Genomic DNA, 72,089 nt, shown 5'->3' on the forward strand with positions numbered 1-72,089 from the left:
GAAATTGATCACAACAAATTTCGTGTACATGTCCAACAATAATTTAAATTGCACGAAAATCCTGCAAAACTCCGCGTTAATGCGTATAAAAAAATAAGTATCATGATAAATAGAACATCCTTTTCTAAAAATAATGTTATCATAACATTTTGCCGTTTTGTTGGTATACTTTTATTACTATCGACGCAGATAACAAAGACAAAGAAAACGATAAATCTTCGACTCGGAGCGAAAACGTATCAAACGCTGTTGGCGTTTGTAGCGAAATTAATAAAGTCAAATAAGATATCACTATGACAACCGTAAAACCACCACCAGAACCTGAAGAACAACTTCTAGGCAAAAATAAACAGGGTATAGAAACTAAGAATGAAGCAGAAAACAAAACTTTCTTTGAAAAAATATTATACCTCAAATCCAACATATCAGTGGAACCTATTTTGGCTGGACTCGTTATTCCTTCAATGTTGTCCAAATTGGCGATACAGAATCTCAATTTAGATAAAGTTTGTCGTGTCAAAAATGATTATGGCGACGAAATATGTGATGCCCTTCTCGAAAAGAGAGGCAATTTAAGCTCCTACGAGGCAGAAGTACAGACAGTCATATCATCTATTGAAGCATGGAAGAGTGTGATACAAACGTCTTTACCGACAATTCTCGTCATATTTATGGGAGCTTGGAGTGACAGAACTGGAAATAGAAAGCTGTGCATTCTTCTGCCGCTGTTTGGGGAGTTTTGTGTTTGTTTAAGCAACATATTTAGCACGTATTTCTTTAAAGAGATATCTGTGGAACTGACCATGTTCTTGGAAGCGTTCTTTCCGTCTATAACCGGTGGATGGGTCATGGTGTATCTTGGTGTGTTTAGTTATATAAGTGACATCACAACCCCTGAGTCGCGGACTTTTCGTGTTGGTTTGGTCAATTTGTGTTTAACCGCTGGAATACCAGTAGGCACAGCTCTGAGTGGGATTTTATTGAAAATTTGGGGCTACTACGGTGTATTCACTATTTCGGGCTTCATTTATTTAATAACTTTATTATACGGATACATTTATTTGAAAAAAAGGACAAAACCCGGCACTGAAAAGGTATAGTTTAGTTATCTTTTTATCTTAAAATATGTGATAATAAATAAACCCCACATAGTTAAGACCTATTTACTTTGCATTTTTAATGAATAACAATTATAATTTTTATCTTTAGTATCTTATTTACTAGTATTAAGAAGATAATTAAATAATAGTGGAACGCAAAATATTTACCGGGAAATTATATTGTTTTAAGGTAAAACCGTTTAAAATAACCGAAGTTTTTTCACTGGTTAAAGAAACAGCAGTTGTTGCATTTAAGAAAAGAGATGGAAATCTTCGAAAGAAGATAATTCTTACGCTTTCCGTTGTTGCTATTGTATATGGACCAAACCATGGTAAGTTTTAATTTAGCTTTAGTTTTAGAATTGTAGTTACATGGTAATGGCAAAAATCAGGCAATTCAAGAATCTGTCTTGTTCATACATCCAAGAAACTAACTCATTATAAAGTATTATTTGAGAGACTAAAAGCTGCATCAATCAGGCCCTGCTTTTTGCCTGAATTTTATAATATAATTAATTATTAAAGTATGTGACCAGTAACAAAATCTTCAATTTAATTTCTTTAACACTAAATTTACGACAACAGATTTACTTAACTCTCACTACAACGAGCGTGATATCTTTACAAAATATTTGTATTTGTTTAACATTTCTCTATTTACAAATATTATTGGCAGTGGAAGTATGAAAATTGCGTGAAACAATAACATTAGACACAACTAGTGCAGAGACACTACGAATTTCATTAAACATTCAATGTTCGCTGGCAAACTGAATTCAATGGATTTTTATTCAGTAATGTAAACTTGAATTTTGGACTCTCCCGCTATGTTATTAAGGTGATTTTCATTTGACAGGCGAGAGAATAATCACCTACATGTTTGTGAGATATCGGCTGAAATGGGATGCTTTGAAATTCAGCCTCTATTCCACTTACAGCCTCATCACACATTCGCTAGGTAAGCACGTTTCATAAATGAACTGATGTTTTTAATCGACTCGTTTACGTCCCTGTGGTATTATTTAAAAAAACATGGTCTATTTGCTCACTAGAAAATTTGATGGAAAATCCTATTTTTTAATCTAGCTACATCCTAGTTATTTATGTGGTAAAAGAGTGTCGCCTATGGTAAACAAATTCATAACCATAAAATAACATTGAAGAGCGCATCAATTTCACCTAATCTTGTGCATATTATTTGAGTTGATATTGTATGAAAAGCTTTAACAAATTTTATAAAATCGTGTCATCACAATCATGCTTAGAAAATAGACAGAAAAAATAAATAAATAAATAAATAAATAAATCATTTATTTGCACCATTAGATATATCTTACAAAAATTTAATGACCCAGGCTCCTAATATAGTTGTAAACTATTTTTCAGGAGCCTGTGTTCACACTAATTTATATTACACTGTTACAAAGGAAAAAAGACATCAAAATTTAATCTTATTACCTTAAATTAAACATACCTGAAAATTGTCCTAAAAAATACTTATTATTTATGTATTTATTAATTATTATTTATATGTATTTAATATTTACCTTGGCCGTTAGTCGCGTTATATCGTCGTATGATCTATAAGTTTATTATAACTCCTTTATTTATTTATTTTTATATATAATATATAATATGTAGTCATAAGTAACTCCTTTCGTCCCAACTCGAAGCCTTTATTATAAAGGGGGCACTGAAAAACAGCGCTGCCAATGTTCCTGGACGTTGCAGCATATGCTGAGCTGCCTCCTTTTTGTCAGGGTCGTAGGACACACCTTAATAAATGTAGTTATCATTCTATTTTTTTGTACGTGTTTTTCATGTTATTAATTTAAGTATTTGCTTCTTTTATTGTAACTATTTCTTATTGCGATGTTTTCTTATTTTACTTGTACGGTTTTATGTTTTATGTCTATGTATGTGTGTGTTGTGCTGTCTCTGATAAATAAATGTTTCTTTCTTTCTTTCTTTCTTTCAAATATTATGCAGCAACAAAATGTGCTTTTCAATCACATCAATATACAACTTATAAGCCGTAATTTAATAAAATATCTAACATAACTTTTTCCCTTATTCCAGGGGCACTGTTTTCAATAAGTGTGTTCAGCAAACACTGGGGTTTCCACGACAGCATGTTATGTCTCATATCTATAGTCAGTAAATTAATTGGCTCAGTGTATCTCGCATTCGTTACGACTGATATGGAAATGTTTATGGGTGAGTAGAAGAGAAACGGAATTTCTGTATAATAGAGGTATATAATAATGTCTTAATTTTCTTTTAAGATACCTATTAATAGCTTATAAGTCCGTATTATGTTAAAAGGACAATAATTAAAACATATACTTATTTATTATCATAGCTTAGCTTATTAGAACCCAAAAAAATATAGCCCCTATTGAGAAGCTCCTCATTTTACAAAGTCTATTGAAAACGAATAAAAATACATCGTAATTTTGTATCCATGATAAAAAATATTCTTTAAAATCAACATTGTCTAACAAATAAATAAAGAGACTACAATGTGTGGTGTAAATGCTATTAATCGTGATTGATTACGCTCATTAATGCATACTTATTGACAGTTAATACATTATTCAGTTTGTCTACAATTTTACATTGATTTTACAAATGCTTGGCTAAGATGAATGTTCTACATAGATATTTTTGTAATATGCCGATATAAATAACTGATTATCTCTACATCTAGTCATATAATTTGGTCAGTTTGTAGTGATTTAAAACAATAGAACAACAATTATTAAAAACATGTGTGCTATGATTGTTCAATTGCAATTTCGGAGCCAACTCTGAAATGATTTGGACGGGACTTTAACTTGCATTTAGATTAATAGAAGTAATGCTACTTTTTTTGTTATAGTGAATCCATGATACTTCTTACAAAGGTCCTTTAAAATTGATAAGTAAATTATAAATTACTAGATTTCCGCCCGCGGCTTCGCCCGCGTTTTCAAAGGAAAACCCGCATAGTTCCCGTTCCCGTGGGATTTTCGGGATAAAACCTATCCTATGTGTTAATCCAAGTTACCCTCTATATGTGTGCTAAATTTCATTGTAATCGGTTCAGTAGTTCTTGCGTGAAAGAGTAACAAACATCCATACAAACTTTCACATTTATGATATTAATAGGATCACGCGTGATAGTTCTAAACCAAAACCAATATACAGACCAATATACAGAGAACAAATAAGCAGATCATATTCAAAGTACATCTAAATTCAAGGAATTCCTTTGATACGTGACTAAATATTTTCATTTATTTTCAGTGCCAATAGTTGAAATTCTAAACGCAACAACGTTCACCTCTCTGAGGTCGATGGCTTCGAAGCTAGTTCGAGACGAAGAAATGGGTACGTTTTATTTATATTTAACTTTTATTATATACTGTAAGAGATTAGATGCTTAGAAGTAGCGGTTTATTTGATTTGGGATATTAAGATGTCGGAATCCTAATCCATGCATTATTAATACATTTGGAGCTAAGGGAAGGTTGAAATTGCTCCCGTAATAAAATGCATTTAACTTTTTTATTATATCTGTTAGTGCTTTGGTGCAAAGAGTTTTTGAGTGCCGAATTATATTAATACACTGGGGAGGATTTCAATTTTGAAATCCATAATATAAATTAATGAATCGCAAAAAGTGTTAGTAAGCGCATAACTCGAGAACGGCTGTACAGATTTTGTTAATTCTTTTTTTATAATATTACTAATTGAATTACGAGGATGGTTCTTATGGAAAAACACGTAAACACGTACCATGGGCGTTTACTATAAAAATAATAGAACGATGTGATGTATGACATAAAATTTATAGGTACATATTTAAAATGACAAAACTTTTATGCATAGTTTCTTAAACGCTCCTATTTTGTATGAGAGTATAAAAGGATATTTCGCGTGTAAAGCTGCTATAAATTATTTACATGCTTCCTGTCTTCCAATACAGTTTTGTATTATATACTAAAGGATTTGTTATAAAAAGGTACTTTAAAATTTGCTTAAACTAGTTGACAGTAATTTTGTTTATCTACTCCTTCGTAAAATGTGAATCAAAGACGGCTTTACGACTATTTTCCTTCGTTCCATACCATTTTCTGTATTCGATTTCATGATCTACGCTACAAAAACTCAAATTCCAAATGAACTCGACCAAAACCTATAAAATAAAGTAGCACGGAGACACGAAGCAAATTTTCCCCACCTGACATAACTTCACTCATAATCACAAGTCCATGATACTATAGAGAAACAATCGACTTAGAAACAATCGATCATAGTCTATAGAGAAATTATTAAAATTGTTTTTCAGGTAAAATGAATTCGCTATTCAGCCTGGTGGAGACGTTGGCGGCATTGCTCTTTGATCCCACGTACTCGATACTGTACGCTCGTACTATATCGATATTTACCGGGTCCGTGTTCATTTTTAGCGCTGTTATGTCGATCCCGGCTATTGCTATTTTAATGTAAGTTCTCTTGTTTTATGTACATAATTTTATATTTTAGCTGATACCCATGTTTTTTTTACGATACTTGAGAAAGTTTGAAGAAGAGAAGAAAGAATAGAAGAACTTTGCTCATGCAGGATCAGGATTTTTCTCATTTATGAAGCATTGGAGTTCTATACACTAAATATTAAATGTATGATGAAATAGAATGAATGCTAATGTTTAAAATAAAGTTACTACTCCACTTATGAAAGCTCCGTCTTACGAAATCTAGTAGTTTTTGAGATATCCTAAAACTAGAACGCAGTCTACACTTTATACGAATAAACATTAAAGAAAAAAATGTATTACAAAAAATATTTAATGATTTAGAGGATCGAACTCAGGGCATCTACTCAACTGTTTTTCACCCTACAATTATTTAGAATAATAATTATTGCACATGAACTGTTGTAAGCATCTAGATTATATCGCTTTAATTTCAAAGTAATAGTAGAGGATTCGAATAATTATTTATTTCAAACACCATGTAATGCTGATTGTATGTTACGTTAATATTTTGTTATATAATTGTAAAAAATACTGTGAAAAATTCCAGAAAAAAATGATCTTCATACAAAACAATGTTTAACTAAATAACTGACAAATGATACTCTTTTCCGATAGTATGTTTTAACAGCAGAATTTTAAAGAAGGCAAGAGTTTTGAACGATAAACTGCAAAATAACCTCGTAGTTTACTATTTACCTAGGAAATTATTATAGCCTTATAATTAAGCATGAATGAAATATTTTTTTTATAAAATTTACTTCAGTGCCTTTATAATTATGTAGAGTCATATTATGTCAATAAAGCCTCAATTTGTATACTATAAATAAAAATAATTCTCTTGCAGGTGGCTTTTTATCCAGCATCGAAGGGAAAGGAAAGAAAGAAGAAAAGAAGATACTGAATTGAATTTAAAATTATAATATAATTGGTATTACGAAACTGAATGTGTTTAAATTATCCCTTAAGTTAGGTATCAATTGTAATAATTTATATTAATTAGTAATTGTAGTCGGTATAAGCCAGCTTCATATCCTATCCTATCCTATCCTACTAATGTTATAAATGTATGTGTATGTATGTTTGTTACTCCTTCATGCAAATACTACTGAACCGATTACAATGAAATTTAGCATCCCTAGAAGAAAACTTGGATTAACACATATGATAGGTTTTATCCCGGAAATCCCACGGGAACGGGAACTATGTTTTCTTTGAAAACGCGGGCGAAGCTGCGGGTGGAAAGCTGTTTTTTATTTAGTTTCGGAATCCATTAATGCTCGTATATTTTGTAGGAATGGTAAATAAGGTCTACTTACTAATAAAAAAATATTTCGTCCCATTAATTAATTACATCATCAACTTGTAAAAACCAAAGTCTTCAAATATGATTGCTCTTCCTAGAAATAAACACAAACTGTATATAAAAAATTACAAAGATCGTTCCATGATAATTCTAATACAAAATAAACAGTATAGGTACATGTTATATGGATACAAACCAATAAGTACTGAGAATAATTCTTTTGAATAATAAATTCTCGAAATCTTATACTCCGAAATTGACCAGTCATCGCTATATGTAATAGCATATAACAAAAGAAACCAAGTACTGCTGTCTGTTTATAACATATTATGTCATATACGATTCATAGTTAAAATATAATATACTTTGTATAAATTTTCTGTCATCAATCCCTCTTATTGCAAAATTAGCAAAACCTTCTGTTATTGAATTTTACATAATCTCTTGTTTTAAATGTTATTTTAACATTAATTAATTTAACTACAGACTGCCTCCTTGGTACAGTGGTTGACGCATGAGCACAGGCATGAGCGTAAAACCAAGGGGTACTGGGTTCGATTCCCGGTGGAGACGAAGAAAAAAAAATGTCTCGGTCTGGCAGGACACAGAAGGCTGATCACCTAGTTACCTGTCCCTAAATAAAATCGATCAGTGAAACAGATGTATAATGCATCTGCCCCTTACCCCACTAGGGGACATGGGACTTCACTTTTTTTTATATACTTTTTTGTGTACTTATACGGTTATTTGGCTTAAGATCAACAACTTTTTACTCACTTGGTAACCCTATACTCTATCGCTCTCTTATTTTAATTTTTAATTTACTTGAAGAAAAAGAGAGCACGACACCACTCATTCGTTGCCCCTTTTCCTTTTATGACAATAAGTGATTTATTTTTTACCTACCTACCTAATACACAAAAAAACACAAAATATTTGATTATCAGAAACCTTTGTTGCATTTGTCTAAGTAAATATGTACTATGTTAGTGTTTATTAGTTCCATGGTAAATATTAATACCACAGATTATGATAGAAAGAATTATAAAGCTTTATTAAAAATTATACATCATAAATTAATAATTTATACACACAGAGTCGCGGGTAATAAATAGTTTAATTCTAAGCAACTGTTCTGTGAAACCCGTTCACCAAGTGAGTAAAAAGTTGTTGATCTTAAGCCAAATAACCGTATAAGTACACAAAAAAGTATTAACCAATACAACAATTTGCGAACGACTTTGTTTACTATTTTCTTTACTTTTATTGTGTATTTGAATTTATTTAGATAGGTACTAGCTTTCCACTACGGCTTCACCCGCGTAATCGAAGAACAATCCGCAGTTTCCGTCTCGCCTGGTCTGGTCCCGGATAAAACCTATCCTATGTTCTTTCTCAATCTATCTTTGTACCAAATTTCATCCAAATCGGTTCAGTGGTTGAGGCTTGAAGAAGAGACAGACAGAGTACTTTCACATTATTATTAGTAGAAAATATTTTCTGTTTAATTGTGTACAAGATAAGGCATAAAAGAGTGGCAAAGGTTCCAAATTATACATGTAGAATTAAACAAAAAACTCAACAAAGTTGCCTATCTTTATAATTTGCTCAATTTATCAATAGGAGAATATTTTTTATATATTCATGAATTATTAATTTTTTGTCACTTTCGTTTCCTTTTCGTTCGAATGGTAGAGACAGAGGCTTCCTAAGAGATTTTTTTCCTTCAACAATTAGAATAGTCATGGCAATGTTGATATTTCTAAATTATAATGGTTTTATATCCAAAATAAAAATAAAAATCAACATTCGATTTATATTTTATTTTTAACGAGTAGTATATAAAAAAAGATCTTAATAACAAATTATGACGATATAGAAGATAGATTTTAATTGAAAAGATGCAATACAATACTATATAATAACAAATACCTACCAAATGCACTAGGTGAAAACCCCAAGAAAATTTGCGTAAATCTTCATAGATGATCATAAAATTTCACCATAAATTAGTATCATCACCATCAATAATAACAAATATGACACACTCTCTACGATAACTAGGAACATAAAACATATTATTAACAACTTTACTGCACATTGTTTTATTATTATGTTATGTGTATGTAAAAAAATAAATAATGTAACTATTCATAGCAAGATAGATACATTTTACCACGTAAATCTTCACTACTACTATGCTTAATTCTCTAAAACTACGCAACGGATTTAGATGCGGTTCTTTTAAAAGGTAGAAAGAAGTTAGAACTAAAACTTTTAGTATATAATTTATTAGGTTGCAACAAAGCGGGCGCAACCGCGTTTGGAAAGCTAGTCTATAATATAATAATGAATCGCAAAATGTGTTGGTAAGCGCATAACTCGAGAACGGTTGAACCGATTTCGTCAATTCATTTTTTATAATATAACGTCAAGAACGAGGATGGTTCTCATGGAAAGAAAACGTAAATATGAACCATGGGCCGTGGGCGAACTGCTAGATTTCAAATAAAAATCAATATAATATTCGAATCAAATCCAAGATTTTTTAATTGTAGCCTTACTAAACCTGTGTTACTAAATTGAAAACAAACTTTACTAAAAGATGTATTTTTATAGAGGTACCTACTAAAGAAAACACAAGAATCAACATCAATAGGCAGATAAAGTCAATGATTAGCATATTCAAACTTGCATTTATTGTTTTGTTGTCTGTGTGGTAAGTGCATTGCACGTGAACAGATTAAAAATATAGATTATCACCTTGTAAATGTGATATCAATATAACCACAGCTATTATCACGCTATAGGAAGTTAAGGTACTTGTTATATGATTATAGTTTAATGAATATACAATCATTTTCTATAGGTTTTGCATCCAAGTTGCATTCGTCGGGATTTAAAATTTATATTTTTCGCATAATAAAAAAAATGTAAAGAATGAAAAGTAAGGACTTTGTCAAATACGTCCCCGATCCTATCCAATTCTATATTTGCCAAAATACCACCTCAAAATTCATGAATTAATTATTTTAAAGAAAATGCATACTTATTATTTTAAAATTAAAATAAATACAATACCTACCTTTTTTATTAAACACCTATTTAATTACGCTAACATATTCTTAACCAACACTCCTATCTTAAACCAGAGTCTCAGACTGCTTAACTTGAATTCATAAATGTCGCAAAATATAGCATCCTTAAACCGGACAAGCAGGCAATTGCTTAAGTAAATAATGATGTTACGAATGTTATATGCACAATAGATGATGGTCAGTTCCATCAGAGACGCTCACAGTACGAACGGCTGTGATATAAAAGATTTAAAAATATAGTGTGATTGTGAACTTGCTTGCAGACCGGTTACTTTTTTGTGCACTCGTTTTTGTTGACATATATCCGGTTTTTTATTTTTAGTCTGTGGTGATAAGTCGTCCAAAAAGGTTGTATGGATTGATGGAACATTCGCGCGTATTTGCTTTACATTTTTTTTTAGAATATTTACAGATTATTAAGATTACATAAATGACGCGCAAAAAAAAGCAAATAAAACATACATCGAGCTAACGTTAAACTGTCAATTGGCCGTAATTCCGTTAATTTCAGCAAATTGCTAGTATATTACGGAAATTTTCGCGTTTAATAGCGTGACAATTTGTTTAAATTACGCTCGAATTTCCTGATCTCGACTTCGATTGCAATTATGTTAGTCGGTAAAATTTATTGTGACACGTATTAAGAGAAAATGAGCGCCAGGTAAATGTGGGTCAACAGGCGAAGCATTAAGAATAAATAAGGAAAAAGAGCCGTTTTGTTTATATAAAAAGTATGATAGAAACTGGTATTTATAGATTTATAAATATGAATGTATTTATAAATTAAAAGTTTAAAAACCTTTAATTTGTCGGATAAGTCTTCAATTACAAAGAATTTATTAACGATGTTTTCGCAAAGTAAATATTCAAATAAAAAGCCAACTAAGAATTTAGTATTGACGTACAAAGATTAATTGAAATAAAAAACAAAAAATCAAATATAATTAGACAAAAAAATTAAAAAAAGGTTCATTAACAAATCGACTTTTGCTCCATAAAAATGTTAACAAATAATTATCTACAAATAATTATTATTTAACAGTGGTTTTAAACAATACACATAAAACAGACTACATATACTTATAGATTAAACCACAAGTAGCTAGTACGTTAGATTACAGAAATAGATAAGTAATTGCCCCATTATATTTCAAGTACTTAAAGACAAAGCATAACGAGGAACTACGAATTAGAAAAACAACTGTGCCATCATCAATTGATTAATTAATTGTACCTACTTACCTTTTATTTTCGATTTTTTGTCTTGTTTTAATTAGTACTAAAAGCAATACAAAAATAGACTTCGATGTCAAAAATAAAACGTTTATAGCAGCTTAGTGTTAGACTGTCTAAAATTGAAAGCTTCTAAGATATTTTCACTAAAATTTTCCCTTTTCGTGTCCTATTTTACGAATTGGTCAAGATAGAATTCATAAAAATATATTATATAACCTATCTCTATGAATTTTTTACCTTTTGGTTAACAAAATATTTTTCCACCTTTTGTCTATGAGAATATTTTAATATCAAAGGTATACATTTATTGACGATGTAATGGTAAAAAATACCGGTAAATATACTTGCATCAAGTTGATTCAATCCTTCGTATCAGAATGTTAAATCTCTAAAAACGTTTTTTCAAAGAAAAGACGAGACACTCTAATTGGAATATCACTTATCATCCATCTCGCGAAGTATGAATAGATATAGTGCTAAAACTGATTATTAATCTAGTGTTTTTCCAACTTATTCTAAACGTACGTTAAACATTTTAGATACAATTTAAAGAAAATATAAAAGTATAGATTTTTATTATACCAAAAAATTGTCTTATAATTCTAGTATAGTAGTATTTTTTTAAAAATAATTATTTTTATTAATGAAATTAGAATTATTCAGCTACTAAGCAAGATGTTTTATGTTCAAATAATGGATTTTATACATCCTCTCTTGAGATGGAAAACGGTTCAGAAGAAAATCTTTAGAACGCATAATATCAGTTATTAAATCAAACACAGGTATTGTAATCCAACACTTGTAAATTAATTCTCATAGATAAAAATGTCCTTTTCTACTAGATAGATAATTTGCGTAGTTAATATTATAATTATGAAAGAATATTAAGCGACAAACTGAAGAGCAAAGAAAACTATTAAAATTATTTAAAAAGAGACAGAGGTACACGAATTGTTTGAAACCTACTCAAGGACTGCGATAAATTAGTAAAATTTACTTGGTAAATTCACAACCGAGTAAACAATTTTATAAGCTTCCATAATTTATTTACCTAATACTATTTCACATTTACATACAAAAATGTATTTCTTGGTAACAACGAATTTTTTGTTTACAACAACACTTAGGTTATGATTCCAGGAAAAACACATACATAAAGAACACTATCTCAAACGCTTTTCCTTTTGAGACTTGTAAAATGGTATGAAAAGTTGTATGGTACATAGAGTCGTAGATAGAGTCATCATGTAACATTATTTCTGATATTTGCAATCGCGTTGGGTATTTTATTTATTACGGAAAATATACTTGCTTGAATTTTTAAGTTACAAAAGCCAAATTTCATATATTATAGAATTATTCAAAAAAGTATGTGTATTTTGCACACGTCTTTATTAAATATATAAAATTTAGTTTATATAGCGGATACCGAGTTCTCTTTTTGGTCAAGTTAGCACTGTGACGCGAAAAAAAATCCGAGGTAAAACCTCGTTTTTATAGGATGCTAAAACAAAACAAATTTTGTTTAAAAACAAACAAAATCTTAAAATACCACCATTACCATTTTAAAATAAACATTATACCAATAAATACAAAAAGTCTCAGGAATTCGACAACAAAAAACTTAAGTAAATATAAATAGCTCTAATTAATATTTACATTACAGTAATTGTGGGTTATGGTTAGAATTTATCTAATTAAATATCATACATTTGATACATATCACATACTCTGGCAAGCGTTCCTCGCATTTTGAAATAGTTATCGTTGAATGTATAAACAATATAATAACTGAAGCCTTCTAGTACACAATAATAGAATAATTATTTATATCAACCACGTTAGGTAATTAAAATCTTCATTATAATTTTTGTCATTGAATCGTGCTACCGTTCCTTCAATCTGTACGAAGATATTGAATGTCCACAAATCGAGTGCTTATCCATCCAATGGAAACAAAACCTTATTATCTACAGACAACGGTTATCATTATCTGCGCATATTTGTTATCAAACAAATATCGGACAAGTAAATAATAAGGCAATTATTGTTCTATCATATCGACGTCCACTGTATTTAATTAAACATTGCAACCGATTATAACTAACCGTTATAAAATGGACATAGCATTGTGATCGCAAGTGTCACATAGCGTCTCGACACGTGGGACGGAGCCAAGATGGCCGACGAGAAACAAGACCCTGTAAAGGCTGAAGAGAAACCTCTGAATAAACATCTCATTAAGTACAAGGACAGGAATTTCTCAGACAAATTATGGTACATTCGGCAAAATATAACGGTGGAACCGCTCCTGGCGGGGCTCATCATACCCAGCGTGATTTCGAGGTTCGCTATGAACAATTTCAACTTGGACAAAGCGTGCCGAGTCAATTTTCAATTCGGGGACGAAATATGCGATGCCCTAGTTAAAAAGAGCAGCAACAACTATTCAACGTATGAACGACAAGTGCAAACTTTGATATCGTCTATTGATATTTGGAGAAGCGTGATCAATACTGCACTACCGTGTATAATCATCATGTTTTTGGGTGCCTGGAGCGATCGGACGGGAAAAAGAAAGCTCTGTATATTGCTGCCAATTTCGGGGGAAGTTATGACGTCAGTGAATAATATTGTCAATGTGTTCTTCTTCTATGAAATCCCGCTGGAAGTGACTATATTTTTGGAGACGTTCTTTACGGCAGTAACTGGCGGATGGGTGACAATGTTTCTCGGTGTCTTCAGTTATATTAGTGACATAACTTCGGAACAATCACGGACATTCAGGGTTGGGTTGGTTAGTTTCTGTATGACAGCAGGAGTGCCGATTGGAATTGCAATGGGTGGAATTTTAGTTCAAAAAATGGGGTATTATGGACTGTTTACGTCTACAACTATCCTGTTCAGTTTAGTGCTTATGTACGGGTGCTTCTGTTTGAAGGAACCTGATAGCTTTCTCGAAGCTAAAGGACTCCCTAAAGTAAGTACTTAGATTCATATTTATTGTATTGTTTAACCGAATTGTTAGTATGAGTTGATGTTCTTTTATCAGATACGAATTAATACTCACCTATAAAATATCCAAGATAAAGTGGTAATTGTTTTTCTTACATTGTTCAATAATGATTACAATTGGGAAATAGATAATCGTATAATTGACTCCTTTTACGGTCACTATTAACAATTTTGATAGGTTTTCACGAATATTTTTCAGGAATGAAATTTCATAGAACCTGAGAGAATATAGGCTCAACCTCAACTAGTAAAGTCGCCAATGCTTTCTTTTAAACCTTCTTATAATAGTACAGGATCCTTCGCCCTTTTTTGCAAGTGATTACTATCAAGCTAATTTTCTGTGAGTAGCTTTATTTTGATGAGACGCCAAATAATTTCCTGTACGAAACTCTCGATTGTGGTAGCTAACAGAGGTAACAAGGATAAAATGTTTCGATAAAATAATCGTAAATACTGGTCCGGGTTGAAAAATTCTTTCGGTGGTAGATTGCCCATTTATCGAGGAAGGCATATAGTTTATATCACGCTAAGACCAACAGGAACGAAGCAATGCTAGTAAAATCGCGGGACACACATAGTAATAAATAACCTCATTGTTCTAAATAGAAAAAATAGTCATTTCGTATTAAATAAACTAGTAATAAAAGATATCGCCTTAGAATGTCCACGTATAAGATAAGCTAATACTATCCAAAGGTCATATTACGAATATAATTCGCGAAATAGTAGCGTAAAATTAATATCCATTGGTGGTAATCGATATATAATAAATTAAAAATAAATAACGCATGACTTAACAATGCATGACTCGTTTTCTCAAGGAACGTGACAATGTTCTAAGAATTTAACTTTGTTATGTAGAGGTTCAATAATAATTGATGCCTTTCTTTCTTTTTGTATCTATGGAGAGGAACCGGCAAGAAACTCCATATTTGTGATTTTATATGTGAAAAACAATTACAATTTGTATCACGGAATTTAATCCTTAGAAAAACCAATGTAGTATAACCATCTAATTTATCTAACAAGAATAATGAATGGGAATCTTAAAAATATAAAAAAAAATGTGTTACATAGAAAACAACAGCATTATCTTATCTGTTTTACATATTTGTAATGGTTCATTTTTATTTACTAAAAAAATTATAGATATTTTCAAAAATAATATAGAAAACAATAATGATTAGATACAATAATCGTTGATATAAGGTTTTATTAAACTAATTATTTCTTAGAAGTGTACAGACACCTGTTCAATAAAAATCATAGTCATCATCATTATAATTACAACCAAGCTTAACAAAACTAATAAAAATAATAACTAATAAATAAATTTAAAATTATATCGAAAACTAGCTGCCCCGGCAGTCCTTGTTCTGCTGAGTTGTTCTTCTCTATTGCCCCTTTTTCGTGTTTTCTCTCCATAAGAACCTTTCTGGTGCCTTAACAAAAACGTTTTCAAAATTTATGCCGAATGGTCAAGCCGTTCACGAATTTCGCGCGTAGCAATTATTTTCATTTGATTCTTCAATCCTTATTACACTTTTTCGGTTAATAATGTAATAAACAACCACTTTCAAAATGTGTTCTAATTTATTTATTTATTTACGGCATATGCCAAGCCCTACATACAAATTGACCGTCTTGACATTTACAGGTGACATTTCTAAATTATTGTGCAATAATTATTACGAAGAATTTAATACCTACCTTATTGTACCTACGAATAAATTTTAATCAAGGCTTGAAAAATCAGCTGTTACACTCATTTCTTACTTTATCGAGTAGGTATTTTGGATTCCTGTATAGAATGTGTAAGATATTCGTCTTGTCTCTAGGCTAGTCGGACTCCAATATATTTTGAGGCGTGCGGTAGCGTTAGGCTTACCGCTGCAATCAACCAAGCGCATCGAATGCTTAAATCATGACAGAAACACATGGGATACCTGAGGGAAAATATATTAAACCTATAAAATTCAAGAAAACACTCCTATTTATATCATACTATGGTACATACTATGGTGAAACCCATCTTCGCCGTATTAATTCCTACTATGTACAGTGTACACATCACATCGTTGCGGTCTCTGATTGCTTCTAAGTTCAGGGTGCGTTCAAAGAAACAAACTCTTCAGCATTTTCTTAGAATATCAATAGCAAGTCAATTGAATATTGTCAAATGTTTAAAAATTAAAATATAAACCAACTAAAAATTAAATAAGATGGAAGAAATGGTATTCATTCCTGCATTTTTTCATTATTATTCACACGTGAGGTTTTCAAATAATAAGCATAATTCTGTAATTTTGGTTCAATACCTACCTATGAATATATTAACAATAACAATTGTGTATGAATTATAAAAAATTTTATTTAATAGTGTACTTCAGAATATCAACAAAATAATGCGACTAAATTCTTAAATGAAAATAATAGAAGTCAATGTAATTATGTCATGGATCTTTAGACAGTTTAATAATTGTAAATAATTTATAATTGACGACCATAGCTGGTAAATCATGGCATTTTATCTGATATTGCTCTAATTATTGTCTTTACTATGGCCATTGTAATTGACAATTATTTACAAGAGAACTCTTCTATTTTACAAGAGAACAGACAATACTGTGAGATACAACAAAAAACATCTTAAAAAAGCTAAATATCGAGAAAACTTCTTAAAAATATTTTACACTCAACATTAGAAAAATTAGCTGCACACAGTGTGCAGTTTTTCGTAGATATAATATTCGGTAACAAATCGTTATAATAGTAATAGAAAGGAATATCCTTACAATTCTCAAATCAATTTAATTATATGAAAAATAAGTGATACAGTTAAGTGTGTGTCAGTGTTATAGCTACAGTTTATGATAATCCAAATATCAGAAATAAATTCTATAAAATTTTCTCTATCCTCTCTGGAATGATGTTACAGGGCATAAAAAGTGACTAACGTTATAAAAAATAACCAAGTTTAGTTATTATTTTAAACACTAATTACATTCTGTATAAAAACATAGTGTTACGGCATAATGACCTAAATATTGAAGCGAATATTTTGCAATATCTAAATGTATTATTTCTAGATATTATACTAAAAGGATTTAGGTCAAATTAGTCTAATGATATATTCAGATTAGATTATTCGATGACGACTTATTACAAAAAAGTGATTATAACATGATTTAGCAACGTGGTAACGAGGTGATTAACATAAGCATTTATTTTAGGATTTACCGATTACTTGTATTTCAAAAATAAATTTTATAAATATTCCGGGTTAGTCGAAACAAGAATAAATCATTTTACTTTCAATGTAAAAGTTGTTTTAACAATACATTTGGGCAGTGTTATATGTTGTAATAAGTTTGTAATAAGTTAAACTTGCTCAAATACATAATTCTGAAATTTAAAAAAATTGGTTGTCTGTAAAGTCGGTATACTGACGTTAGTAGAACGTGACATCGTGCGATTGTGCTTCTTTGTCGCTCGTTCCGCGCTCTCGCTTGCACTTCAAGCCTTACATGGAACGCCTCAGAGCGAGGTAACGCCGCATGAGTCATGTTTTTTCGTGCGTGCAGCCGGCTCTATCGAATTATAAGACGTTGTCACGTTAAAAAAATATGCTTGCTCTACCTTACTGTGTGTAATTAAAAAACTCTTCTCTTTTCTAATCTAAAGATTTGCAATAAATAGTAAACATCTGCTACTACACTACATTACCTACTATATAAATTCGTGTTGGTTAGATTTACCGGTTTGTAAAAAATATTACCTACATATTAAGTTCCAGGCGTATAAAGAAGTAAAAATATCTGCTGCAAACAACATAACTCGGTCGACCATGTAGTTTAATATGCGATCCATTTAACCTTTCAAATTACTGAAAATCACTAATTCACTAATCATTATTTACATGTACCAATTAGCAGGAATTATCTATTAAAACTTTTCAAAATTAATGTACATTTCATATTTGAAATCAGATTTCAGAGCGTTATTGATTAACTATATCAATTTTATAATTAACTTAGCTATGAAATTATGGCTATTATTCGTATTTTGTTGCTTTAATTACATTAGAACTACATTCATGTTTTAATTACGGTTATTATAAATTAAATATTGAAACTCATTCTGCTCCAATTTAAGTATTTATTAAAAAAAAATCATTTGAAGATGTCGCAAAATTTGGAAAATGAAAAGAGTTGAAACGTTCGAACAAATTAAACTTTCAAGGATTTTTGAATTCAATTGAATTCACTTTATAATAAGTGCTGTTTGGTAAAATAATTTATGCGTTTTAAATTAAAGGCAAAATTTCAAATTCCACGCTTGAGATTGTTGAGTATTTCTATTGTCCCTTTGTGCTATCGTTTTGTATAAGTAAAAGGTTATGTTGACACTTTGAGAATAACTTTCTATTCGGGAAGTTGTCTCGTATATTTTCTGATCATCTATAGAAATTATTCAGTATGAAAACCAAATCAATAGTAAAACAGCAATCACTGAACGTCATGAATATATTTTTTTAATTAATATTCCAATCAAGTCGTGTTACACAATATAACGACTTAATCCTGTATCGTCCCCTTACTGGTAAAACTGACTACCTGCACATTTTTACAAAATTAAGTTATAATATAATAAAGTTTTTTTGCTACCTATTATTGTATCGAATTAATAACGTTCTATATTCCTGTTCGTTCTAAAAACTGACCCGAATGACCAAGTTAACAAGATCCTAACCCTTTACAGATCGAACGCAGGTGCAGCGGTGACGTTGCGTTTTTCGACATAACGCACGTGCTCGACACGATCGGCGTTGCGTTCCGGCGGCGCGTCGGTGGCACACGGATTAAAGTGATCCTTACCCTGGTTGCTGTGTTCATTATATATGGACCGGCTATGTGTAAGTTGAATGTTTGGCATTTTTTTCTGGTTATAAGAGTAAAAAGAGTAAAAGAAACATAAAGGACTGTTTTTAAGTCTTATCTAATTTACTTATTAAAAGATATGAGGTTCTAAGTATTGCTCAATAACTAACTAGGTTTCCGTCCGAAGTTTGGTCCATTTAGTTAACGATAAACTCGTATTCTTCCCATTCCCATACGAATTCCGGGATAGCACCTATGTCCTTGCTTAAGTCTTAAACTATCTAAATTTGATCGAAATTAGTTTGTGATTTAGGCGTGAAGAAGACACAAACAGACAGAGAGACCGCCAGACAGACTGAGTTTATTTGGCCTTTATAATATTAAACCAATTTGCGATGACCCAGTTTAAATTGCACGAGGTATCATGTTGGACGATATAAATTTGATCCAGACCAGGCGTTTAGTTTTTGAGTTATACTTGAAAGCGGTAGTTTTTTTTTAATAAGTTTATTTTATCTATTAATTAGCTCGTTAGTGGTTATGTGAACAACCCCGTTAAATTTGATTTAATATGTGTATATTAAGACCGTTACAAAAATATTATCTTTTGATAATTTTATTTGTATGGAGAAACATTCAAAATTTCAACTTTCTAGAACTCATTAGGTGGCATTATTTATTTAAAAGATTAGAGGTCAATGACTGAACTTCGAGTTAACGTTTTGAATATTTGTCTAATTACTTGCATTATGTAAATATTAAACTTATTACTAATTTTGTTAATGTATCCAAACAAAATTAAAAAAGCAATCAAGATAATATCTTATTTTTCAAGCCATAATTGAGCTTACTGTGGGACTAGGTCGATTTGTGTAATAATGTCCTATAATATTTACTTATTTATTTATTTTTTATTTTGATAAACTTACAATAATACATTTTTAGCATTTTAATTCATAAGAATCTTTTCAACGACATGTTTTTATTTTCATTAAACTAACAATTTGAACTGCAATAAACGATGTGAAGTCCTACGCTCATTTAAGCGAAGCTTTCGGTTCTTTTAATTTCAAGCGAATGTTTGTTGACAGAACACGTCTCCATTCTTTCTCTATTCTGTTTTTCTTTTCAGCGGAACACGGCGTGTTTTATCTATTCGTCCGGAACCAACTCAACTGGGACATGGTGAAGTACAGTGTTTTCGCCAGCTACTCCATAGTTTTGCATTCTATAGGTATGATATTAAGTACTATAACATTTGAGGATAAAAACGAAACGAGGCGGGATTCGAAACCGCGTCTCTGCCATTCCGGGACGACGCGATCATCTCGCTCACCGGTGATCCCGCTGAATCAATCAATCGAATTTCTACTATAAAAGTATTAAGTCTGTACTATTCCACTAAACTGCTTGATAAAGGACTGTCCAAATTCCTTGCGGAAGCTTTTTCCCGTGTTTTATTTTATGAACTTTAAATTATTTTACTTTCTTGAACCAAACTTATTCTGACTACACTTGTGTTTATGCTTATAATTATAAATGTTTGTTCTTGGATTTTAGTTCTATGACTTATCTTTTCACTCTACATCAAATCGAAGATATATGAGATATTATAGTCTATAGTCTATAATAAGTAGAATTGTTACAAGTAGTTTCAATTGTATCATAGATAGGCACTTGACACTGTCTGAGTGTTACGCTATGGATAAGGAATAAGCTGTAATAAGTATTTTACTTGTGAATGTGTTTATGATTACTTGTTAGCATCGATGTTATTTTGTAATTACTTTTGTCATCACGACAATACATTCTATTAAAAAGTAATATAAAACAACGCTACAATAAATTGGCATAATACAATAATTTGCATTCAAAATGTGGTACCAGCCAAAATCATGTTACAAACGAAAAAAAGTCATATTATTTGTTTGGTTGGGGGGCAAATAGTTCTAAGGAATATATTCTTATGAATCGCCACAGTCAATTTTTACCATTTACACCTACAAAAAATGGCCAATATTTGTATTTAAATTGACTCTACACTTACTCTACATCGTCATTTGTCAATAACCTTACATTTTAAATGCTTCAATACAACAAAATTATTATCACAATTATACTATATTTTATAATTGTTTCAGGTGCAATGTTTTCAATAACAATATTAAGTAAAAAACTACAAATCGACGACTCTCTATTATGTCTAATCGCGATGTCCAGCAAATTTGTGGGCGCCATCTGGACAACGTTCGTGAAAACTGATTTAGAAATGATTTTAAGTGAGTAAAAGATAACATTAAAATAAATCTATTATATTTCAATAAAATATTTAATTAAACATCATAAATTAACTTAATTCATAAAAAAAAAATTAACAAGCATACCGTTACATCACTTACCTACGTACTCATTTGATACGTTGTAATTATTAGACATTTTATTTTATATAGGTACATATATTTTCTTTATATTTACAGTTCCTATTGTTGAGTTCTTCTCATCAGCAATACTGACATCACTGCGATCCATCATATCAAAATTAGTGGAAAAAGATGAAACGGGTAATTATTTTTCTATCATGAAAATTCATCTCGGCAATAGCTTACTGCAAAACAAATTTATTTGTGTTTTAACTCAAACATTTATTTATTATTATTATAATATTTAATTATTATAATATTTAAATATTAACTACCACCGATTCGGAAAGCTGTCTCTACAGAGAAGAGCCGACAAGAAACTCTGTAGTTGCTTTCTTAAATATTATGCTAATTTTAGGTATGTCATCTTACCGTGCGAGCTCAAAATATAACTTACAGAAATTTCTTTTTGTGACAAAAAAAATAGATCATTAACTTTAAAAAGGTAAAGTTTTAATAAACTTTCCTCTATAATTTTCTCCTTCTGTCTAAAACAACTTTAAACAAACAATCGGTTTAGCAATTTAGCCGTCGAAGCGTAAAATATGGAAAGATAAACAGACAAACTTATAGATCTATAAAATGAGTACCTCTGGTTGTTTCACCTACTTTTATAAGCTCATTCAATTATATTAAACAATTCATTTTTAAATTGTTATAATAAGAACAAAATAATGAAGGTATTATAAAAAAATAAATATTTATTTAAGTTCGTTGAAGATTTGTATTATTCTATACGCTCCCAGTAATATTTTCTTTGCTTTTATTTTCAACGTTGTTGAGTCAAATAATATAATATTTTTTAAAGAGGCTTAAGTAGGCCTTGGCCATGATTTGTAATAAATGAAAATTTTGTTGAATTTCTAATGCTCTTAATACAATTAAGACATTTTTGTAGTCGTGAAACTACGAGAACATTTTATTAATTTTTCAATAATTATTTACCACTTGTGCAACATTTTCAATACAGTAGCCTATATATCTATCCATTACCGAACATCAAAATAATAATAAATCGAACCAGCAGTTTTTGACTTCTATCTTTCTTTCAAACTCTACAGTCTACAGCATTATAGTATTAGCATCACTACATAGTATAAAACAAAGTCGCTTTCTCTGTCCCTATGTCCCTATGTATGCTTAAATCTTTATAACTACGCAACGGATTTTGATGCGTTTTTTGAAGTGAAACTTCTTTATTTATTTATTTATTATACTTTATTGCATTGAAAATACATAAATATACATAACAAAGACAATACTACAGAAACAGCAAACGGGGTTGGACAAAAATTTAGTGTAACATTTTTGTACGAGTGACATTTTTGCGTTACGCCGTACTCATGACATTTTTGCGTTACGCCATACTCGTGACATTTTTAAGGTCGTAAAGAAGTTTCACTTCTTACGTGTGTACTCTAGTACACGCATACATTTTTTTTTAAATAAATAGATTGATTCAGGAGGAATGTTTTAGTATATAATTTATTATGTTTTAGACAAAGCGTGTGCCGTGTAGCCGCGGGCGAAAAGCTAGTATATTAGAAAGAAAGAAAAACATTTATTAGTCATTAATTCTTTTCTTACAGCTAAAGTAAATTCCCTATTCTCATTAACGGAGACATTGGCATCCTTGGTCTTCCACCCGCTATACTCCTGGCTATACATGAAGACGCTACAGATTCTGCCTGGAGCTGTGTTCCTGACGAGTGCAGCTTTGATCATACCAGCTACTATGATTCTTATGTGAGTAAACATTTTGAATAGATCTGTGTAGTGTATGAAATTGCTAATCAATACTAATATTATAAAGCTGAAGAGTTTGTTTGTTTGTTTGTTTGAACGCGCTAATCTCAGGAACTACTGGTCCGATTTGAAAAATTCTTTCGGTGTTAGACAGCCCATTTATCGAGGAAGGCTATAGGCTATATATCATCACGCTAAGAACAACAGGAGCGGAGCAATGCGGGTGAAACCGCGGGGAACAGCTTGTATAACAGTAAATTTTCTAATATTATCGACCTTTAAAGCATTTTATAATCATTTATATAAAGTACATACCTATAAAAAACGAGTGTGTGTATCTAGTACACGTGTCAGAAGTGAAACTTCTTTGGCAAGATTCAAAGATACCAAAATCGTTGCCTTAGTTCATAACGTGACGGTATTGCCATGACGCGACCTTGAAATATTACTCTTTGCGCTCAAAGAAGTTTCACTTTTTCGATGTGATTTTTTTAATACAGAAATGTAGATTTCTACAGTAAGGATTAAAGTTCAAATTTCAATAACATTATACTTTCGCAGGTTTTTCTTTATCCAGCATCGAAGAGCCTTGGGTAATTCTAGAAGGAACGCGTTAGAGGCACAAGAAAAGAAAGACGCAGAGGCTGAGAAGGTTCCAGAAAAAATACCGAATATTATTATGCCATTAGAATTAGAAAAGACTAAATTATAATTCTAGTTTTATTTAATTGGTTAAAATTTTTCATATGGCACCATTAATTAATTAAGACTCAATTTAGCATAATTTTAATTAACGCCCTAATTATAATTTTAATAGATAACAAACAATAATGTATTTATTGTTATATCACGAACTAAATATGGTCATAGTATTACAATATTCATATTTTACTAGCCGCTCTTATTCTTAGGAGCTACTAAGTGAAGCAAAAGCTGTGTACATTTTTTTAGGAAAATTGAGCGGACGGAGGCGTATGAACATAGACATACTTTAGTTTGTATAGAGATGATGCAAATCTATCTCATCTTATGCTAATATTATTTGTGTAAAAATAAATTCATAAACAAACATAACACACACTACCATGCATTTGTCACACACACACGCTTAGACCAGCTACACATGTACCTACCTGCCGCAGGGGCGATATTGGTACAATCTCTGTTGGTCGGCGGTCGGAGCAATTTCAGTTGTTCTGTAAATTGCCCCTACTTGCCTATACACATCACAATAATTAAGGGTGCAATTCCAATATTGCCCCTGCTGCAGGTAGATAAGGTCTTAAATATCAAGCTCTTATGTATAAGTTTATGGTTGAATTTCGATCACTGACGACCACAAGTTGAGTTAATAATAATTTAAGCGCACATAAAAATATAGAACTCATTTAAGTCCATATGTTTATAACATATTTTAAACTAAATAATACTTTCATAATATCGAATAAAATCGTTAGTTTGTGAACAATCAATAATTTTTTATTTTTTTACTAGTGTGAGCACGTTTTTTGTACAATAAATAGGTTATTTAAAGTTTTTTATTAAATATATGTATATCATGTTATTGTTATTATAATAATCTGCTATAAGCAGTGAATTTTAGTAGCAATAAATTTTAATTTGTACTATGTATTTGCAAATCATCATTTAATCCTAAAGGTCATTTTTTATTGTTTTGCATCAACATTGTTTGTTATGTTTTATTACCTATCCGATAAGCTTAGTTATAATTTTAGTAAAATTGTATATTATACGCCTCAATATTGATGTTGAAAAATAATCTATTTTATTTCTCTAAGAAAGGTAAAAAATATATGAATTAATGTTTTTAATTTTCTTTTATAATTCTTGCCAATTTGTGTGCGGAACCAAATTTATTATAAAGAAAGACACGGATATCAAAGTTTACTTTTTGTAGTCTCTATACATTTGACTCAAATATTTATTTTTCTTAGAAATCTCTACAAACTGAAAGAATTTTGTGAAAATTGTACATTACAATGTAGATAATATTATCCTTTTTTTCATCCAATTAGTTACCTATAAGTAATCCATACTAATATTATAAATGCGAAAGTAACTCTGTCTGTCTGTCTGTTACTCAATCACGCCTTAACTACTGAACCAATTTGCATGAAATTTGGTATAGAGATATTTTGATACCCGAGAAAGGACATAGGATAGGTTTTATCCCGGAAATCCTACGGAAACGGGTTTTTCTTTGAAAACGCGGGTGAAGCCGCGGGCGGAAAGCTAGTATAATATAAAGCGATTGTTATCATATTATATTAACGAAATTATATGTACATAATAGTGTTTGTAATAAGAGTTTAAATAAAAGCTAAAAAGTCGTTTAATTATTGAGATTTAACCCATTTTAACTCTACTGCGACGGCTTACATATGTAATGCACAGACATACCCTATAAAATACCGTTATTATTTTTACAATTATGAACAATTAAGTACTATGGACAACATACTCATAAACTCGATCTGTTTCTGTGCTTTCAATTGAATCATTGACATTTTATCGTAGAGGAAAATTTCAAACAAATAGTTACTGGTAACTACGGGTAGATACGGGTTACGGTTCAATACGGGTTACGGCTCAATTCGAAATCCCTAATCCTTATAAAATTTTATTTCGTCTTATTCCATCAAGAATTAAAAAAGTTATAACTAAAGTAAGTAATACGAACACCTTATTTCCTTCCTCCTGAGTGATCTATATTCTATCATCATTATTCAAGGAATGTCACTATCGTCTAATTTCTAGTGTGGGAAAGTGATGGCACTAGAAGACCTATATAGCGCTTTTATTTTTACTTAATAATACTGCTTTAAGACGTTACGAGGGTAGATATCCACAGAACGAGCAGTCTCGCAAAGCAATTGTTGCTTGAAGCAGCTTGGTCAGTATGGACGTGGCTCGGCCGAGGAAAACGCATGTGCCAAAACCGAGTTGCTTCACGAAAACCAAATTGCTTCACGAGCCTGCTCGTGGGGACCCGTCTATTAACTTATCTTCAAACAACTCGTATGCACCCTGTATGCGCGGTGCACTATAAATCACTGTGTTAGCGTATCTTCAGTGGATTGGCTAAGAAGAGAACCTCTTCTCTGAATTTTATTTGGATAGGGTATCAAATCATACTTGTCAAGAAATGAGAACATCACCTTAGTGAAAATCTCAATGGGATCGTCGATCGGATTAAATTTATTTTATCAAGTAGAGAATCTTCATCTATATCATTAATGTGATGTTTTTACTAGCTGTGCCCGCGGTTTTACCCGCGTTGCTCCGCTCCTATAGATCTTAGCGTGAATATAGCTTATATAGCCTTCCTCGATAAATGGTCTATTTAACACCGAAATAATGTTTAAAATCGGACCATTAGTTCCTGCGATTAGCGCGTTAAACAAACACACTAATATTAGTATAGATTGACCGACGTTCTTCAAAACAAAATAAATTTTTAACTTCTGCTATCAAAGGAAAAGACCAAAACTGCATCAGAATTTAAAGTCTTCAAGTATCAAATAGTAATATAATATCAAGGAAATTATCTGCAAATTCCGTATATATAAATCTCGTGTCACAATGTTTGTCCTCAATGGACTCCTAAACCACTTGACCGATTATAATAAAATTCACACATCATGTGCAGTTCGATCCAACTTGAGAGATAGGATAGTTTAAACATGTAGGTACCACCGGCGAAGCCGGACCGCTAGTAGTCCATAAAAATAATCGATTTATTCATGTAAAATATTTTCCGCTACTTGATAACGAAATGTCAATACTTGATTATTTTCATTGTAAATAATTCAACACGTCTGATATCAAATATAATATAATTATACTTAATCGTATCATGTTCAGATAAATATTATAATATCTAGTACTAGCTTTCCGCCCGCGGCTTCGCCCACTTTGTCTAAAACCTAATAAATTATATACTAAAACCTTCCTCTTGAATCAATCTATCTATTACAAAAACCGCATCTAAATCCGTTGCGTAGTTTTAAAGATTTAAGCATACATAGGGACATAGGGACAGAAAAAGCGACTTTATTTTATACTATGTAGTGATAGTATTATAGATAAATCAACAGCAAAGCCACTTTAAGACAGAATATCTAACGTAATATCATTGTTTTTCTCCGATATTAAATTTGCGATTATTTGCTCGGTTATTGTAGAAGATCCGAACCTTAGTCGATCTTCACCGGCGTGATAATAGAATGAGACCAATTTTATAATAAAATTAATTATTGAAAAATGTATTAAAATGGGTTTGCTGGAAAAATCCTGGAAAGGATATTTTAATTTGATTTTTTTTATTTTGCAGAATTTCGACTTAGGTTCGGGTCTTAGATTATGTGAACAATTGATTTTCGGAAAGAACATTTTTTACTACAAAGTATTAATCACTTTAAAATGTATAAATTGATTTTATTAATTATACCTACGTGTGTCATTATAATCGCGGAAATTTGGATGAGTTTATTATTTCCTGCTTAACCATGACAAAATCCTATCCTACTAATATAATAAATAGAAAGTTTATGAGTATGTATGTTTGTTACTCTTTCACGCAAATACTACTGAATCGATTACAATGAATTTAGTACACATATTGAGGGTAACTTGGATTAACACATTGTATAGGTTTTATCCCGGAAATCCCACGGAAAAGGGATTTATGCGGGTTTTTCTTTGAAAACGCGAGCAAAACTGCGGGTGAAAACCTAATAATATAATACATTTTTTAATTTTTGAAATACATACTTTCTATACCTACACGACAGATTTATTTTTCTATAGATTCGATATAATTCTAAACGAAGTACTTAAATAATGAATTATAATGCTTGTCTTTTTTTAGTCCTATATTTAACTTTTTAGTGTTCATCTTTCTTCTAGATCACATAATATTATGCAAAATATTAATAGTACAAATAAATAAGGAAATGAACTTTAATTCATTCTATAGATAATTAATTTCTGTGAAGTTATCTAATGGCTGATTTTTCAATCCTTGGTTAAAAGTTATTCGTTGAATAACGTATTAAACTACCATTTCAAAAATGTATTCTAATTACCTGTGTTTGACAGTTTACAGGTGATATTTTAATATTATCGTGTAATACTTTATTGGATGGATAAGTTTTAAGCAAGGATTGAAAAATCAACCCTAATACAATAAAAACAACAAGATAAATATTCTATAATTAAACCGACTTTAATATTTCTGTCATTTGAAAGCGCGTAAAAAACCCGTAGCAGCCGATGTACCGCTATTTGTGACAAAATTCTTCTGAATGCATTTGTATATTTATTTATTTAAGACCTCTGTCTCAAAAACTACTGAGCTTATTTTGATAATACCTGCACAACTACTCCTTGGGAGCATAACAAATACAAGATACTATTTCAGACCAATAAACGTTTTTGAGTTATATGTTAAACAAACATTCATACAATTAATTAGTAAATATACATACACGTGTGATACATAGCATACCTGTGAAATATCTGTTATAGACTATCATATGCAAAAACTTTTCAACTGTAACAACATAACATACGTACAGAACAAATTGATAACTTCCGTTTTAGTCGTTAAAAATATACATAAATAAACTTCAATTGTTTAAAAAAATTCTGAAACATTCTGAGAATTACTTTACAAACATCATATTCGTCGAATGAAATAATTTCCAGCGAATACCTTGCATTGATTCTTGTAAAAGCTTTTGTATTTTTTGTTCATCTTTATTTGTGACTGCTGAACAGGAACTATTCGGAGTTACAAAGATACTTTACAATATTTTTGACATGCATAAAAAAACATTGACTTATTTAAAAAAAATACATTTGATACAGGTACTTTGAATTTACCTACAAATATTCATTATTATTATAAAGCATATTTAATATCAAAGTTAATGAAATGTAGTAGGTACATACCTACAATGACTAACCATTATTCTCTTAAATTTTAATTAGAAAGGAAAAGCTAATTATTTTAAGTTTACTTAAATCTTCTAATTCTATTTAAATATAAAAATGGCGCCGTCACTAATTTGGCCTCTATAGAGGGATTATTAAAATTGTTATAAGTAATTAATACTTACGATATAATATTACAACGTGCTTAAATTATGCTAATTCAGAAATATAAAATCAAGCAATAGCTAGAAAAGATGTGACTCAATTTTTCAATTAGATAGTCATAGAAAAATACTATATTATACAAATATTTTATATTATATCGTTAATTTCATACTAAATACAATTCATGGTTGCAGGTGATAGTTGATAAAAATTGATAAAAACATTCAATAATAATATAAAAGCAATCTGTAGACAAAACTTCGTGACCTCTTAATTGTTAACACCTTAGGAAATTGTATATTTATAATTGATTAAAGTATCGCTTATCACAGATAACAGTGTATGGCAATAATTCGCTTCATTTATTAAAGAAATCTTGTAGTGTAACAACAAATAATCAATTATCTAACTGCTTAAATAAAATATATTTTTGAATCTCAGTGTTGGTATCGAGTGAATTACAACTAAGGAACAATGACTGATTCGAATGAATTTCGAGATGGAGCAGAAGAAAACACAGAAACAGATCCGCTAAGAAGTGATGCAGAAAATCCTGTTAGTCAAAAAAAGAAGACTATTAAGGAAAACTGTGTAAATGCTCTAAGAAATATAACCGTGGAACCGTCAATGTTCCTTTTTGTTATTGCTACTATCCTGACCATTTTGACATCACAAAATCTTAGTTTAGAAAAAGCGTGTCGTGTAAATCTAAATTACACAACTGAAATATGCGATTCCCTAAAATCTCAGACAATCGGAGCACAGAATAATTATGAAAAGGAAGTGCAGAAACTGGTGACTGTGGCAATAGCCTGGAAGACGTATATAACAGCGAGCTTACCTTGCGTCCTGGCAATGTTTATTGGATCGTGGTCAGACAAAACTGGTTATAGGAAAATGTTTATAACAATTCCTGTGTTTGGCCAATTTCTGCTTTGCATCAATGGCATTATTCAAACGTTTTATTTGAAGCAAACAAATCTGGAAACGTTGACGGCTGTTGAGGCGGTATTAGAAGGGCTCACTGGTTCGTGGTGTGTTAGTGTGTTAACTATGTTTTCATTCATAAGTTCAATTACTAACAAGGATAACAGGACATATCGTTTGGGCATCGTAAGCTTTAGTATGACAGTAGGATTTCCCATTGGAATGGGAGTTAGTGGAATCTTGCTAAAAACTCTTGGCTACTATGGATGCTATGGTTTGGCGGGGAGTATCAATTTTATAAACTTCTTATACAATGCGTTCATATTGAAAGATCCTGAAAGAAGACCAGAACAAAAATTGGTGAGTTGTGCAGTTAAAACTTTTTTAATGTTGAACTTGCAAATTCTGTGAAACAGTAACTTTTCAGGAAGTTCAACTGAACACAATAAAACCCTTATGCTAATCCAAATTTCATACAAATCTTATAAGCTCATTTGCATTAAAAGCGTTATTCATCAATCCTTACAAATTTAAAGTAGAGTAGGATATAATTCGTTAATACTAATCTAATATATTAAAAATTAACGATAGGCTTCGAAAACTATCTTATCTTTTTATACTATTTATCTTAAAATTGGATAACTTATATAAAACCTTAATCTCTTCCTAGTCATTATTACTGGCATAAAAAGTTAGTAACCTTTAATCTCAATGATACTCTGCAACGCATTAAAAGTAACGCATATTTGATAACCCAGCATATCAATCAACAATATGACTTAATTTATACAACTTAAAGCTCATAATTTCACCCATTATTTTAATTTTATAACATTTGGGGTTCAGGGGCCGTATTTCCAGACAGATTACGCCGTGAATTAAACTGCCTAACAAATTCATATTATGATCGCAATAACCAGCCATGGTAAATTATATGAATTTGTCAGTCAGTTGACGGCGTTAACTGACTAGGAATAAGAGATTATAATACGGCCCCTGTTTTTCTATGGCCCAAAAATAGAAATACTCTAAAATCAGCGGCATTTTATAACATTAACAACATAATAATTATTATAATCTGATTCAACACTCATCAATAGATCGACCGATTAGATTATAGTCACCTAATTCTTCCATTGTTTTCAGCACGATAAACAAGGATTTTGCCACTTATTCAGGCTATTTTTTGACCTGTCAAATATAAAGAAAACCTTCCAAGTGGTGTTTCGAAAAGGCTCAAATAATCGTCGAGTACGGCTAGGTTTCCTCATGCTTGTAGTCAGCATTTTGTTTGGACCAATGTATGGTTAGTAACAGAATCTATTAATCGAAACCTCGTTTCATAAGAGATAAGCCAATAAAAAGTTCCATTGATAGCAGAAGAAAATAGATATGTAATAATATTGCTGAATAGTTTGTTTTAACGCGCTAATCTCAGGAACTACAGATTGGTTTACAAAATTATTAAACTGTTAGATATGCATGATCCCTGAGTGCTATAGAATATATGATTGTGTACTATGAGCGAAGCCGGGTCGGACTGCTAGTACAATAGCTTTTTTTTATCCAATATTAACTTCTTTATAAAATTACATATAACAAAACAATAATAAGAGTTTAATGAAATCTGATAGCCTGTCTGTTTCCTCAACGATCGAACGATTTTGGCTGATTAAATAAGGACATATATCTGTTATATGCAGATAATAATTTAATCTGCTTTTGTTGACAACATAATGACAGATAACCGTTATAAGTATAATAAATAATTGAACTATTGTATGCAGTCTGTGTAAGTTTAGTTAAAATCTCTTTGACACTAGCAAATATCTTCTTGCCATCAAGAATTAGAGAAATAGAATCTCTTTATTTGATAGAGCCACTGACAAAGAGAAGCAGTCTATTCCTATAAAAAAGCATTACTCCTAATGCAAATATTTATATTAGAAACCACTGCTTATGACCACCTTGTTAGCAGTGTAGAAATTGTGGTAGAAACGCATAACAACGCCAATAAAATACCATTCTCTCATTCCCGTACATATTGTGTGTTGTCTCTCCTCCTCTTATAATTGGCTTAATCCTGGCCATTTAGAATTACACGTGCTCACATAATAACAAGAAACATTTTACATTACGTAATAAGCGACTAATTCCATAATAAATAACTTATCTGTCTTTTCTTGCCACTTTGATGTGAATTAAATAGAGACATGTCTAATTAGAGAATTGTTTAATTAACACCGTAATAAGATTTGTTATTAAGTCGCTTTATATGGAGTACTTCATTTTATCTTTTTACCTTGATGAAGGGAAATAATTATTTTCATAAGACAATAACAAGCTTGAAACCTTTACCTTCATATTATTAAAAGGAATTACTGTCCAATTTTTACTATAATTTCACCAGATTTCGCAACTACATTACTGATTTGAAATCGGCTTTTTATCTCATATCAACACAAAGCCGGCCTATTTAACCATGTTTGAGAGATTGTTAATTAATTAATTGTTTGATTATTAAATATAATTTCAGGTGAAATATCAATTTTGTACATATCAACAAGATACAGATTCAATTGGAATGAAGTCATGTTTAGCATTTTCCAAGCTTACAACTTTATCGCTCATACGATTGGTACGTATATAATAACAGTAATTTATTTTTACAATATTATTTCATGTGTAATTGATATTAATTTTATACATCTAAATGTGGGTACTACGCCTACTTGTTTCATTCAATTTTTCTCCCGAAAAAACTAGGTACTTACTAATCTTGTAATCCAAAAAGGAAAATTGGTAGCATTATTCTATACATTGTTTTTAAATTACCTACATAATAACTCTCTTGTGAGCGTGGTGATAATATAATATGATAACTGTGTTCGTATAATTCTTCATTGTTATAAAAGCCATACAAAAACAATATAGTCAAATGTAATAATAAGTAAAAATTAAATTCAAAAATATTGAAGCTTACCGTTCTTTGTTATTCCTTGAAATATTGAAATATTTTTGTTTTCGCATTCTCAAAATAATCTTCTTATTTTCAGGGACACTGTTCTCAATCGTTGTGTTCAGTAAATATTTACAATGGCACGACTCGGTATTGGGAATAATATCTACCCTTAGTAAAATTGCTGCTTCATTTATTTATTGCTTTGCGCCAAATGAAAGGATATTTTTTATCGGTGAGTTGCTAGCAAAAAAAAATAAATTATCTGTCAATTGTTTGTCAATGTGCCAATTTGGCGGAAAACAATCACCAATGGGAAGAGCGTCCGTCAATATTTTTTTTTCAAGATGGCGGCATTAAAATTAAGGATTTTTAACTTGTATGGTATTATTTTTATATTATTTTATAGGGTACCTAATCAAAATTATTTATCACATAATTAATAATTATTTTGTATTCTTACTTTTTCGTAACAAAAATTATTCGCAGCGCATTGAAATTGTTGATATCATAGTATATAATCTAAGTAGTTATAGAAACTTATTTCTCATCTCATCTCAAACGGTAAACATTAAAAATGAACAGGTATAGTACACTTACGATTCATACATTACCAAATTACTACTCGTACCACTCTCTTGATAAAACTGCTATAAAATTCTACATTAACATTTCTAACTCCTAACCATTCGAATATGAAAGACTGCAGTCACATAAAGCAAACAGCGTTTTATTTGACAAGAGAATTTTCTCAGAACCGAGATCACTACAATTTAACTATCTTATTTAAATAAAGTGAACTAGTGGAAAACTTGGAAAGTCCCTCGTGTTGCAAAACATTATTGCATACAATAAAACTGCTTTATTTTTAGCATAGTTGAAACATTTAATGACCCTTTTATAGGTAAATATATGGGACCGAATCCTACCACTGAAAAACTATTATCTAATGTTTATGTTATTTTATAGTTAACTAGTTGTTATTTTTAGTTTATAGTTACTCAATTTTGGTAATTTTAGACTATATTTAGAAAACTGGATTAAAACTGGATCTATGGCACTTACTATAGTGGCTACTAAGAAATATCAATAAAAGTATGACAATAATATATTACACAAATAAATGTTATGTAATATGCGTTTATTACGATATAGATAGATTAAGTCGGTATGCTATAATCGTAATCTACATGATATTAGTTTTATGTACAAAGCTGTATCATATAAGGAATGGACTTAATTCGTTGGGATTAGGAAATGACAATATTTTGATAAAAGATGATTGTCATAATTGTAAATTTAAAACACACCTTCCGCTTTATACCATCATCACTTTTATATTTATCTTAATCAAGTTAATATTTTTAAGTAAAACAATTATCTAAACTTGTATAAAAGATGCAAATATTTTAAATTTTTACGCGCCCAAAGAAGTTTCACTTCAAACAACAGAAAGTATGGACTTTAGTTTTCATTATGTTATTAATCACAAAATAAGACTTTTTCATTCATTGTCCATTACTTGTACCGATTATTATGACATTTAGAGAAGAGGTTAATTTTTAATAACTTTATGTTTATGATTTCAGCTCCCATAGCAGACATTCTCAATGGAACAGCTTTGTTAGCGTTGCGGTCTATTGTCTCTAAATTAGTGGAACAAGATGAATTTGGTAAGTGAACAGTAAAATAAACATTGCAGGTACATACTTACTTAGGTTCATAACCTTAAATTTATTTTCAATAAATCTATGTTAAACAAATTGAATTAAAACATAATTGCTTTACAAAGAGCAATATACAATTTTAAATCCAAACAAATCAATATTTGCCCAAATAATAATTATAACTGTTAATTAAATGACGGATCAAAGAAAATTCTGATTTGCGATACAAATCGGCTGGCTTGATTGAAATCCTGAATAATCAAATTTCCATCGAAATATTGTTTTCGCAAAGTTCTTAGAGGGATTGATTTTAATAATTGACTTTGAATTAAATATTATATTCAAGCATTTCCTGGATGGCGAAATGGGGATTTAATTTCAGTTAGTGAATATTTTATGACATTTATCTTATGGTCATTTCGAAATTGGTGTTTATACCTATAAATTAATGTTAATACCGATTTGATAATCTGATTTTGTGTGGAACCATAACAAACATTTCAAATTCATATATGTTTTTTATATAAAAATCAATTCTAAACCAAAACCACACATTTCTTTAAAAGATTATCGTCCTATAAATTCAACAAGTAATAAAATATATATATTGCAAATCTTACTTCCAGATTTTTGTGTCAGTATTCATATGAAAACTTGCATCTAATATCTGCAATTTTCTCTTCTTATTTAAGCCAGCGTGAAAATTAATAAGAAATAAACCGAAGTGTAGCTTGTGGTTGTGGAATATAACGTTTAACTTGTTTTAACCTAAACTGCTAAAACTGCGTCACAATTTTCAATTTTCTCCTAAATTTGTTTCGGTGTTTTGGCAGATAAATTGAAAATAAATTTTAGATTTTTAATCCTTAGGTCCATGGTAACGCAAGGTGGCGATTACAAAAAAGTCATCTTCGTTTTCATATCAAACCTGTAAACTGTATTTTAGTACATTTAAATCGACCTTGAAAGAATTATGTTTTTTACTCAATTATAATAGCTTCACATATATATTTGAATTCAACAGGCTTCTTGAGAGTCGAATTTGACCCACGGTAAATGGACAAATTAAATTCTAACTTTATACGTTTATGATATATCGTAGACAACTCAATAATTTCATGTATTTATCTGATTAAAACGTGTTTCTTAGTTTGATTTTTTTATGTACTTATTACTAACTATCCGCCCCAGGCTTCGCCGACAAAGAAAAAATGCTAAAAATTTTGTCCTTTCTCGGTTGTGAATAAAAAAACAGTTCTTTGTTTGAAGCGTGAATAAGATGACAGAGTCAATTACAATAATATTAGTAATATAATTATAATATTAGTAAGAATTTAATTATTTTTGCAGGTAGAGTGAACTCAATATTTGCGTTAACTGAGAACCTTATGCCATTGATATACGTGCCATTATACACGAAGGTATACACAGCCACCATGGAGGTCCTTCCCGGTGCGGTTTTCTTGTTGGGATCGGCCATGACACTGCCAGCTGTTATGGTGTTTATGTGAGTATTTATTAAATAACGATGTGAATTATTGTGGGTTGTGATTATTAGAATGTTGTTGCAAAATTCTATTCCAAATGACGGGCGTGATCTTTTACTTTTTTATTAATTAACTAGCTTCCGCCCACGACTTTGTACGTGCATCCCCGTTTTTCCCCGTTCCCGCAAGAATTTCGGTAAATCCTTTCTTAGCGGATGCCTACGTCCTAACATCTATCTGCATGCCAAATTTCAGCCCGATACGTCCAGTGGTTTGGGCTGTGCGTTGATAGATCACTATATCAGTCACCTTTGAGTTTTATATACCTACTAGCGACCCGCCCCGGCTTCGCACGGGTGCAATGCTGATACTAAATACACTACAGAAAAATTGTGAACGTTGTATTGTATATAGGTATAAAAATATAGCGGCCCGCTCCGGCCTCCGGCATCGCACGGGTATAAAATACATAGCCGGGCGGCCGCAAACGCTACGTCCTGCAATTTTTAAATCTGTAATATCTTCGAAAATATTCACTTAAATCATACGGTGTAAAGGGCCATATAGATCTATATTAAATGAACAATGTATCCATGGTATTTAATTGGTTAAGGATTAATGCTGTATTGGTTAAAATCGCTTCGAAAATTAGCCATTATTTGTCGTAAAAAGTAAATGACAAAAAAAAGTTATTGTGGGTTATCCATAAGAGATAGACATATACCATCGCGGACTTTTCTGTAGACCTTTTCAATGTGTATAATACTTAGTACATTATTTTGATAAAACTCGTAGGGTTCAGCCTGCGTTTGCAATGTAAGCGGAATAAATGTAATTTTTTACGACATCACATTAGAAACCTCAAAAATAACAGTACTTCTCAACTACTTAATGGATCTTATTATACATATAAACCTTCCTCTTGAATCACTCTATCTATTAAAAAAAACCGCATCAAAATCCGTTGCGTAGTTTCAAAGATTTAAGCGTACAAAGGGACATAGGGACATAGGGACAGGGAAAGCGACTTTGTTTTATACTATGTAGTGATGATACATATATAGATTATTCAAATAGATACCGATGCCCTATGCCCATATTATATAGTATATTTTTTTTAGAAAGTAAATTATTTGTAAGGTCTGGCGGCACTGGGCTCTTAAACCATTATACTTATAAGGATTTATTTTAGTCTCAACCTACCTTGCTCACTGCAAGCTCTATCTCACTACACCTAAACGATAATTATTCTTCTTTACTTTTCAGATGGCTCTTCATCGAACACAGACGAAATTTAAAGAAAGGAAAAAATATAGATGCTGATACCTCTGTTAATTCTAATTAAAAACTTCAAGTAATTTCGTTGCCCACCGACAGTGAAAGTAAAAAAATATATGATACAATTTTGTATCTATATAATAACTCTATAATATTTTATGTAATACTTTGCTTAGTACTAAATTAATGTTATCTTATAATCTTAATAATAGACTAATTATCTTTGTTGTTTATATTATTCTATCGGACCGGTATTCCCCAATTATTTAGGAGTTTATCATTGTTTGATGTAATTAAATATTTTACTCGGGTATACCTTTTTATTACGGCTTTGTATTATTTAGGTGAAAATCATTACGAAGTTTTGCAATATAATAACAATGAGGGATACGATTTGCCTTCATTTAATATCAATAAGTATACAAACTTTAGTTGTAACCAAATGTAATTAATTAGACGAGGTAATTAATGTACATAATATTATAAGTCTGAAGTAAATGCCCTTTTTTAATTAAATAATTGTTACTCAATATTTATTAAAATGTTGCAAAAGATAACTATTTTTATTTAAGTTTCCTAAATTTGTCTATTTACAGTTATAACAATAAACTTTTATAAACTTAACACACATGGAGTGAAGTGTATTTATCACAGAGGGTAATTCCAGGCGTAAAGTTGGTTTAACACCAACCTTGACGTTAGTTATGATGCTTTTTTATCACGTGCTGAAAATCTCTTCGTCAATATAGAGAACGCAATAATTGTAATCGAAAAGTAAACAAAGTTTTTTAAATAACTTAATTATTTAGCTTCATTATTGTCATTCGTCGTTTAACTCATACACCACGCGGTATAAGATTTGAACTTGTGAAAATATTACGAATTCTTAAAATACGTTAATTTTAATCACTTCAAAATGGACAAATCTGAAGTTGTTATTCCGAAAGATAACAAAGGCGAAGATGATGAAAATAAGGAAAGTATAAATGAAAGTGATCCATTAAAGCCGGATAATAAAAACGTTAAAGAAAAAGTTAAAGAAAAAGATGAGACGTTACTATCGAGACTCAAACGTATAAAACAAAACATAACTGTGGAACCAATCATGATGTGCTACCTAATGCCCAGCGTGTTGGCGTCTCTGGCTTCGCAAAATTTGAATCTTGAAAAAGCTTGTCTTGTCAACTTAAATTACTCTTCTGAAGTCTGTGAAGCTCTTAAAGTGAGGGATATAGGAAACTATACTGAACAAGAGAATAATGTGCAATTGCTAACAGCGTATATACAATCTTGGAGTACAATAATAACGACCGCGTTCCCCGTTCTTATAATTATGTTTGTTGGCGCTTGGAGTGATAAAACTGGAAGACGAAAAGCTTGCATCCTTTTACCTATCGTAGGTGACTTGCTATCTTGTATTAGTTTAATGATAAATACTTATTTCTTCTATGAATTACCAGCAGAAGTGACGGCGTTTACAGAATCTGTGTTTTCTTCTTTCACGGGGGGTTGGTATACAAACTATATAGGCATATTCAGTTATATCAGTGATATTACGACAGTTGAAGATCGGACTTATAGACTAGGTATTGTGAATTTATGCATGTCTCTTGGCTATCCCATTGGAAGTGCTTTTAGTGGAATCTTGCTCAAATGGGTTGGATATTATGGAGCATTTTCCATATCAATTTCCCTTTATACGTTCAGCCTTATATATGGATTCCTCTCTCTGAAGGATACTAAACTGAAAACTGTTGAAAATGTAAGTATTGTCTTTAAGTATCGTTATAACTTTATAAGTATACAGGGTGAAAGGTAAGACGTTTGACGAATTTAGACAGGAGCTTCTACTCATGAAACTGAACAACTTTTGTTCTACAACTTTGCTGAATTCGTAAAAAAAATGGACTTTGTAAGGAAACTTCGCTAATCAGCTGACCGATTTCCATACAAAGTCCAAATTTTTTTCTACGAATTCAGCAAAGTTGTAGAACAAAAGTAGTTCAGTTTCATGAGTAGGTGAGTAGAACCTCCTGTCTAAATTCGTCAAACGTCTTACCTTTCACCTGGTATAAGAGTGTAGATTTTTATAATCAAAATAAATTCATTTACAGAAGCGTGGCGGATGTTTTGCATTCTTTCGTGAATTCTTTGATTTTACATTAGTAAAAGACACATTTAAAGTTGCGTTCCGAAAGGGTCCAGGAAATAGAAGGGTGCGTGTGTGTCTTATTCTTTTGGCAGTTTTCGTTATATTTGGACCAACGCAAGGTAATTCATGTGATTGTTTTTGTTTATTTTTATTTGTTTTAAAACAAAATATTATTATTCTTTCGTTTTTTTAAACTACATACGTTGATTATTAAAAAAAGGCAATTAAAAACATCATTATCAGATGTATATAATTATTTTCTTCGTTTTCTTCGAAAATATTTACTGCTAATCCTATGTACTCACTTCTTAATGAATCTCGTGCCAATAAAAATGTTTTTGTTTCTAAAGAATTGTTTATTTCAGGGGAATCCGCTGTTATGTACCTTTTTGCTAGATACCAACTTAATTGGGACGAAGTGAAGTTTAGCATATGGTCCACTTATTGTATTGTAACCAATTTAATTGGTAAGTCATTGTTTATATTGATATTATGGTTCATTACAACAAGGTATACAGTAAGATAGTAAGAAGCAAGTTATTGATTTTGTTCAGTATGTCGTGTTATTATTTATTAGTTTAGGTAGTTATTTGGTCTATTTCAATGAAAATCAAATCATAAATATCGACTTATTCCTCAATATGCTTTAAAACATCTCATACACGAATAGCTATTTTCCTAATTATTATCAAACAAATGAAACAATTTAACAATACCTCCCATATTGATAATATTGTTCAGGTATTCAAGCTCTACATACAAAAATAAAATCCACAAGATTGTCACATTTTAAGAAAATAACGTATAAAATCCTAGCATTTCTTTATCCAAAAACTTGATTTGTTATCATAACAACAGGCCTAGTGGAATTTCATTAATTTCATGAATCGTGAAAATATGTTTAAAATTATTAAAAGCGATCAAAATAATCTATCTGGAAGATTACTGAAATTATTGAGGTTACGAAATAAATCTCATGTAATATTGTAACTACTACCAAAAAAACCTTCATACTACCTAATAGTTACATATTTGTGTTAGAGGCGTGTAACTTAAGCTTATATATAATTCACTTTTACATTTCTCCTTCGAAGACCTAAAAAAACTGTTTAAATAATGCCCCCTAAATAATCTTTACCAGGCACATATTCTAAAATAATTTTAATTTCAGGTACAACATTTTCCATTTCCCTATTTAGCAGCTATTTAAAATTAGACGACACGATATTGGGAATAATATCATGCACCAGTAAGATCGTCGCATCTTTCGCGTACGGCTTTGCGAGGAACGATCTAGAAATTTATTTAGGTGAGTAACTTGATCAGAATATCTAGTTTAAAACGTTATTTGGTCAGTGATCCTAGGATCACAGACTAAATCTAACAGAGAATAAATCTAAACAACCAGTTGTGTTTATTCTCTGTTAGAATCAATATCACTGGACTATCCAAGATATCCACATTAAATTTCCCTTTGAGTTTTTCTTAAAATTTTTAAAACTGTGAAGAGTTCTATTGAAGTTGGAAGTTGTTACATAAATATCCTGTAGGTATTAGTTTTTAGCCATCTGTTATATATATTTATACTAGAAACATACCGTATGATAAAAATCCCTATGACGAACGAGACTAATATAACAATTTCAGTTTTATATTTTTAAACAATGTCACGTCCTAATTAGTTAGAGAATCGAATGAAGATATTGGTAAGAGATTTGGATACCCAAATAACAATCCGAAACTATATAATATATAATATTGTCATTAATGAATGTAATCATTAAATTAAATTTAGCATCCGTATCAAATCCATCGTGGTGTATTTCTAAATTGAATTACTGTGTATTTATTTGATTAAGATTATCGATAGTATCTAATTCGCGTATCGAATTATCGATTGGGTATTGAAAACATCTATATTAGTATTCAAACTCATATGGTTATATTATATATACCAAAATATATATAGTCTTGAAGTATTGAGGTCACCTTATATTCGAAAAAAGATTTGTTTCAATTGTGCTTATATTTTTTCATCAAAATAATAATATAGAAACGCCAAATGTATTGCTAAGCATAAGACTAGAGAACAGTTCCAACAATTCCGCAATTTTACGATTTTGCTAAGGCATAAGGAAGCTTCTGATGGAAAGAAAACACAAGAAAAGGGGCAATAGGGCAGAACAACGTCTGCTGCGGCAGCTAATATCTATAATTAATATTATAAAGCTAAAGAGTTTGTTTGTTTGAACGCGCTAATCCCAGGAACTACTGGTCCGGTTTGAAAAATTATTTCTGTGTTAGAAAGCCTATTTATCGAGGAAGGCTATATACCATCACGCTAAGACCAATAGAAGTGAAAGAAAATTAATGGGTTAAACAACTTCACTCAGCACAACTTATCATAACAGAAGTACAATAACGTCTATTCAATATAGTTACGAAGTGTTTGTATCAAGTTTAGATTTAAGCAAGCATTACATTTAACTTAGAATTATAGTACACTTGTGCATTGCTTTAAGCTAAGTCAGAGGAGGTCATTAAGACACTCCAATTAGTGCTTAGTAATTAGCCCCATAAGACATTGCGCTACATCTTGGATTGGTTTATTCAAGTCATCATATAATTAAAATCTTTCTAGATTAACCATATTATATAGTATATTTTTAAAGTGAAACTTTTATTACATCGTCTCAAACTTTTTGGTCTGTCACGCGACATGCGCTACACAAAGCAGTGTTCGGAACCGTTCGAACAGTTTCACTTTTACCGTGGTTTCATAAAACCACACAACATTTTTTTTATGAAAGCTTTCTAAAGCAACTGTATGATAAAAATGATTCATCAAATGTGTTGCTAAGCGTAAAACTCCTGAACGGCTCGACCAATTCGGTCATTTTTTGTGTTTTTGTTGGGCCACCAGAAAGGTTGTTATGGAAGGAAAATACGAAAAAGAGGTAATAAGGCGGAACAGTTTCTACCGGGAGAGATAGTGTCCTAAAAAAACATATACATCATAATGTAATTATCACGAGACTAAACAAGATAAAGAAAATCTTTTTCTAAATATAACACGATGATAAATCTTTATCCATTCTCAAATATTTTTAAACTTAATAACATTCAAGTCAGAACAGCGTGATACTTACTTTTGCAATCCGCGGCTTATATTAAATGTTTACAAATCATTTATGTTGTTTTATATATATTATTCCTATTATTATACATTTATTTATTGCAAATTGTTTTGTATGTTTTAGCTTATTTTATAATCCGTAGAACAAGACAATGATTTACCTGATAAAAGTCAAGTAGCAAATCCAATAGACGTTTTTTATTAAAACGCAATAATATGATTCCTATTGAATCATTTTATTACTTACTAGCAGTCCGCCCCGGCTTCGCCCGTGGTACATATTTACGTTTTCTCTACGTAATGCGTAAGAACCATCCTAGTACTTCAAGGAATATAATAAAAAAGAATTAACGAAATCGGTTCAGCCGTTCTCAAGTTATGCGCTTACCAACACATTTTGGGATTCATTTTTACATTATAAAGATAACATTCCTTTAATATATGTGTGACTCCTATTAATTATTTACTGGTAGCTACTCAGGTAATTGAACTGTTTATAAAAAGGTTTGTTTCTTTGTATTTGATTAGATTGCCTATCAGCTAATGGCCTAAGCTGCACTAAGACACTATTTACGTTGAACAAACACTTACTTTGTACTCGTTTTAAAAGACGAACTAGATTGGTTCATTAGACATATTAGTAATTGCTTAAGAGAATTAAATAATAGGTAGTATTAAAAACTTGCTATTGGCTTTTATGTGAAGATAGTTATCATATTATCTTGACGAAATGGTATCTGTTACGAGAAAATGCTGCGAAAACTGGCATAACCAAAACTTATAATTCCTGATAATTTACCAAGATTCTGTCACTGATTAAAGATATCGACAAACAGTAATTAAATATAATATATAGATATAAAGCAATATCTCATCTAATTAGTAAAAGTTTAGGGATATTATATAGAGTATAATTTATTCAATTATTGTTTTTTTTTTACAGCGCCGCTATTAGAATTGTTGAATGGCACTTCATTTATAGCGTTGCGCTCGATTGCATCAAAACTGGTCAGTGAAGAAGAGGTTGGTGAGTAATTGATAATCTCTATAGCTTTTGTCTGATCACAATATATTGGTTCTGGATTCGATATACAGATAAATAGATTTAAATTCCACCAAGTATTCTAATTTAAATCTTACCGGTAAGATAAGTTTTGTAAACTATAATAAATACTACAGACTTATCATTTTCTCATCCCCATATAAAAACGGAATATATAAATTTCACATATCATTCAATTCACTATACTTTGGAAAACACAATCACTTGTACATAGAAACTTTTCGTTCTTTCTGAACCGAAACTCAAACACTTCGCCGCTTTCCTTTTCACCACTGTATGTAACTAATAATTCTATTATTACAGGCAAAATAAACTCCCTATTCGGTCTAGCGGAGGCTATTACGCCTCTTATCTACGGGCCCCTATACACCTGGTTTTACATATCCACCCTCAACGTGCTACCTGGTGCTGTGTTCATACTTGGAGGGCTATTCACAATTCCAGCTATTATCCAATTCGGGTATTTATATCAGACTATTTTCTTATACTTTCCTTTACCTGTAGGTTTGAAAATGGCGTCGCTCAGCTGTCAAACTTTTTTTTGGCCATACGTATGCGGTATGAGTATAGAAGGAAATATTGTGTGAGTGAGAGACAAATAGGAAAGCTGCTATTTTCAACTAATAAGGTTGATACTATTTTTAAACTTCAAATTGAGCCGGCGCGTGACTGAGGGAAGCCTGACAGGATAGCGAGGTAAAAAGTGCAGTCAGTGAAAAAGATAAAACTAAAGGTTTATACTCTAAAGACCAATCTTTTAATCCTTGCCTAAAACTTATCCATCCAATAAATGTCACCTGCCAAAGGTTGTTTTAAACAAGAATTGGAGTTGGAAGATCATCCCCAAGTTGAAATTCGTTAGATTTAAATCTCAAATTATTTTTTTATTTAACCTTAGCTTATGGTGAGAAAATATTATATATCAATTTATTAAATACCTACGTTATTTACAGCTGGCTCTACTTTGAACACAAGAAAGATAGAAGAAGAAACATCGAAAAACCTATAGAATGATTAAATACTGCAGGACTGCTATAGTTTGACATAATCATTATCATCATCAATCAATCAATACATATAATAAAATTGTAGAAAAGTGATCTCTGTACAATAAAAATATGTAAAATTACCAGGTACATATTTATTAAATATATCCCGAACCCAAAACTGTATATAATTTTTTTTGTCTGTATGTTTGTGCACGCTAATCTCAGAAACGGATTATCCGATTTAGATGCGGTTTTCACTAATATATTGTGGTAATGTTTATTTATCATTTAGTGTTTATTTCATGAGAATCGGTTCATAAATAAAAAAGGAATGACCATTTATGTAATACGAACATTTGCTAAGGCATTCTTTATACCCTGTATAGTTTACGATAAAACGTAAGTTATCTGTTATACGTACATGTCAAGGAATAACTGTAGATTCCTTGACATGTCCAGATGATCATATTTAAAGTCCCCAAGGGTGGGGGGTTAAGCTGACTGTGTAGTGGGGGGAGGGGTCCAATTAGCATTATGGTTACGTCTAGGTAAATTTTCTACATAAAATGTCCTAAAAATTATATCGTATTATATTTTTAATCCCCCACGCAAAAAGAGGGGTGTTATGTGTTTGACCCCTATGAGTGTCTGTCTGTGGCACCGTAGCTCGCTAACAGATAATTCGAATTAGATGCGGTTTTTTTTGTTTGGCAGCAAATTTTCCGACGCTGGTTCTTATGCTCCTGCCATACTATGCTCCTTGCTTTACTCATCGCTCTGCTCATCGTGCTGCCGTTATTTGCCACGACGTTGCCCTCATTGCCCACACACTGCTCTACTCGCGCAATTTATCGCGACGCTCCTCACTTGTAATTTGCCTTGGTGAGACAATGGACGTTGAAACGGTGGCAGAGTGCGCGCTATGCATTTTTAATATATCTAATTTTATTAATGTAGGTAGTAAAAAGAAATAATCATCGTCTTCATCGTCCTCAAATATAAAAAACATTAACACTTTTTCATTTGATCATTCCATGCTTGGCGACGACATAATTTCCATTTTTGCATACGTGTGGCACTCGAGGACTGCCGCGATAAAGCTATTGCCTAGCATCGCATCGCTGTGCTGGTTGGAGTGGGGGGGAATTAGGCTTTTTCGTTGCGGAATTTTTAAATTCGGTCACAGAATACTTAATAGCAGCTAACGCTACAGAATAGACACTCTCCGCCTCCCGCCAATAGTAAACACTTACTTCACCCGCCAAGATCACGAATAATATGGCTACGCTTACCGCAAGGATGACACGCAGCAAAGATTACGCTTGACAACATATATAATCTGGAAGGACTGTACAAGTACACCACGATTTTAAGTTTTTTGAGGGGTGGGACCCCCTCCCCCAAAGGGGGTGGGACCCCCTCCCCCAAAGGGGGTGGGGTTCCACAGATTATAAACCAAAGAGTCACTTAGTTTCTGAGATATGTTTCAGAGATGTAGGAGGATTTAATTGTATTAATCAAATATAATTAATCAGACGGGGTAATACATAATACTTAATGTACATATAAGTCTGAAGTAAATGCTCTTTTTAATTAAATAATTTATACCCAATATTTATTAAAACGTTGGAAAAGATAACTATTTTTATTTAAGTTTCCAAAATGTATATCTATTTATAGTCTTATAACAGACAATAAATTTGTATAAACTTTACACACATGAGAATGAAGTGTATTTATAACAACTCGTAGTGGATGCGTAAAGTTGGTTTAACATCAACCTTGACGATAGTTATGATGCTCTTTTATCAAGTACTGAAAATCTCTTCGTCAATATTGAGAACACAATAATTATAATCGAAAAGTAAACAAGGGTTTTTAACTAACTTAATTATTTATCTTCATTGTTTCCATTCATCGCGTAGCTCATACACCACTCGGTAAGAGATGTGAACTTGTGAAAATATTACGAATCCTTAAAATACGTTGATTTTAATCGCTTTAAAATGGAAAAGTCTGAAGCTGTTATTCCGAAAGGTAGCAAAGGCGAAGATGATGAAAATAAGGAAAGTATAAATGAAAGTGATCCATTAAAGCCGGATAATAAAAACGTTAAAGAAAAAGTTAAAGGAAAAGACGTGTCGTTACTATCGAGACTTAAAATTATAAAGCAAAACATAACAGTGGAACCAATTATGGTGTGCTACGTAATGCCCAGCGTGTTGGCGTCTCTGGCTACGCAAAATTTGAATCTTGAAAAAGCTTGTCTTGTCAACTTAAATTACTCTTCTGAAGTCTGTGAAGCTCTTAAAGCGAGGGATATAGGAAACTATACTGAATATGAGGATAATGTGCAATTACTAACAGCGTATATACAATCTTGGAAGAACATAATACAGACCGCATTCCCCGTTCTTATAATTCTGTTTGTTGGCGCTTGGAGTGATAAAACTGGAAGACGAAAACCTTGCATCCTTTTACCTATCGTAGGCGAAATGCTATCGTGTATTGGTTTCATGATAAATACTTATTTCTTTTATGAATTACCGGCTGAAGTGACGGCGTTGACAGAATCTGTGTTTCCTGCTTTAACGGGGGGTTGGTTTACAAACTTTATAGGCATATTCAGTTATATCAGTGATATTACAACAGTCGAAGATCGGACTTATAGAGTAGGTATTGCGAATTTATGCATGTCTCTTGGCTATCCTATTGGAAGTGCATTTAGTGGTATCTTACTGAAATGGGTTGGATATTATGGAGTATTTTCCATATCAATTTCCCTTTATACGTTCAGCCTTATATATGGATTCCTCTCTCTGAAGGATACTAAACTGAAAACTGTTGAAAATGTAAGTATTGTCTTTAATAATCGTTATAACTTTATAAGTATACAGGTTGAAAGGTAAGACGTTTGACGAATTTAGACAGGAGCTTCTACTCATGAAACTGAACAACTTTTGTTCTACAACTTTGCTGAATTCGTAAAAAGAAATTGGACTTTGTAAGGAAACTTCGCTAATCAGCTGACCGATTTCCATACAAAGTCCAAATTTTTTTCTACGAATTCAGCAAAGTTGTAGAACAAAATATGTAGTTCAGTTTCATGAGTAGAAGCTCCTGTCTAAATTCGTCAAACGTCTTACCTTTCACCTGGTATAAGAGTGTAGATTTTTATACTCAAAATAAATTCATTTACAGAAGCGTGGCGGATGTTTTGCATTCTTTCGTGAATTCTTTGATTTTACATTAGTAAAAGACACATTTAAAGTTGCGTTCCGAAAGGGTCCAGGAAATAGAAGGGTGCGTGTGTGTCTTATTCTTTTGGCAGTTTTCGTTATATTTGGACCAACGCAAGGTAATTCATGTGATTGTTTTTGTTTATTTTTATTTGTTTTAAAACAAAATATTATTATTCTTTCGTTTTTTTAAACTACATACGTTGATTATTAAAAAAGGCAATTAAAACATCATTATCAGATGTATATTTATTTTCTCCGTTTTCTTCGAAAATATTTACTGCTAATCCTATGTACTCACTTCTTAATGAATCTCGTGCCAATAAAAATGTTTTTATTTCTAGAGAATTGTTTATTTCAGGGGAATCCGCTGTTATGTACCTTTTTGCTCGATACCAACTTAATTGGGACGAAGTGAAGTTTAGCATATGGTCAACTTATTGTATTGTAACCAATTTAATTGGTAAGTCATTGTTTATATTGATATTATGGTTCATTACAACAAGGTATACAGTAAGATAGTAAGAAGCAAGTTATTGATTTTGTTCAGTATGTCGTGTTATTATTTATTATTAGTTTAGGTAGTTATTTGGTCTATTTCAATGAAATTTAAATCATAAATATCGACTTATTCCTCAATATGCTTTAAAACATCTCATACACGAATAGCTATTTTCCTTATTATTATCAAACAAATGAAACAATTTAACAATACCTCCCATATTGATAATATTGTTCAGGTGTTCAAGTTCTACATACAAAAATAAAATCCACAAATTGTCACATTTTAAGAAAATAACGTATAAAATCCTAGCCTAGCATTTCCTTAAGCCAAAAACTTGATTTGTTATCATAACAACAGGCCTAGTGGAATTTCATTAATTACTGCGTAAACCCGAAAATTAATAAATAAAGTAAACAAAGCCTTCTCCAGAAATCGTGAAAATATGTTTAAAATTATTAAAAGCGATCAAAATAATCTATTAATATCTGGAAGTTTACTGAAATTATTGAGGTTACGAAATAAATCTCATCTAATCTTGTAACTACTACCAAAAAAACCTTCATACTACCTAATAGTTACATATTTGTGTTATGGTGGCAGTACACATTGGGCCAACGTGTTGGGCCAACGGGTTGGGCCAACGTGTAGAGAGCTACTTGGCGGTATGTTGGCTTCATTAGCCTAGTTGGCGCCAATATTGGCAGGCCAACCGAATGTTGTCGGTTTTTTGTGCACACATCAAAGGATCTTGGCGCGCTCCACAAACAGCGTTCACACGTTGGTGTCTTGTTCAGTTTGTTGTTACTCGTCAGCGGAGACAGTATCGTTGCGCGTCAATGAAATTTATGTTTAACCATGTTCCGATAGCGATGGCGGCGCCGAGGTTTTACAATTCGTAGATTTGTATCGACATGAAGGAATAATTTGGAATCCACGGCATGAACTACACAAAAATAAAACCATATGACTCAATAAATTAGATGTTCTATTTTCTATTTATTATATTATTCTAGATGTTTTTCTTATCTCACTTTCATACAATGCGATAAAAAAATGAATATATTTATAAAATGAGTAAAATAGTATTAAAAAGTTACTTGTTCTTAAAAATTATTAAATAACAATATACAATGAGCATGATTTTGATCAAATTGTGCTTTATTACATAAATAATATTATCATTTGATATAATAATATCTAAAATCTAATCTTTAAAGTATCGTTTTATAGGTAGTTAAAATTAAATTAAATGTAAAATGCACACATTTTAAACATTTGAAAAAATCTAAACATAATAATGTTTTATTTATACAGATATAAAAAAAGGACAATAGAGATTGGAAAATGGTATCGCAGACGGCAGAGTACACTCATTGTTATTGATGCACATGTACGTAATAATTAAACGCACTGTATATAAATAAATTGCCGCGGCTGCAAGAACTTCTACGGACTACGTCCATCTTTGAAGCGCCAATGCAGAATGATCAGTACGCCAATGTGTGAACAGGAATCTTGATATCCTTCATTTTTTCCCAACACGTTGGCCCAACGCCTTGGCCCAATGTGTACTGCCGCTATTAGAGGCGTGTAACTTAAGCTTATATAATTCACTTTTATATTTCTCCTTCGAAGACCTAAAAAAACTGTTTAAATAATGCCCCCTAAATAATCTTTACCAGGCACATATTCTAATATAATTTTAATTTCAGGTACAACGTTTTCCATTTCCCTATTTAGCAGCTATTTAAAATTAGACGACACGATATTGGGAATAATATCATGCACCAGTAAGATCGTCGCATCTTTCGCGTACGGCTTCGCGAGGAACGATCTAGAAATTTATTTAGGTGAGTGAACTTGATCAGAATATCTAGTTTAAAACGATATTTGGTCAGTGATACCAGGATCACAGGCTAAATCTAACAGAGAATAAATCTAAACAACCAGTTGTGTTTATTCTCTGTTAGAATTAATATCACTGGACTATCCAAGATATCCACATTAAATTTCCCTTTGAGTTTTTCTTAAAATTTTTAAAACTGTAAAGAGTTCTATTGAAGTTGGAAGTTGTTACATAAATATCCTGTAGGTATTAATTTTTAGCCGTCTGTTATATATATTTATACTAGAAACATACCGTATGATAAAAATCCCTATGACGAACGAGACTAATATAACAATTTCAGTTTTATATTTTTAAACAATGTCACGTCCTAATTAGTTAGAGAATCGAATGAAGATATTGGTAAGAGATTTGGATACCCAAATAACAATCTGAAACTATATAATATATATTTATATAATATTGTCATTAATGAATGTAATCATTAAATTAAATTTAGCATCCGTATCAAATCCATCGTGGTGTATTTCTAAATTGAATTACTGTGTATTTATTTGATTAAGATTATCGATAGTATCTAATTCGCGTATCGAATTATCGATTAGGTATTGAAAACATCTATATTAGTATTCAAACTCATATGGTACTAGTCTTGTAGTATTGAGGTCACCTCATATTCGAAAAAGATTTGTTTTAATTGTGCTTATATTTTTTCATCAAAATAATATATAATATTGAAACGCCAAATGTATTGCTAAGCATAAAACTAGAGAACAGTTCCACCAATTCCGCAATTTTATGATTATATATTATACTAGCTTTCCGCCCGCGGCTTCGCCCGCGCAGTCAAAGAAAAACCCGCATAGTTCCCGTTCCCGTGGGATTTCCGTTTCCGTGATAACCTATCCTATTTCCCGGGGTAAAAAGTAGCCTATGTCCTTTCTCGGGTATCAAAATATGTCTATACCAAATTTCATGCAAATTGGTTCAGTAGTTGAGGCGTGATTGAGTAACAGACAGACAGACAGAGTTACTTTCGCATTTATAATATTAGTATGGATTATAATATATATGATTTTGCTAAGGCATAAGGAAGCTTCTAATGGAAAGAAAAAAGGGGCAATAGGGCAGAACAACGTCAGCTGCGGCAGCTAATATCTATACTTAATATTAATAATGTAAAGCTGAAGAGTTTGTTTGTTGGAACGCGCTAATCCCAGGAACTACTGGTCCGGTTTGAAAAATTATTTCTGTGTTAGAAAGCCTATTTATCGAGGAAGGCTGTATACCACGCTAAGACCAATAGTAGTGAAAGAAAATGAATGGGTTAAACAACTTCACTCAGCACAACTTATCATAACAGAAGTACAATAACGTCTATTCAATATAGTTACGAAGTGTTTGTATCAAGTTTAGATTTAAGCAAGCATTACATTTAACTTAGAATTATAGTACACTTGTGCATTGCTTTAAGCTAAGTCAGAGGAGGTCATTAAGACACTCCAATTAGTGCTTAGTAATTAGCCCCATAAGACATTGCGCTAGAGTCTCTTGGATTGGTTTATTCAAGTCATCATATAATTAAAATCTTTCTAGATTAACCATATTATATAATATATTTTTTTTTATGAAAGCAACTGTATGATAAAAATGATTCATCAAATGTGTTGCTAAGCGTAAAACTCGTGAACGGCTCGACCAATTCGGTTATTTTTTTATGTTTTTTGTTGGGCCACCAGAAAGGTTGTTATGGAGTGAAATCACGAAAAAGAGGTAATAAGGCGGAACAGTTTCTACCGGGAGAGATAGTGTCCTATATAAACATATACATCATAATGTAATTATCACGAGACTTTCCAAACAAGATGAAGAAAATCTTTTTCTAAATATAACACGATGACGACGATCTTTATCCATTCTCAAATATTTTTAAATTTATAAACATTCAAGTCAGAACAGCGTGATACTTTTGAAATCCGCGGCTTACATTAAATGTTTACAAATCATTTATGTTGTTTTATATATATTATTCCTATTATTATACATTTATTTATTGCAAATTGTTTTTTATGTTTAAGCTTATTTTATAATCCGTAGAACAGGGCAATGATTTACCTGATAAAAGTCAAGTAGCAAATCCAATAGACGTTTTTTATTAAAACGCAATAATATGATTCCTATTGAATCATTTTATTACTTACTAGCGGTCCGCCCCGGCTTCGCCCGTGGTACATATTTACGTTTTCTCTACATAAAAACCACCCTCGTACTTCAAGGAATATAATAAAAAAAGAATTATCGAAATCGGTTCAGCCGTTCTCGAGTTATGCGCTTACCAACACATTTTGCGATTCATTTTTATATATAAGAGAATAACATTCCTTTATTATATGTATGACTCCTATTAACCCAGATAAGCCTACTGTCCTATATTTAGGACAGTAGAAATAAAAAAAAATATCAGAATACCCTCTGTATCTAAGATTATTTAGTCTTATGATTTGCAGTAAGAAACGTGTCAGCTTTATTAGAAAAAATAAAAAGACAGTTATTTTAACAGTTTTTACCTTATATTTTACCTTATAAGTGTGTAATAAAAGTGCGTTGCAGACATGGCAAATGACAGGTATGTATAAAAAGTTATATTTTACTCGTGAGTTGTTTTTTTCTGTGTTAACATCTAGTTGATAACCTTAACTTTTGTACTAAATAAATATTCTAGCAAAATAATATAAATAAATTACGTATAACTTGTTACAAATACTAGCGTACTATATATAGGACAGTAGGATAATATACATGATTTTTTAGTACAATAATACAACTTTTTCTTTACAGACCGTTAGCTGCGCATGAAATTTTAGATGCTTTAGAAAATGTTTCTGATAATGAAGAAGATTATAGAGAACGACTGATATGTATTCTACCTTCTCCTGTTGATCCTGACTGTCTCACTGACGAAGATTCGGGTGAAGAAGATAATGTAATTTAACGTAGTTTTTGATAATTTTTTTACTGGGACGCCCTTGCTGGAAGAGATAACAAAGAAAGGCCTTCGTTGCACTGGGACAGTTCGAGAAAACAGGACATCTAGTTGTCCTCTGATTACATCGAAGTTACTGAAAAAAAAGGAACGTGGTGCTGTCGATTACAGAACGACACATGACAACACGTTCATTATTGCTAAATGGCATGACAATAATATATTCAGTATTGCTTCTAATGCTGTAGGAATAAATCCTAAACAATCTGCCAAACGCTTCTCACAAAGTGAAAAGAGAAACATTGTCATAGAAGAACCACATACCTATGGTGTCCATCTATTACAAATATATGGGAGGAGTGGATCGGTCTGATGAAAATATTTCACATTACCGAATTGGTATACGAGGTAAGAAATGGTACATGCCGTTGCTCACACACATGATTGATCTTGCCAAACATAATGCATGGCAGTTATATAAAATAAATCATGGAAAACTGGATCATCTTGGCTTTCGCAGAAGGGTAGCAATTGCTTTGATTGAATCAAACAGAAAAAATGCCAAAAGAGGGCCTAGCCGACCCTCCCATCATGAACATGCTGATAGTCGTAAAGACCAAACCAAGACCAAATGAATCATCTGGTTATTCCTCAATCGAAGCAAACACACTGTCGTCAATGTCACAAAAAATGTTTGACACGTTGCAAGAAATGTGATGTTGGAGTGTGTGTCAAGTGTTTTGAAACATATCATTCATAAATAGTGTTAATCTAGTAAATTACATACAACAATGGGTAATATAATCAATAGTTATCTAATAAACTACACTTTTTGATTACATTCTGTTTTGTCATAAATGGTCTTTTATTTCCTCTTATTATCCTACTGTCCTACATATAGGACGGCTGTTTCCCTGAAAGCCTTACACTTAATTTTTTTTTCATAATTTTTTTTATGTTGCATAAGATCTAATAAACTAAATAATGTAACTTTTTTCAAAATTTTCAGAAAATTTTAGTTTCAGGCTTATCTGGGTTCATTATTTACTGTTAGCTACTCAGGTAATTGAACTGTTTATAAAAAGGTTTGTTTCTTTGTATTTGATTAGATTGCCTATCAGCTAATGGCCTAAGCTGCACTAAGACACTATTTACGTTGAACAAACACTTACTTTGTACTCGTTTTAAAAGACGAACTAGATTGGTTCATTAGACATATTAGTAATTGCTTAAGAGAATTAAAGAATAGGTAGTATTAAAAACTTGCTATTGACTTTTAAGGGGGCGCATAAAGCAAAATAACCAATCTTCTATTAGATGATACGTGTAATATGCAAGACCAAATCTAAAAAATAAAATATATATCAAACTAGATGATATGTTCAACGATTCTGTTTAATCAAAAACATAAAATATTAAAATTTACTCGATAAAAAAAAATCACCAAGTTAGCTCTAATTTTCACACTTTTACGTTTTCTACTTGACATGGTAATACTTATTATGATTTTTTTTTCATAAACAATTATATTAAAACATTTGCAAGATATTTGTCAGAGCATTTTGTGTAATTACTTTTAGTTTTGGTTTTATCTTCTATAAACCACTTTTATCATGACAAAATCAAACGTTTATCTCGAGAAAAAAAGAGCGCCAAAAGTGGTTTATCGCAGATAAAACCAAAACTAAAAGTAATTACACAAAATAATGCTCTGACAAATATCTTGCAAATGTAATATAATTGTTTATGAAAAAAAAATCATAATAAGTATTACCATGTCAAGTAGAAAACATAAAAGTGTGAAAATTAGAGCTAACTTGGTGATTTTTTTTTATCGAGTAAATTTTAATATTTTATGTTTTTGATTAAACAGAATCGTTGAACATATCATCTAGTTTGATATATATTTTATTTTTTAGATTTGGTCTTGCATATTACACGTATCATCTAATAGAAGATTGGTTATTTTGCTTTATGCGCCCCCTTAAGTGAAGATAGTTATCATATTATCTTGACGAAATGGTATCTGTTACGAGAAAATGCTGCGAAAACTGGCATGACCAAAACTTATAATTCCTGAAAATTTACCAAGATTCTGTCACTGATTAAAGATATCGACAAATAGTGATTAAATATAATATATACATTTAAAACAAAATCGCATCTAATTGGTAGAAGTTTAGGGATATTGTATAGAGTATAATTTATTCAATTATTGTTTTTTTACAGCGCCGCTATTAGAATTGTTGAATGGCACTTCATTTATAGCGTTGCGCTCGATTGCATCAAAACTGGTCAGTGAAGAAGAGGTTGGTGAGTAATTGATAATCTCTATAGCTTGTGTCTGATCACAATATATTGGTTCTGGATTCGATATACAGATAAATAGATTTAAATTCCACCAAGTATTCTAATTTGAATCTTACCGGTAAGATAAGTTTTGTAAACTATGATAAATACTACAGAACTTATCATTTTCTCATCCCCATATAAAAACGGAATATATAAATTTCACATATCATTCAATTCACTATACTTTGGAAAACACAATCACTTGTACATAGAAACTTTTCGTTCTTTCTGAACCGAAACTCAAACACTTCGCCGCTTTCATTTTCACCACTGTATGTAACTAATAATTCTATTATTACAGGCAAAATAAACTCCCTATTCGGTCTAGCGGAGGCTATTACGCCTCTTATCTACGGGCCCCTATACACCTGGTTTTACATATCCACCCTTAACGTGCTACCTGGTGCTGTGTTCATACTTGGAGGGCTATTCACAATTCCAGCTATTATCCAATTCGGGTATTTATATCAGACTATTTTCTTATACTTTCCTTTACCTGTAGGTTTGAAAATGGCGTCGCTCAGCTGTCAAACTTTTTTTTGACCATACGTATGCGGTATGAGTATAGAAGGAAATATTGCGTGAGTGAGAGACAAATAGGAAAGCTGCTATTTTCAACTAAGGTTGATACTATTTTTAAACTTCAAATTGAGCCGGCGGCGCGTGACGGAAGCCTGACAGGATATCGAGGTAAAAAGTGCAGTCAGTGAAAAAGATAAAGGTTTATATCTTTCAATCCTTGCCTAAAACTTATCCATCCAATAAATGTCACCTGCCAAAGGTTGTTTTAAACAAGAATTGGAGTTGGAAGATCATCCCCTAGTTGAAATTCGTCAGATTTAAATCTCAAATTATTTTTTTATTTAACCTAGAAAATATTTTATATCAATATATTAAATACCTATGTTATTTACAGCTGGCTCTACTTTGAACACAAGAAAGATAGAAGAAGAAACATCGAAAAACCTATAGAATGATTAAATACTGCAGGACTGCTATAGTTTGACATAATCATTATCATCATCAATCAATCAATATACATATAATAAAATTGTAGAAAAGTGATGTCTGTACAATAAAAATATGTAAAATTACCAGGTACATTTATTGTACATTTATTAAATATATCCCGAACCCAAAACTGTATATATTTTTTTTGTCTGTATGTTTGTGCACGCTAATCTCAGAAACGGTTTATCCGATTTAGATGCGGTTTTCACTAATATATTGTGGTAATGTTTATTTATCATTTAGTGTTTATTTCATGAGAATCGGTTCATAAATAAAAAAGGAATGACCATTTATGTAATACGAACATTTGCTAAGGCATTCTTTATACCCTGTATAGTTTACGATAAAACGTAAGTTATCTGTTATACGTACATGTCAAGGAATAACTGTAGATTCCTTGACATGTCCAGATGATCATATTTAAAGTCCCCAAGGGTGGGGGGTTAAGCTGAATATGTAGTGGGGGAGGGGTCCAATTAGCATTATGGTTACTTCTAGGTAAATTTTCTACAAAAAATGTCCTTTAAATTATATCGTACTATATTTTTAATCCCTCACGCAAAAAGAGGGGTGTTATGTGTTTGACCCCTATGTGTATCTGTGTGTGTATGTGCGTCTGTCTGAGGCACCGTAGCTCGCTAAGGTAATCCGAATTAGATGCGTTTTTGAAGTAAAACTTCTTTAGGCGCGACTAGGGAGTAACTCAGATTTTTTTTTCTGACGGAAGTAACGCTGTGTAGTTTCCGCCATTTAAAAATAATAATTCTGATTGGTTGTAAGTATATGTCATATACTACACGCTTCTTGACTTATACGCCAGCTAGTGGCAAATATCATAATCAATTAGGATTATTTATTTTCAAATTTTCAAACGGATCAATTGTGAATAGCAAAGTGAATGAAAAATTCAACAGTTTTAAAAACATTATTTTAAATTGCAAAATTTTTTGAAAATCTCTAAATATACTTGTTTATTTATTACTTTTAAAATAAGTAAATTAAAAATAAATTTTCTGACAATTGCGACATTTTATAATATTCAATAACAAGGTTATATTGACATGTGCGTTTTACTTCAATCGCGCGTAAAGGTTACACGCACACACTTTTTTTTTTTTTTGTTAGGCAGCAAATTTTCTGACGCTGGTTCTTATGCTCCTGCCACACAATGCTCCTTGCGCTACTCATCGCTTTGATCATCGCGCTGCCACAGTATTACCATCCTACAGTATGGCGACGAATGTACTTGTGCAGAGAAACGGAGGGGAACTGGCGGGGGGTCGGGCGACGCGGGCCGCTTAATGCAATCACGCTGAGTTTGCATTAACTATCGCGAAAGGATGACGCAGTCGTATTTTTTGTGTAATAATTTTATTATACATAGGTACTTACATATTCTATTATGACGCGCAAAAACTGTTCCGTTTACGGATGTAAATCTACATTGAAATCCCAGAAGGAAACAATATTTCAGAAAGATTGTATTAATTGTATCTGTTGAATTAAAATCAAAGCTATGTATATGTTGTCCTCATTATTTTCTAATCAGATTGTACATCCCAATGCGAATGCATTACTTAGTTAAATGGTATAATATACAATTAAGAACATCCAAAAATAAAGTGTCCACGTAAATAATATTTAGCAGTGCAATATCTGTAATTATATATTTATGAACAAATAATTACATCAGATTTAATAATCGCAATTATTTTGAATGTACATATGAATAAATGATTTCATCATAATATTAATAATCAAAATTGTTTTATTTCCCATTTGTTGCAACCCTAGCGTATTTTCGTGTGGCAGCGTAAGTACCTACGCTGGCGGCGGCATCGCGCGACATCAAAGGCGATTCCTTACTGTAGGAAATAATATTGTAATACTGTGGCGCTGCCGTTATTTGACTTGCCGTTATTAATATAATTAATTAGACAAGGTAATACTTAATACTTACTGTACATATAAGTCTGAAGTAAATGCCCTTTTTAATTAAATAATTTTTACTCAATATATTTTATTAAAACGTTGGAAAAGATAACTATTTTTATTTAAGTTTCCAAAATGCATATCTATTTATAGTCTTATAACAGACAATAAATTTGTATAAACTTTACACACATGAGAATGAAGTGTATTTATAACAACTCGTAGTGGATGCGTAAAGTTGGTTTAACATCAACCTTGACGATAGTTATGATGCTCTTTTATCAAGTACTGAAAATCTCTTCGTCAATATTGAGAACACAATAATTATAATCGAAAAGTAAACAAGGGTTTTTAACTAACTTAATTATTTATCTTCATTGTTTCCATTCATCGCGTAGCTCATACACCACTCGGTAAGAGATGTGAACTTGTGAAAATATTACGAATCCTTAAAATACGTTGATTTTAATCGCTTTAAAATGGAAAAGTCTGAAGCTGTTATTCCGAAAGATAACAGAGGCGAAGATGATGAAAATAAGGAAAGTATAAATGAAAGTGATCCATTAAAGCCAGATAATAAAAACGTTAAAGAAAAAGTTAAAGGAAAAGACGTGTCGTTACTATCGAAACTTAAAATTATAAAGCAAAACATAACAGTGGAACCAATTATGGTGTGCTACGTAATGCCCAGCGTGTTGGCGTCTCTGGCTACGCAAAATTTGAATCTTGAAAAAGCTTGTCTTGTCAACTTAAATTACTCTTCTGAAGTCTGTGAAGCTCTTAAAGCGAGGGATATAGGAAACTATACTGAATATGAGGATAATGTGCAATTACTAACAGCGTATATACAATCTTGGAAGAACATAATACAGACCGCGTTCCCCGTTCTTATAATTCTGTTTGTTGGCGCTTGGAGTGATAAAACTGGAAGACGAAAACCTTGCATCCTTTTGCCTATCGTAGGCGAAATGCTATCGTGTATTGGTTTCATGATAAATACTTATTTCTTCTATGAATTACCGGCTGAAGTGACGGCGTTGACAGAATCTGTGTTTCCTGCTTTAACGGGGGGTTGGTTTACAAACTTTATAGGCATATTCAGTTATATCAGTGATATTACAACAGTCGAAGATCGGACTTATAGAGTAGGTATTGCGAATTTATGCATGTCTCTTGGCTATCCTATTGGAAGTGCATTTAGTGGTATATTTCTGAAATGGGTTGGATATTATGGAGTATTTTCCATATCAGTCTGCCTTTACATGTTCAGCCTTATATATGGATTCTTCTATCTTGAGGATACTAAACTAAAAACTGTTGAAAATGTAAGTATTATCTTTTAATATATTTTTTTTATACTTTACAATCAATTTCAATAGTACCTTATATTAATTACAATCTAGCATACAAGAATAATAAGTAATTTAATGTTAACCTAAATTTTTTCCTATTTTTATTGTAAACCTAAATCTTTTTTAATTGTCATATCTTTTTAAGTTTAAGATTCTAGGTTTTTATAATCAAAATAAATTTATTTACAGAAGCGTAGCGGATGTTTTGGATTCTTTCGCGAATTCTTTGATTTTAGATTAGTAAAAGAAACATTTAAAGTTGCGTTCAGAAAGGGTCCAGGAAATAGAAGGATGCGTGTGTGTCTTCTACTTTTCGCAGTTTTCGTAATTTTTGGACCAATGCAAGGTAATTCATGTAGATAATTGTTTAAACAAAAAAGTGTTTATTTTTCTTTGTTTAAACGCATTTTTTTTTTCGTCTTTTTTAGCCTAATTTGGTTGAGTTTAAAAAACGTGCTAGATATAAATAACTAACAATTAAAAAACATCATTATCAGATGTTTATTTATTATCTCCATTTTCCTCGAAAGCATTTTCTGCTTATCCTATGTACTTAATGAACCTCGTGCTAATAAAAATGTTTTTATTTCTAAAGAATTGTTTATTTTAGGAGAGTACGCTGTTATGTACCTTTTCGCTCGATACAGATTTAATTGGGACGAAGTGAAGTTTAGCATATGGTCTACTTATTGTATTGTAACCAATTTAATTGGTAAGTCATTGTTTATATTGATATTATGATTCTTTACAACTAGGAGTATAGTAACATATTATGATAATTGCAAAAAACAAGTTATTGTTCAGTTTATCGTGCCATATTGTTTATTTCTTGTTTAGGAAGAAATTTTAAACGTCTGTTTTAATGAAAATCAAATCATAAATATCGACTTGTTTCTCAATATTATGCTTTAAAATATCTTATACACGTAATAATAATTTTTTGCAATTTTCCTCATTATTATCAATCAAATAAAACAATTAAAGAAATAATACTGAATAAAAGAATGTCCTTAAGCCAAAAAAATAATTTGTTTATAGCAACAGACCTAATGGAATTCATTAGTTACCGAAAATTAATTGATAAAGTAAACAGAGCCTTCTTCATGAAAATATGTTATTTAATCTTTAAAAACGATCAAAATCATCTATTATTGTCAGGAAGTTTACCAATATTATTGATATTACTCAATAAATCTCATATATTCTTGTATCTACTACCAAATACATACTACCAGTACCTAATAGTTATATATATGTATAAAATAATACTAAAAATTATTTATTGTACACTAAAAGACGAAAGCATAAAACTATATTTATATTAATCCATCAGTCCTCGGAATCACAGACACAATAGAAAATCTATTGTGTCGCGCCCCGATCGGGCCTTACGGTGGTCAATGGGTTAAAGACGTGTTAAAACTTAAAATATTACATAATAGGCATATCCATTGAAAAAAATACTGTAAAAATAATACCCCATAAATAATCGTTACCAGGAAAATATAATATAATTTCAATTTCAGGTACAGCATTTTCTATGTCCCTATTCAGCGGCTATTTAAAATTAGACGACACGATATTGGGAATAATATCATGCACCAGTAAGATCGTCGCATCTTTCGCGTACGGCTTCGCGAGGAACGATCTAGAAATTTATTTAGGTGAGTGAACTTGATCAGAATATCTGGTTTAAAATGATATTTGGTCAGTGATACCAGGATCACAGACTAAATGTAACAGAGAATAAATCAAATTACAACTAGTGTTTATTCTTTGTTAGAAATATCACTGGACTATCCAAGATTTTGACATTAAAATTAGTTTTAAGTTTTTCTTAATTTTCAAACTGTGAAAAAAAGCTTACCACTATAAACTATTGTTATAAATTTGTAGACTACAAGCCCGCATATGAAAAAAATATGGGTCAAATGAACCACCACGGGACATATCTAGTACGAAAGAAGAGCAAAAAATAATAAGATTCATCACTATGCCGTCACTTGTAAGCTGTCCAACTGAGTGCAGATGAGAATTCAAAAGTACAGGTAGACTCGGTAAATTTTGGTCATATATTTTTGTACGGGATTCTTAACCATCGATAGATCCATTAAAAATAATAAGAAACCGCTCAGTGCCGTACAAAAATGTGGGTCCACCAAGTCGGAATTTTTATTTAATTTCCGAGAGTTACCGGGGGTAAATTTGGTCATTTGACCATGTACGGCATCTGTGTCATACTATTGCTATACTGCTTTTAATCCATTATTCCGCAACGCCGTACAAAAATCATGGGGACAAGGGGAAAAAATCGAGAGTTGCAATCCCCTCTCTTTCCCCACTCCAGGGGGTCATTTGACTAAGTACGGCTTCGGTTCCAAAACATTATCTAGCACTCAAAAGTACTATTAAAAGCAATGCCGTCAAAAAATAATTGTTCTTTTAAATGTATACCAATAATCATCTTAATTTCATCGAATTCTTGATATAAAGAGCTGTAAGGTCATTTGACCCTGTACGGGAACTTTTTTTTTAACATGATATTGTAAAATTCAATTGTTGTATAGTATTGCCGTTCAAAAGAAACCGTTCTAAAAAAAGTTATAGAGAAATGCAAAACCAGAAATTTTGTTTAAGTTTAAACATCGTAGATTAATGAAATATAATAGTTTTCTACACTTTATTCGTTGTTTTAAATAGTATAAACATAGATAAATTAGGAAAAAACGATGCCGTACATTTTTGTGCAGACCACATCTTTTAGGCTGATGAAAGCGACGAAAGCTACAATTTTAAGGGTGCTTTATGGCCATTTGATACAGTACGGCATTAACATATTTTTACCCAACTACGGCAAAGCAAAAGGAGAGTTATGGTTTTGACAGGTCATGTATGTATGTTCATCTATTCCCTCGTAACTTCTAAACTACTTATCAGAATTCGACAAATGACATATCATTAGAAGCGTCTGAATTGTTCACTGGATAACCAGCGACCAGCTAGCTAAAGGCTATATGGGGTTTCACAAAATCTAATGTGGCGCCCTCTAGCGGACAAAACATACAGAGTAAAAAAATAAAGTTAAGATAAATATGCCGTGTTTGGTATCATTTGAAAGCGCTTTACTTGTACATTTTGAATATGTATATATTACTAGCATTTGCTTGTGACTTTACCTGTATTCATGGGCTGATTGCATATAATTCACTTTTTATTAGTTCATCAATTTAACGGAGTCCATTCCACTTGCCTCCGACTTTCCAAGGTGATAATTAACCACCTCGAGCTTCTTAATATTAATGTATATTTATATTTTATTAGAAAAATACAAAGCAAACATTTCGTTATATGGATTTTTTCTTTTTCAGATTTTTCCCCTTTGAACCAACGAAAATGTACGGCACATGAAAAAATATTATCTATGCATAAAATACTTTAAAAATAAATTTATTTCGTGTTGTGTCAAATGACCCCCTGGAGTGGGGAAAGAGAGGGGATTACAACTCTCGATTTTTTCCCCTTGTCCCCATGATTTTTGTACGGCGTTGCGGAATAATGGATTAAAAGCAGTATAGCAATAGTATGACACAGATGCCGTACATGGTCAAATGACCAAATTTACCCCCGGTAACTCTCGGAAATTAAATAAAAATTCCGACTTGGTGGACCCACATTTTTGTACGGCACTGAGCGGTTTATTATTATTTTTAATGGATCTATCGATGGTTAAGAATGCCGTACAAAAATATATGACCAAAATTTACCGAGTCTACCTGTACTTTTCAATTCTCATCTGCACTCAGTTGGACAGCTTACAAGTGACGGCATAGTGATGAATCTTATTATTTTTTGCTCTTCTTTCGTACTAGATATGTCCCGTGGTGGTTCATTTGACCCATATTTTTTTCATATGCGGGCTTGTAGTCTATTGGAGGTTGTAGCTTAAATTTATTTGTTTATAAATTAAATAATAATCCTGCGACTCCAAAACCGAATAAGACCAATGTAAAAAATAAATTTTATATTTTTAAACATTGTCACGTCCTAATTAATTCTAAAATCAACTGAAGGGATTGTTGAGAGATGGGTACGCAAATAAAGAGCACTGAAACTAAATCTATATAATATTATCATTAATGAATGTAATCATTAAATTGAATTGAGCATCCGTATCAAATCCATCGTGGTGAATTTCTAAATTGAATTACTGTGTATTTATTCGATTAAGATTATCGATAATATCTAATTCGTGATAAGATTTCAGGATTTGAACCGTTAGGGTGTGGAGTTATCGATTAGGTATTGAAAATATCTATATTAGTTTTCAAACACTTATGGTATTACGCCTAGGTATTGAAGACACCTTATTTTCGAAAAAGAGTTTGTTTCAATTGTGCTAAGGTATATTTTTCCATTTAAATAATAATATTGAATCGCCAAATGTGTATTTATCATATTACCTTGAGGAAATGAATTGTATCTGCTACGAGAAAATGCTATGTAAACTGGCATAAGCAAAACTTATAATTGCTCAAAATTTACCAAGATTCTGCCATTGATTAAAGATATCGACAAACATTCATTCAATTTATATAGATATAAAACAAAATCGCACCTACTTGGTGATGAGTTTAGGGATATAACATAGGTAAGTCTGAGTACAATTTATTAAATTATTGTTTTTTTTACAGCGCCGCTATTAGAATTGTTGAATGGCACTTCGTTTATAGCGATGCGCTCGATTGCAACAAAACTGGTCAGTGGAGAAGAGTTTGGTGAGTAATTGATAATATCTATAGCTTTTGTCTGATCACATAATATAGCCATTGGTCCTGGAATCAATATACAGATAAATAGTTTTAAATTCCATCAAGTATTCTAATTTGAATCTCACCGGTAAGATAAGCTTTGTAAACTTTAATAAATTATACTACCTACAGAACTTATCATTTTCTCGTCCCCCTATAAAAACGGAATAAATAAATTTCACATTTCATTCAATCTCTATATTTTGGCAAACACAAACACTTGTCCACAGAAACTTTTCGTTCTTTCGGAACCGAAACTCTAACACTTCGCCGCTTTTAACCACTGCATGTCACCAATAATTATATTATTACAGGCAAAGTAAACTCCCTATTTGGTCTAGCGGAGGCTATGACGCCTCTCCTCTACGGGCCACTATACTCCAGGGTTTACATGTCCACACTTAACGTGCTGCCCGGTGCTGTGTTCATACTTGGAGGGCTACTTACCGTGCCAGCTATTGTCCAATTCAGGTATTTATATCAAGACTATTTTCGTGTACTTTCCTATACCTATAAAATGAAAAAAATATATTAATATATACCTATACGATTGAAAATGGCGCCGCTCCGCTGTCAAAATTTTTTGACCATACGTTTGAGTATAAAAGGGAATATTGCGTGATTGAGAGACAAATAAGAAACGCCATTTTCAACCTTGATTAAGTCGACTGTATCGTACTTAGATCATTGTGATATCATATTATGTTAAAACGTATAGTTGATACTATTTTTAAACTTCTAATTGAGGTAAAAAGTGCAGTCAGTGAAAAAGATAAAACTAAAGGTTTTCACTCCCTCTAAAGACCGATCTTTTATTAATCCTTGGCTGAAACTTGGCTGTAACTTATCCATCTAATTAATGTCACCTGTCAAAGGATTCGCATAATTAAGACACATTTGTTTTGACCAATATTTGGAATTGGAAAATCAGCCCCTAGTTAAGAATTCGACAGATTTCAATCTTAAACATTTTTTTTATTAAGATGTGTGTGTGTTTAAGATCTTATCTTATGGTAAGAAAATATTTAAATGTTTATTAAATACCTACGTTATTTACAGCTGGCTCTACTTTGAACACAAGAAAGATAGAAGAAGAAACATCGAAAAACCTATAGAATAATTAAATACTCTACGACTGCTACAGTTAGTTATAATTTTAAAAATTAAGTAGATTTTAAGTATCTTTTTCTACAATATGGCTTGGTTTAAATACTATGTAAGTTTAAAAAATGTGTGATAAAAGTGTAACAAAATATAATTTTTACAAAGTTTGAGAATGTGATCTAAAGTGTGTACGTAAGTCAGTTAGTTTGTAGACATAATAAATTTTATTTTTTAGAATTTCAAATTGTTTTATTAAAGTGAAACTTTTATTACATCGTCTCAAACTTTTTGGTCTGTGTAGCGCATGTCGCGTGACGGTCGGCTGCCGAGTAGGTATAAAGCAGTGTTCGGAGTCATTATCGTACAAATACGATAATTTTGTGCCTAAGTTTCACTTTTACCGTGGTTTCATAAAACCACACAACATTTTTTTTATAAATTAGATGATTATAAAAAATGAAATTTCCCGTTTTGTGAGAAACGTCGCGGAAAATACATAAAATTATTTGTAAATAATACCTATCAAAATAATACATAAATCAGACGCCTTCGTGTTATATTAAAGTAAATCGTTTACACATATTATTAATAATTATCATGGCTTTAGCTATTTATTCAGTTGTGTGACGTCACCATATTTATAACATATAATGATGATATTAATAAATTATATGATAGTTGATATATTACTTAAATAAAACGGTAATTGCGCAGTTAATTCTATTGTCTGCCGCTGAATATATTTGCTACTATACTGTCATGCTTATAATATGGCATAGCATAATTCTCTAGAGTAAGATAACATAATATATTTAAACAATATTTGTATTGTAATTAACAGCTCTAGGATGTATAATTACTATATATTGTCGCGTAAAAAACCACAGGACAGTTCTTTGGCATATTATAATGATAATATACCTACAGTTACATATTTTGTAAAATTAAATTGTAATACTGAAATGATTTAAAAGAGCAACTATGGAGTTTCTTGCCTGTTCTTCTCCATAGATACTGCTTTCCGAATCGGTGGTAAATGTTAAAAATATGTATTGACGTTTCAAAAGTGCTTCTTGAAGAAGTCTAATTGAATAAATAAATGTTTGAGTTTGAGTTAATTACGTAATAAGTATAAAATTAAAATACAAAAACCAAGTGTATACCTTACAAGAAGCTTACAACACGTCCACTAGTTTTATTTAAAATTGCATTTGAACTAAAGCATCATTAACAACGCCACGTATTTATTCACATTTAAATCTTGCATAAAATATATAAAACTAGCTTTCCGCCCGCGGCTTCGCCCGCGTTTTCAGATAAAACCCCGCATAGTTCCCTTTCCCGTGGGATTTCCGGGATAAAACCTATCCTATCTCTCAAGTTGGATTGAACTGCACATGGTGTGCGAATTTTATTATAATCGGTTAAGTGGTTTAGAAGTCCATTGAGGACAAACATTGTGACACGATATTGTATATTGTCTATATATTAAGATAACGAGATGTTACTGTGACTATTAAGAATTACACTGTTTTTATCACATGAGTACAATTATTTATTACAATATAGTTTGGATAATGATTAAAGTATTACATTTAAAAACAGTGCGTCGTAGCTCGTAGCGGCATAATATGTGTTTACCTATAACCAGCCAAAAATAATGATGTTATTTCTGTTATCTTATTTACATGATAAAAAATAAACTAAACTAGGTTCGGTTAATGAGTGTGGCCTCATTAAGAAAACCTATGTGATACAGTGTCCGCACGGAAGTACCTACTGTAATAAAAACCAACCAAGTGCGAATCAGACTCACACTTTGGGTTTCGTACAAACAGAAAACCCTGAAAAATAAGACTTTTACAACTTTTAGAGTCGATATTTCCTTACTTAACCAAAGAATAGTTTAATTTTTATTTATTTACGTAAATAATTGATATACTAGAAATAGAACTACAAAGGTACATATAATTATGCTTTTTATTATAATATTATAATCAGTAAAAACTCCATATTATGAAAACTACACATAATTTGTTGTTTAACGAATGTGTTGTAGTTGTGTTGATGACATATGAGGTGTTTGCTCATTAAAACGTACAAGAATAACGTTAACTTACAATGTCTATGTTGCACTGTGGAATAATTAAAGACGTAGTAGTGAGAATTTACCTTATGATTGTAATAAGTTAAGACAAAATTTAATCCTTACTAATCTATACTAATATTATAAAGCTGAAGAGTTTGTTTGTTTGAACGCGCTAATCTCAGGAACTACTGGTCCGAATTGAAAAATTCTTTCGGTGTTAGATAGCCCATTTATCGTGGAAGGCTATACATAGGAAATATATAGTTATATATTAAATATATAGTATTATCATCACTCTAAGACCAACAGGAGCGGAGAAATGCGGGCGAAACCGCGGAGCACAGCTAGTATTTAAATACGAAAGGTTTGTTTGATTATCTTTATAGTTGCAATAGATTGATACTTTGATATTATTTTTTGGAGATAGTTAGGAAGCTACAGAGCGGGCTGAGGCTACATAGACCACTTTTTACAAATTTCGAGTCTTAAGAGAGACAAAAACAAATAATATAAAGTTCGTTCTTATACAAAAAATAACTCTTATTTAGGTTGTTGATTTTAAATGGATACATTTAAATATATCTCTCATTACAATATTCATAACACTCAGTCGACTTTACCTCGCAACTTCAATAGCAATATATTTCAAAGATGAAATACTTAGCGAAATGTTAACGTATTAAAATTTAAGTTATTTATAATACTACGAATGCAGAGGTTACAGACATGTTTATATGTTTACCCTGTAAAAATAAATAAGAAATATCATTGACTACTTAAAAACTCCAAGTGAATTTCAGGACTTATCTCATCTCTATAATATAAAAATGAATCGTAAAATGTGTTGGTAATCGCATAACTCAAGAACGGCTGAACCGATTTCGTTAATTATTTTTTTATAATATTCCTAGTAAGTACGAGAATAGTTCTTATCGAGAGAAAACGTAAATATGTTACACGGGCGAAGCCCGGGCAGACCGCTAGTCACTACATAGTATAATTCAAAGTCGCTTTCTCTGTCCCTATGTCCCTTTGTATGCTTAAATCTTTAAAACTACGCAACGGATTTTGATGCGGTTTTTTTTTTAATAGATTGGAAGGTTTTAGTATATAATTTATTAGGTTTTAGACAAAGCGGGCGAAGACGCGGGCGGTAAGCTAGTACTATATAAACTTCTTGTGTCGCGGTGCTTGAAGTTAAACTCCTCCGAATCGTTTTGGCCGATTTACATGAAATTTTGTGTGCAGGTAGGTCTGCGAATCGAACAACATCTATTTTTCGTCCCCCTTAGTGACAAGAGAAAGGCAGAACAACATTTACCGGGACAGCTAGTTGTTTATATAAAAAATTAATCCTGAAAAATGGTTGTACCTACACTGAAACCTGATGACGAACTGTCAGAAGTAAAACAGCTAAAATCGTTTAACACAAGCTTCTAAAGAGGTACTTAACGAGTGCTCGCGGTAGGTACCTCTAACCTGGCATTATTTCGTTATTAATACCACAGCTCATCATTATCCTACCCCTTTTTAATTACATTTAATGAATAAGCGAAAATTGCCTTTTGTTCCCAACAACGCGACCTTTATGTGAGGCGATTCGTGCGTATCTTAATGAGGTTTTGAAATTTTAAAGGCTGTTTTCGAAATTATTAACGATCTTTGTGAGTGATGCGAGGTTTATGGGCTGATTATTCAAGGTTGAGAGGAATTTTTGATGTTCAAGTTTTTAGCCGCGCGTAATAAATTAGATTCTGTTTTCAGTTCGCGAGAGCGGAGCTAGTGAAAAATAATATTTAAATTTTAAACGAGAATTTGCACAGATTTTTCCGTGTAGCAATACTTAAGTTGGTACCTAAAATTTAAGCTCTCTAATCAAAAGAATCTAATTTGATTGTTGATTAGCTTTTAAAAGTGCATTTTATTGAATTCAGATTAAAGATACCGTGTAATCTACTGGTTACGAATCTTTAATATATGGATAAAACCATGATAAAACTGATGAATTAGTGTATACTATTTTCTTATTATTGGTGTCTGCTTTGCTTGCATACTCATCATAATTATAGTTTTCAATTACTATAACTTTCGTTCATATTTAAAAAAATATTATACGCGTGGTGGAAATACTACCAAGTTGCTTAAATATCATAACCGCAATAAACTTATAAAACAAATTATTTTTCTTCTGAATATCTATCGAAATTTCCAATCAACATCAAGAAAAGTTACATTATTTTTCATTTGATTCGTCAACACTTTATTCCAAGCTAATTAAAAGTGTCTATTATAGGTTCTCAACTTATTTACCTCCGCTAGAGAACTCTCATTAGAGTTGTATAAAAGTTTTTATGTCGGTCGTTCGCAGTTTCACTAGAAACTAAAAGAAACCATTTCTACGAATGGAGGGCACTAAATAAAGAAAATGTATTGGCGCTTTACCTGCTTACTTTTATTTTTAGCGAATAGGAACGTCGCAAGCTTCGCGCCACAAAAGAAAAACAAAGAGTATACAATGTGTACAGGTAACATATTATGTCTAATCTTATGTAATTGTTTTACAATATCGACCTTTTAAAATAGTTTAAAAACTGAATACATTGCTCTAATATTCCAAAAAAAGTAAACATCTACAATTTATACTTTACACAAAAATTAACAAATTAATCTATGAATTAATCAAAATAATTAAAATAATAGATAACATAAGAATTTTTGAAAAAAATATTTACCCAAATTACACATGACAATAGTCATAACACGTCCAAAATTTAACGAGCCTGTCTTGAACAAGCTCACACAACAAAGGTCTATTAAAAGTCCGCCAAAACGATCATACTGCAAAACTTTGAGTTGAGCGCAGAGCCGCAAAACAAGCTGAATTTATAATTCACCACAACGAAGCCATTATTTAGATTTAGGCAAATCAGTGCGGGCAAAACATCGCTTTTCACTTACACTCGTCCTCATTTGTCTTCAAGTTTTTGAGCTTACGAATTTTGATATGAGAAGTTATTTGAAGAGACGTGCTCGGAGTTCACTGGGAGCTAAGATATCAAAAGTTAATTATTTATGTAACGCAGGGGAGTTATTTATATGTATTATTATTATTATATAAAAGATAAAACTTTGTGATAGTAAAAGCATTTAAAAAATCAATCAAGTAGTTTTTGAGTTACATCGTTACAAAAAACGAACATAATATAATAAAATATTGGACCACTTTTATTATATATAGTCTTACAATTTACATGCACTCGTTCTGATAGATATTATGTAGTTTGTTCATGCTTTAAAAATGAGCATAGGCATACTCTACATTATAAATTTCGATGCCCGAATGATAACGATGCGTAAAAGATGACTTAAATAAAAATAAAAGAGAAAATAAGACCGCGTCCACGCTTATTTTAGCTAATCTTATTTATGATAATTATATTTTCATGATTTACATTATATGTAGTACTAATTGTATGTTATTCATTTAGATAAAACTCATACAGATAAGAAGATTAAAAATATCTTGGAACATTGTTCTAAGTAAAGATGTAAAAATAATGTTGCGTTTGCCTGTAAATTGAGTAAATATTAAGTTATTGAGTTAAAATAGAACATCTGCAACGCCAGCGCCTTTTCATTAAAAATAGTTAACTATCTCTATCGTGTTTTGGACATGCTTTTTGAAGTGAAACTTCTTTATCGGGGTTGGAGAAATTTAGTGTAACATTTTCGTTACGCGTGACATTTTTCCGTTACGCGCCATCTT

General features: G+C 31.3%; 6 protein-coding genes across 6 annotated transcripts; all 6 read left to right on the top strand.

The window, feature by feature from the left end:
• The first annotated feature begins 260 nt into the window (after positions 1 to 260).
• On the top strand, positions 261 to 6,543 carry LOC149904802 (proton-coupled folate transporter-like). The gene is made up of 7 exons (XM_090107308.1): positions 261 to 1,094; positions 1,291 to 1,432; positions 1,957 to 2,058; positions 3,180 to 3,317; positions 4,389 to 4,472; positions 5,434 to 5,590; positions 6,468 to 6,543. The coding sequence occupies exons 1-7, from the start codon at positions 294 to 296 to the stop codon at positions 6,541 to 6,543; spliced, it is 1,500 nt and encodes a 499-aa protein (XP_089963434.1). The 5' UTR covers positions 261 to 293.
• A 3,721-nt stretch (positions 6,544 to 10,264) lies between these two features.
• Positions 10,265 to 24,606, top strand: LOC149904803 (proton-coupled folate transporter-like). Its single transcript, XM_090107328.1, has 8 exons — positions 10,265 to 10,372; positions 13,237 to 14,240; positions 19,037 to 19,190; positions 20,288 to 20,389; positions 21,297 to 21,434; positions 21,633 to 21,716; positions 23,165 to 23,321; positions 23,883 to 24,606. The coding sequence occupies exons 2-8, from the start codon at positions 13,440 to 13,442 to the stop codon at positions 24,031 to 24,033; spliced, it is 1,587 nt and encodes a 528-aa protein (XP_089963454.1). The 5' UTR covers positions 10,265 to 10,372; positions 13,237 to 13,439; the 3' UTR covers positions 24,034 to 24,606.
• Positions 24,607 to 29,857: 5,251 nt separating this feature from the next.
• LOC149904804 (proton-coupled folate transporter-like) lies at positions 29,858 to 38,260 on the top strand. The gene is made up of 7 exons (XM_090107242.1): positions 29,858 to 30,731; positions 31,518 to 31,677; positions 32,908 to 33,009; positions 33,428 to 33,565; positions 34,920 to 35,003; positions 36,348 to 36,504; positions 37,751 to 38,260. Exons 1-7 carry the CDS (start codon positions 29,919 to 29,921, stop codon positions 37,827 to 37,829), a joined length of 1,533 nt encoding a protein of 510 aa, XP_089963368.1. The 5' UTR covers positions 29,858 to 29,918; the 3' UTR covers positions 37,830 to 38,260.
• Positions 38,261 to 38,678: 418 nt separating this feature from the next.
• On the top strand, positions 38,679 to 45,170 carry LOC149904805 (putative peptidoglycan muropeptide transporter SLC46). The gene is made up of 7 exons (XM_090107596.1): positions 38,679 to 39,524; positions 39,877 to 40,033; positions 40,280 to 40,381; positions 41,086 to 41,223; positions 43,994 to 44,077; positions 44,417 to 44,573; positions 45,067 to 45,170. Exons 1-7 carry the CDS (start codon positions 38,679 to 38,681, stop codon positions 45,125 to 45,127), a joined length of 1,545 nt encoding a protein of 514 aa, XP_089963722.1. The 3' UTR covers positions 45,128 to 45,170.
• A 1,828-nt stretch (positions 45,171 to 46,998) lies between these two features.
• LOC149904806 (proton-coupled folate transporter-like) lies at positions 46,999 to 57,047 on the top strand. The gene is made up of 7 exons (XM_090107295.1): positions 46,999 to 47,954; positions 48,304 to 48,460; positions 48,703 to 48,804; positions 50,559 to 50,696; positions 55,905 to 55,988; positions 56,329 to 56,485; positions 56,944 to 57,047. The coding sequence occupies exons 1-7, from the start codon at positions 47,109 to 47,111 to the stop codon at positions 57,002 to 57,004; spliced, it is 1,545 nt and encodes a 514-aa protein (XP_089963421.1). The 5' UTR covers positions 46,999 to 47,108; the 3' UTR covers positions 57,005 to 57,047.
• A 2,299-nt stretch (positions 57,048 to 59,346) lies between these two features.
• LOC149904807 (proton-coupled folate transporter-like) lies at positions 59,347 to 66,393 on the top strand. The gene is made up of 7 exons (XM_090107294.1): positions 59,347 to 60,295; positions 60,512 to 60,668; positions 60,933 to 61,034; positions 61,849 to 61,986; positions 65,014 to 65,097; positions 65,445 to 65,601; positions 66,190 to 66,393. Exons 1-7 carry the CDS (start codon positions 59,450 to 59,452, stop codon positions 66,248 to 66,250), a joined length of 1,545 nt encoding a protein of 514 aa, XP_089963420.1. The 5' UTR covers positions 59,347 to 59,449; the 3' UTR covers positions 66,251 to 66,393.
• The last annotated feature ends 5,696 nt before the right edge of the window (positions 66,394 to 72,089 follow it).

Source organism: Colias eurytheme, chromosome 11 (genome assembly GCF_061535395.1).
Source record: "Colias eurytheme isolate Ceu_HAF_F1 chromosome 11, ilColEury1 Martin Lab GWU primary, whole genome shotgun sequence".
NCBI lineage: Eukaryota > Metazoa > Arthropoda > Insecta > Lepidoptera > Pieridae > Colias > Colias eurytheme.

Coding starts and splice junctions, on each gene's coding strand:
- LOC149904805 (XM_090107596.1), top strand. CDS start 38,679: ATGGACAAATCTGAAGTTGTTATTCCGAAAGATAACAAAGGCGAAGAT. Junction 41,224..43,993: donor CGATCTAGAAATTTATTTAG/GTGAGTAACTTG, acceptor TTTTTTTTACAG/CGCCGCTATTAGAATTGTTG. Junction 44,574..45,066: donor CCAGCTATTATCCAATTCGG/GTATTTATATCA, acceptor CGTTATTTACAG/CTGGCTCTACTTTGAACACA.
- LOC149904804 (XM_090107242.1), top strand. CDS start 29,919: ATGACTGATTCGAATGAATTTCGAGATGGAGCAGAAGAAAACACAGAA. Junction 33,010..33,427: donor CTTTATCGCTCATACGATTG/GTACGTATATAA, acceptor TCTTATTTTCAG/GGACACTGTTCTCAATCGTT. Junction 35,004..36,347: donor AGTGGAACAAGATGAATTTG/GTAAGTGAACAG, acceptor TTATTTTTGCAG/GTAGAGTGAACTCAATATTT.
- LOC149904803 (XM_090107328.1), top strand. CDS start 13,440: ATGGCCGACGAGAAACAAGACCCTGTAAAGGCTGAAGAGAAACCTCTG. Junction 20,390..21,296: donor CATAGTTTTGCATTCTATAG/GTATGATATTAA, acceptor TAATTGTTTCAG/GTGCAATGTTTTCAATAACA. Junction 21,717..23,164: donor AGTGGAAAAAGATGAAACGG/GTAATTATTTTT, acceptor CTTTTCTTACAG/CTAAAGTAAATTCCCTATTC.
- LOC149904802 (XM_090107308.1), top strand. CDS start 294: ATGACAACCGTAAAACCACCACCAGAACCTGAAGAACAACTTCTAGGC. Junction 1,433..1,956: donor TGTATATGGACCAAACCATG/GTAAGTTTTAAT, acceptor TTCATTTGACAG/GCGAGAGAATAATCACCTAC. Junction 3,318..4,388: donor TGATATGGAAATGTTTATGG/GTGAGTAGAAGA, acceptor ATTTATTTTCAG/TGCCAATAGTTGAAATTCTA.
- LOC149904807 (XM_090107294.1), top strand. CDS start 59,450: ATGGAAAAGTCTGAAGCTGTTATTCCGAAAGATAACAGAGGCGAAGAT. Junction 61,035..61,848: donor TATTGTAACCAATTTAATTG/GTAAGTCATTGT, acceptor TTTCAATTTCAG/GTACAGCATTTTCTATGTCC. Junction 61,987..65,013: donor CGATCTAGAAATTTATTTAG/GTGAGTGAACTT, acceptor TTTTTTTTACAG/CGCCGCTATTAGAATTGTTG.
- LOC149904806 (XM_090107295.1), top strand. CDS start 47,109: ATGGAAAAGTCTGAAGCTGTTATTCCGAAAGGTAGCAAAGGCGAAGAT. Junction 50,697..55,904: donor CGATCTAGAAATTTATTTAG/GTGAGTGAACTT, acceptor GTTTTTTTACAG/CGCCGCTATTAGAATTGTTG. Junction 55,989..56,328: donor GGTCAGTGAAGAAGAGGTTG/GTGAGTAATTGA, acceptor CTATTATTACAG/GCAAAATAAACTCCCTATTC.